Source organism: Dasypus novemcinctus, chromosome 17 (genome assembly GCF_030445035.2).
Source record: "Dasypus novemcinctus isolate mDasNov1 chromosome 17, mDasNov1.1.hap2, whole genome shotgun sequence".
NCBI lineage: Eukaryota > Metazoa > Chordata > Mammalia > Cingulata > Dasypodidae > Dasypus > Dasypus novemcinctus.
In genome coordinates this window covers 98377311-98449399 of record NC_080689.1, presented here as the reverse complement: position 1 = coordinate 98449399, position 72089 = coordinate 98377311, and the positions used below count along the sequence as shown (strand labels likewise).

Sequence of the window (72089 nt, the reverse complement as noted above, 5' to 3'; positions counted from 1 at the left end):
CATCAGATGATGGACACCTGGGTGGTTTCCAACTTTGGCAATCATGAATAATTCCACAATGACGGTCAGTGTGCAGATGTCTGTTCCTCTCAATGCTCTCAGTTTTTCTAGGTATATAACCAGTAGTGGTACTGTTGGACTATGTGGCAAATCGCTATTCAACTTCTTTAGGAAGTGCCAAACAGTCCTCCAGAGTGGCTATACTATTCTTTAATGCCACCAACTATGAATAAGTGTTCCTATCTCCACATCTTCCACAACCCTTGCAGTTCTCTGTATTTTTGCTAGTGTCCATTCTAATAGGTGTGGAATGATATCTGATTGTAGCTGTGATTTACATTTCCCTAATCACTAGTGAAGCTGGACATATTTTCATGTTTTTTTTGCCATTTGTATTTCTTTGGGCAAATGTCTATTCAAGTCTTATGCCCATTTCCTTTGAGCTGTAGCATTTCTTTATATGTCACAGATATTTAGCCCTTGTCAGGTATGTAATTGCCATATATTTTCTCCCATTGATTTGGTTACATTTTCACCCTTTGGACAAAGTCCTTTAATGTGCAAGAGTGTTTAATTTTTAGGAGGTCCCATTTATCTTTTTTTTTTTTCCTCACACTTTGGGTGTAACATCCAAGAAACCACCACCTACCACAAGGTCATTTCCTTAAATTTACTTCTAATAGTTCTTTGGTCCTGGCTTTTGCATTTAGGTCTTTGATCCATTTTGAATTGATTCTTGTATAGGGAGTGAGATATGGATTCTCTTTCATTCTTTTGATTATATATATCCAGTTCTCCCAGCACCATTTGTTGAAGAGATTGTTTTCTCCTGTTAACATGCATTTGGTAGGTTTACAGAAAACCAGTTTATGATGGAGGTGAGGGCTTGTTTTGGGACTGTCAATTCTATTCCACAGATTGATGAGTCTATCTTTTTGCCAGTACAATGTTGTTTCAACAACTATAGCTTTGGATTATGTTTCAAGATCTGGCAGTAAAATTGCTCTCACATCATTCTTGTTTTTTAGAGTGCTTTTGTCTTTTCAGGTGCACTTTCCCTTCCAAATGAACTTGGTAATAGCCTGTGTATTTTGTTAAAGTGAGCTGTTTGAATTTGATTGGGGTTACATTGAATCTACAAGTCAGTTTGGGTCAAATTGATGCCCTCATATTTAGTCTTCTAATCTATGAATGTGGAATGTCTTTCCATTTGTTTAGGTCTTCATTGATTACATTTAACATTATTTTGTAAATTTCTGCATTTAAGTCCTGTATATCTTTAGTATTTGATTCCTAGGTATTTGAGTCTTTTTGTTGCTATGGTAAATGGAATTTTTTCCCTGATTTCCTCCTCAGATTGTACAATACTAGTGTAGAAATCATTCTGATTTTTGTGTGTTGATCTTCTATCCTGCCACATTGCTGAACTTGTTTATTAGCTAAAGTAGCTTTGTCACAGACATTTCAGAATTTTCTAAGTATAGGTTCATGTCATCTGCAGATAGTGAGACTATTACTTCCTCTTTTCCTATTCGGATTACCTTTTTTCCCTCTCTAATGACTCTAGCTAGAACTTCTAAAACAGTGTAGAATAACAGTGGTTTCAGTGGGCATCCTTCTCTTGTTCCTGGTCTTAGAGGGAAAACTTTCACATTTCCCATTGAGTATGATGTTTTTTGTGGGTTTTCATATACACCTTCTATTATATTGAGGAATTTTTCTTCTATTTCTATCTTTTGAAATGTTTTTATCAAGAAAGGAGGCTGGATTTTGTCTAATATGTTTTCTCATTGATTGAGATGATCATGTGGTTTCTTCCTTCAATTTGTTAATGTGGAGTATTTTGTTAATTAATTTTCTTTTTTTGAACTGCCTTTGCATACCAAGAATAAATTTTATCTGGTCATGATATATAAATAATTTGATATCATTCTGGATTCTATTTGGAAGTATTTTGTTGAGAATTTTTGCATCTCTGTCCATTAGATATATTATATTGTTCTCTAATTTTCTTTACCTGGCTTTGGTATTACATTATATTGGCTTCATAAAATATGTTAGGTAATTTTCCCTTATTTTCATTTTTTCTAAGCATTGAAACAGGATTTGTGTTAATTTTTTTTTTGAAATGTTTGGTAGACCCTCTCTTTGAAGCCACTTTTGTTTGGAATTTCTTTGCTGGGAGATTTTTGATGATTGATTCAGTCTCTTTAAATACGATTGTTTTAAGTTCTTGTATGTCTTGTAACATCAATTTAAGTTGTTTGTGCATTTCTAGAAGTTTGTCCATTTCATTGAGGTTTACTAGTGTGTTGGCATGCCATTTCTCATATCCTCTTATGATGCTTTTTATTTCTGTGGAGTCAGTCATAACATCCCCTTTGATTTTTTATTTATTGCATATTCTCTTTTCTCCTTTGTTAGTCTACCTAGGGGTTCATCAATATTATTGATCTTCTCAATGAATCAGCTCTTGGTTTTGTTGATTTTCTACATTGTTTTTGTTATTGTTGTTCATTTCATTTATTTCTATTTCAATCTGTATTATTTATTTTCTACTGCTTGCTTTGGGAATGGTTTGCTGTGCTTTTTCTAGTTTCCTGAGGTGTTCAATTAAGTATTTCATTTTTACCTCTTTCCTCTTTTTTAATATAGGCATTTAGGGCTATAAATTGCAAAAGTTGGAGAACTGCCTCTGAGAATGTTTGAATTACTAGCTACTTAGCTGCAAGCAGGATTATCTATCAAACTGATCTGGTCCATGTTGCAGAAAACACACTCCAATCAGGCACTGGCCTGAGAGGACCATTAAAGAGCATCATTTTCTGGTGGACCAAGGATTTGCAGATGAGAAAACTAAAAGTAAAGAATTGAGAAGCTTTTTCTGTTCTTTACATCCTCCATCACTCAAGGACCTGGGGAGCTAGTCTGCATTACTGGGTCCAGTGCCCAGATCTGAGCAACTAACAGGGACAATCCTAAAGACACAGAACAGATAGAACCATAACACCCTGCCTCCCACTGCTAAATCCCTATAAAAGATAGAGAAAAAGAGAGCATCTGAGTAATCTCACCATCCTAATCAGATGCCTAGACATCATCAAAATACTACAAGCCATATTAATACAATGAAAGAAATGACCACAAGTAAAGGAACATATCAGAGCAGCAGGAGAGATTCAAGATTTGAGAAAATGAGATGCACCCAAATTTCCAAAATCAAATTAATGAGTTGAAAGACAATATGGCTAGAGAGATTAAGGACATCAAGAAGACACTGAGGGGAAACAGACTTGGCCCAGTGGTTAGGGAGTCCATCTACCACATGGGAGGTCCGCGGTTCAAACCCCGGGCCTCCTTGACCCGTGTGGAGCTGGCCCATGTGCAGCGCTGATGCGCACAAGGAGTGCCACACCATGCAGGGGTGTCCCCCGCGTAGGGGAGCCCCACACACAAGGAGTGCACCCGTAAGGAGTGCTGCCCAGCTCAAAAGAAAGTGCAGCCTGCCCAGGAATGGTGCCGCCCACACTTCCCATGCCGCTGAGGACAACAGAAGCGGACAAAGAAACAAGACGCAGCAAAAAGACACAGAGAACAGACAACCGGGGGAGGGGAGGGGAATTAAATAAATAAATAAATCTTTAAAAAAAAAAGAAGACACTGAGCTGGCATGAAGAAGAATTTGAAAACTTTAAAAGAAAAGTAATAGAACTCATGAGAATGAAAGACAAGATAGGTAAAATTAAAAAATACAACATATTAGAGGCATATAACTGCAGACTTGAAATGATAAAAGAAAGAATATATGATACAGGTGACAGAAGTGCTGAAAAAGAAGAGAAAAGAACGGAAAAAAATTGAGCAGGGGCTCAGAGAGTTCAATGATAGCATGAAACACAGCAACATATGTGTATGGGAGTTCCAGAAGGAAAATACAAGGAAAGGGGGGCAGAAAGTATATGTGAGGACATAATAGCTAAAAATTTCCCAATGGTCATGAAACAAATGAACTTACATATTCAAGAAGCACAGCATACCCCAATCAAAATAAATGTGACTAGAACTACTCCAAGACACATACTACTCAGAATGTCAAATGTCAGAGATAAAATTCTCAGAGCAGGAAAGGGGAAGGAAACCATTACATATGATGGATGCTCAGCAAGGCTTAGCATGGATTTCTCATCAGAAACCTTGGAGGCAAGGAAGCAATGGAATGATACAATTAGGATACTGAAAGAGAGAAATTACCAGCTGGGGAATTCTTTATCCAGTAAAATTGTCCTTCAAATATGAAGGGGAGTTTAAAATATTCACAAACAGAAACTAAGAGAATTCATAAAGAAGAATCTACCTTTGCAGGAAATAGTAAATTAAGCCTTACAAACTGAAAGAAAAAGAAAGGAGAGGGATGCTTGAAGGAGAGTATAGAAGAAAGAATAGCGGAAAGGTTAACCAAAAGAGTAAAAAGACAGACTAAAATAAGATACAACATATAAAAACCAAAGAATAAAATAGTAGAAACAAATAATGCATTTACAGTAATCTGATTGAATATGAGTGGATAAACTCCCAATGAAAAGATATAAGCTGACAGAATGGGTAAAAGATACTTGAGCCATCCATATGGTGACTACAAGAGACTCATCTTTTTTTTTTTTTTTTTTTTTTAATTTTTTTATTTTTTATTGACTTTGTAATAATATTACATTAAAAATATATATGTGAGGTCCCATTCAACCCCACCCCCCCACCCCCCCTCTCCCCCCCCCCCCAACAACACTCGTTCCCATCATCATGACACATCCATTGGATTTGGTAAGTACATCTTTGGGCACCTCTGCACCTCATATACATTGGTTCACATCATGGCCCATACTCTCCTCTATTCCATCATGTAGGCCCTGTGAGGATTTACAATGTCCGGTGATTACCTCTGAAGCACCATCCAGGGCAGCTCCATGTCCCGAAGACTCCTCCACCTCTCATCTCTTCCTGCCTTTCCCCATACCCTTTGTCCATTATGTCCACTTTTCCCAATCCAATGCCACCTCTTCTATGTGGACACTGGATTGGTTGTGTCCATTGCACCTTTATGTCAAGAGGAGGCTCAGATTCCACCTGGATGCTGGATGCAATCCTCCCATTTTCAGTTGTAATCACTCTAGGCTCCATGGTGTGGTGGTTGTCCTTCTTCACCTCCATCTTAGCTGAGTGTGGTAAGTCCAATAAATCAGATTGTAGGTGCTGGAGTCTGTTGAGGCTCAGGACCTGGCTATCACATTGTCAGTCCAGAGATTCAAATCCCCTAAATATATCTTAAACCCCAACATTAACTGCACCTCCAGCACATTAGCATGAAAGTCTTATGAAGGGAGATCCCATCTGAGTCCAGATTCATCACACATAAACACCATTTCCAAAGAGGGGCCATCTGCCCTGGTAGTTAACCCCATCGGCCATGACCATAACTCCCATGGGTCTCTTTAGCCCTCAAAGGAACCAATATCTGGGGGTTGTATCTGCTTTATCTGTCTCTCTGACTCTGCTCAGTTGTGCATGAGGGCAAACCTTCTGCCAGCCTCCAGACTCTTTTTTAGAAACTCGTAGCCATATAAACTCATCCAGGGATACAAACCAACTGTCAGTGAAATGTTGGAAAAAGATACTCCACAAAAATAATAACCAAAAAAATAGAAAGTGTCACTACCCTAAGATCAGACAAAACAGACTTTAAGTGCAAAAATTTATGAGAGGTACAGAAGAACATTATATATATATATTAATAAAAGGGACAATCCACCAGGAAGAAGTAACAGTCATAAATACTATGCATATATTTTGGATACCCCAAAATGTATGAGGCAAACTCTGGCAAAAGTGAAGGGAAAAACAGACATTTCTACAATAGGAGTTGGAGACTTCACACCACTCACATCATTAGATAGAACTAGACAGAAGATCAACAAGAAAACAGAGGACTTCAACAATATGATAAAGAAGTTAGACATAACAGACATACAGAACAATATACCCACACTCAGGCATCCTACATTATTCTCAAGTGTTCTTGGATCTTTCTCCAGTATAGAACACATTTTAGGTCACTATACAGGTCTCCATAAATACAAAAAAATTGAAATTATACATAGCCCCTTCTCAGATCATAATGGAATGAAACTGGAAATCAGGAATAGATGCAAAAGAGGTAAATTTACAAATGTGTGGAGGGTGAACATCACACTCCTAAATAATCAGTGGGTGAAAGAAGAAATTGTAAGGGAAATTAGTAAATATATTGAGATGAATGAAAACACGAACACACTTATCAAAACTTAAGGGATACAGTGAAGGTAGTTCCAAGATGGAAATTTATAGCCCTAAATGCCTATGTTAGAAAAGAAGAAGGAGCTAAAATCACATAGTAACTGAACAACCAGTGAAACTAGAAAAAAAGCAACAACCATTCCCAAAGCAAGCAGAAGGAAAGAAATAATAAAGATTAGAGCAGAAATAAATGAAATTGAGAACAAAAGACAATAGAGAACAACAAAACCAAAAGCTGGTTCTTTGAGATCAATAAAATTGACAAACCCTTAGCTACACTAACAAGGAAAAAAGAAAGAAGATGCAAATAAATACAATCAGAAATGAAAGGGGAAATTTACAGCTGACCCCATACAAATAAAAAGGATCATAAAAGGATATTATGAGAAACTCTTTAGACAACAGAGATGAAATGGGCACATTCTTAGAAATGCACATGCAACCTACACTGATGCTACAAGAAATACAAGAACTTAACAAACCAATCACATTTAAGGAGATTGAATCTGTCATCAAAAATCTTCCAGCAAAGAAAAGTCCAGGACCAGATGGCATCACAGGTGAATTCTAACGAGTACTTCAAATAACATTAACAATAATCCCATTTAATCTCTTCCAAAAAATTGAAGAGGAGGGAAAATTACCTAACACATTTTACAAAGCCAACATCACCCTAATAAGGAAGCCAGATAAAGATATTATAAGAACAGAAAATTACAGACCAATCTCTCTAAGGAACATAGATGCAAAAATTCACAACAAAATACGTGCAAAGAAAATCCAACAGCAGATCAAAAGATTTATACATCACAACCAAGTGGGATTTATTCCTGGTTCAACATAAGAAAATCAATCAGAGTAATACAGCACATTAAAAAAATTGGAGGGAAAAAAGCACACAATCATGTTAACTGATGCAGAAAAGTCATTTGACAGAATCCAACATCCTTTTTTGATAAATACACTTCAAAGGATAGGAATAGAAGAAAAATTCCTCATTATAATAAAAAGCACACATGAAAAACCTAGACCCAACATCATACACAATGGGAAAAGGTTGAAAGCCTTCCCTCTAAGATTGGGAACTAGACAAGGATGCCCACTGTCACCATTGTTATTCAGTTTTGTATTTGAAGTTCTAGCTAGGGCAATTAGACAAGGAAAAAAAAAAACATCCAAATACGAATGGAGGAAGTAAAACTCTCACTGTGGATGACATGAATCCTGTATTTAGAAAATTCTGAAGTACCCATGACAAACCTACTTCACCTGATAAATGCATTTAGCAAAGTGGTGGGATACAACATCAGCATGCAAAAATTAGTAATGTATTTGTACTTGAGTACTGAACCATCTGAGGAGGAAATCGGGGAACATTCCATTTACAATAGCAACAAAAAGATTCAAATACCTATGAATGAATTTAACCAAAGAAGTAACAGGACCTATAATGCACAAAAATATAAAACAATGCTAAAAGAAATTTTAAAAGACCTAAAGAAGTTAGACATAACATTCTGAAGCCATGGTTTGGAAGAATATGTATCGTGAAGATGTCAGGCTTACCCAAACTGATCTATAGTTTCCATGCAATACCTATCAAAATCCCAACAGCTTACTTTACAGAGTGAGAAAAGGCAATTAACAAATTCATTTGGAAGGGAAAGTGAAACTGAATGGCCATAAGCATTCTAAAAAAAAGAGCAATATGGGAGGAATTTTACTGCCTGACCTTGAAACATATTACAAAGCTACTGTGGTCAAAACAGCATGCTACTGGCTTAAAGATAGACACATCTATTAGTGGAATAGAATTGAGAATCCAAAAATAAACCCTGTGTTGGACAAACCTATCAAGTTAATGTTATTGGGACAAAAGAGTCTCTTCAACAAATGGTGCTGGGGCAACTGGATATCCATACCAAAAGAATGAAAGAGGACCCCTATCTCACTCCCTGTACAAGAGTCAACTCAAAATGGATCAAAGACCTAAATACAAAACCTAAGACTATAAAACTACTAGAAGAAATGTAGGGAAACATCTTCAAGACCTTGTAGTATTTGATGATTTCTTTGACCTTACACCCAAAGCATATGCAACAAAAGAAAAAGTAAATAAATGAGACCTCCTCAAAAGTAAACACTTTTGCACCTCACCAGACTTTGTCAAAGGGTGAAAAGGCAGCCACTTCAATGGGAGAAAATATTTGGAAATCACATATCCCATAAGGTGTTAATATCTAGAATATATAAAGAGATGTTACAACTCAAAAATAAAAAAGACAAACGACCCAATTAAAAAATGGGCCAAAGTCTTGAATAGACATTTTTCCAAAAAAAAAAAAAAAAAAAAAACAAATAACAAAAAAAAAGAGGAAATGCTCGTAATCACTAATGATTAGGGAAATGCAAGTCAAAACTACTACTATGAGATATCATTTCACACCTATTAGAATGGCCACTATTAAAAAGACAGAGAACTACGAATGTTGGAGAGGATGTGGAGAGATAGGAACTCATATTCACTGTTTTGGGGAATACAGAATGGTACAGTCAGTGTGGAGGACTATTTGGCAGTTCATGAGGAAGTTGAACATAGATGTGCCACTTGACCCCAAAATACCACTACTGGGTATATATCCAGAAGAACTGAGAGCAGTAACATGAACAGACATCTCATACCAATGTTCATAGCAGCATAATTGATCATTGCCAAAAATTGGCAACAATCCAGGTGTCCATCATCCGATGAATGGGTAAACAAACCGTGGTGTATTCACACAATGGGATGTTACACAGCTGTAAGAAGAAATGATGGAAAGCATATTTGGTCCAATGGATAGGGCATCTGCCTAGCACATGGGAGGCCCAAGGTTCAAACCCAGGGCCTCCTGACCCATGTGATGAGCTGGCCCATGTGCAGTACTGATGCACACAGGGAGTGCCCTGACATGCAGAGGTGTCCCCCACATAGGGGAGTATCCCTACTGTCTTTTTGTGGACAATCATTAAGTAGGATTTATAGTCATGATTAAATTGGAAGAGGGAAATAAAGTCACAATAAACTGAGTATTATTATTTTTAAAGATAATTATGGCCTGATTTTTAACCTACATACAGGAAGGATGGTTACTAATGCATAAGGGTTGATAATCAAATGGTAATATGAGATTATCGATTCTTTTTCTTTCTTTATAGGGTTTAATTGGCAATCAATTATCAATTGGTTTAGGGAATATATGGGTTTTATTCAGATATATATGAAAGAATGGATTTTTCCAGGTTAACACTCTAAGTAATGGGGGGTTAGGTATATAGGTCTAATAAGTATAATTACTGGCAGCTTCCTTATTACTTACAATCACCATCATCAGAAGTTGTAGAAGACTCCATCTCTTCATTCTGGGGTTTAATCCTTTTCGCAGATAACTAAATTTGTTCTCCATTTTCTGAAATGATAAGAGCATAGCCTCACCCCCTTTAATCCTGCCTTTTTTTTTTTTCATTCATTGCCTAAAATATCTTTCTAGAATATTGGTTGATCTTCATTTCCTGTGTCTACTGTAGATGTTTGACATTTTCCAGAGTGACATTCTGCAGGTGTCAATGAATTATAAACATTAAGAAAATTTAAAGTAAATAAACTTTTGCCAATTGATCTTTTGGTGTTATAATACCATCATCTCCCCCTTTTTGTTTTAAAATCATAGTTTTTAGGGTATGATGGCTGCGTTCAACTATGGTTTGACCTGTAGGATTATAAAGAATGCTGGTAACATGTTCAATACCATATTTTAAACAAAGATTCAAAGGATTTACTAATGTAAGAAGGTCCATTATCAGTTTTAATTTTCAGAGGGCATCTCCTTACAGCAAAAGCAAACCAGAGGTGTGAGCAAACATGATGAAACCATTCCCCACCTTGAGCAGTAGCCCACAAAAAATGAGAATAAGTGTCAATACAAACATGAACATATTGTAATTTACCAAAGGATGGTATGTGAGTAACATCCATCTGTCATAATTGATTAGGAGTTAGACCTCTGGGATTAGTTTCAGCCTGAAAAGGCACCACTTTTAGTGGTCCACAGGTAGGACAAGTGTGAATAATTTCTTGTGCCTGTAGTCCTGTTAACTTTTGATATTTATTTCACAGGCCTTTGGCATTAATGTGAGTTAAAGCATGGTAATCATGAGCACTTTGTAAACACCCTACCAATAAATCAGCTTGAGCATTATTTGCTGTCATAGGACTAGGCAAAGTGGTATGAGAGCATATATGAGTAATGTAAATAGGATGCTGCCTTAACTTAATGAGATGTTGCAAGTCAGTGAAAAGTCGAGATAACTTATTAGTAGCAAAGATATGAGATGTTTCAATATGTTTAACAGTAAGGCACACATATTCAGAATCAGAGACAATATTCAAAGGTTCCTTAAATATTGTTAACACCTTAATGATGGCAGCAAGTTCAGTACACTGAGCAGACATGAATGGAGTCTGCCAAGACTGTTCTTTTCAAGAAGCAACATATGCTGCTTTTTTATTACTATTACTATCAGTAAATACTGTACAAGATGGTTGGGCTATGCACATAGTCCTGAAAAGCACTGCAAAAGTTTATTGTTGGGTTTTTTATAGATAGAGGAATGCAGCTGGCTTGATTTGTGTAAGAAGACACTAAAGAAAGTCCTAGCAAGTTCTAAAACAAAGTGGTAGCAATACAGCTGGACATTAACTTTTTGCAACAAACTAGCAGTGTTTGGGATTGCTGCATACTAGTGTTGTTAGTTTATTCTATGATAAGAGGTCGTTTCTGTGACACATACTCTTTTATAATAATTAAAACCATGAATAACCACACTGTACTTCTCTTTAATATTATGCTGAAATATTGGTAACTTTATACACTTTTAAGCATTCATAGGAACCTTTTATTCATATGACTTTAATTAATAGAGGGTTTAAGGAAAGAAAAAACTTGTTAATTTTATAACACTTTAAAACATCTTTTATTTAACTTATAACATATTAAATTAACTCAATTATTACTCTTATTTTTCTTTCAAGGCAAAAGAACAAATCTCCTAAAATTCGTCTGGAACAAAAGGCTACTGTTCAGGATCTGGTTTCGAGAAAGCAGTTCTGAACATTATGTTCCTTTAAAAGAGATAGCGCAAGAAGCACGAGAAGCTATCTTGACAAGACAGACCCTCCCTGTATACTGATTATTGAGGATAAGAGCTTTTACCAAAACAGATTAATGATGAGAGGCCTTGAGAAAGAATAAAAAATTTTAACTTTGCATCAGCATACTACTTGATACTAAAGCCTTTAAAATTTTATAGATAGACCCATTAAATTTTATTTAACTTTAACTGTAAAAATTCCTTTTCCACCAACCTTCTGCACTTTCAGTATTCAGTCAGTTTTTGTCCCACACTCTACTCTTTCCAATAATCAATCATTTTATCTTAGGACAAAATCATATTCTGTTTCCTTAATAATAAAAACACATTCCATATATCCTACATACAAAGTTATCAAGCAAACTTCTTATAACATAATACCGTTAACACTAAACAAGCTTGTTAAAATAATGAACTTTTCTTTAAATTCTTAGTAGCATGCAATATCAGAAACACTTTCCTAGAAGTAAGTTGGCAGGGAGGCTGGTTGCTGCCAATCTTTCCTGTTATAAAATTACCTTTTATTATTATCATCATCAATTCAGTTTTATATATATTTAATAATGACCTTTTGGAATTAGCCATTTAAATACCTTAATGTAAACAATGCTTCATTAAACCTTTTATAATTATTTATAACCATATAGACTATAATTATATCATTTTAAGACAAATTTTATCTTTACAGAACACATTTCCTTACTTAAAGTTATCACAATACCTTCAACAACTTGCCACATGCAAATTAAGTTCCAAGAGTTTATGAAAATTAGCCATCCTACTTTAGGAGAAAACACACCTTTTTGCAAAACTTATTAAATTTCAGTTAGCATTTTCACAAACTTTTAACCTTTTTAATATTCATTTAAGGTTTACATTCTTCATATTATCCTGTGAAGAAAAATAAGTTATTCATTTCAATCTAGGCAAGAACAACCTTTTATGAAGATGTATAGGTAATTTTGTTAATCAAGACTTACAATTTTTACTATTGTAGATATCTTATTAATGTTTAAACTTATGTATTAATATAATAAACTTAAGTATTAATATAAGCACTTATTTAATTTTTGGCCATTTGAATAGAGCTTTTTTTAAAAAAAATTTTTATTAATTTTTATTACCATCCAGAGGTATCACAATATACACTGACATTGAATGAACAGACAGACAAACACAAAACAATTACAACACATTAACAGAAACATACAATTTATTTACAATTGACTCATAATTCTTACTTTCTTGGTATAGCTGCTTTTAAATCCTCTATTATATAGCACATCATAGATTACACCTTTCAAGATTTCTTCTGGAATTCATGTTGCCTGTAATATGCAAGCTTGTGCTTGGAAACATTTTTATTAATTATCAGCAATCAGTTAAAATAACTTAAGCAGCATAAATGTAGTTAAGTTTTCATTTTGCAGTGTAGACAGACCATTAACACACATTTTTGGATTATTACTGTAAGATTAAACTGAGCCTTGAAGTTCTAGAGAAAACTATTGATTTAAAACTGAAAACTTCCTGGCTCCTCAGGAAACGGAGGTTGGCTGTCACTGTGGGCACCAAGGTGGAAGGGAAAATGGACGTTAAATGTGTGGAACCAAGGTAAATGGGGGGTAAGAGAGGAGTTTCTTGAGAGTACACAAGGATGGATATAAAACATGTAATATTACACCATAACATATAGGAGATGACAGACTGATAATGTAAACCATAATGTAAAACATAGGATAACTAAGAATGTAAAGAACTGTGTATCCTAAAGTATGCACCATAATGTAAGCACAGATGTCACCTTGTTAGAAAGCTAATGTCTCAGACTCTGTACATCATGTTAAGTAAATATGATGTGAATAGGGTGTAAGAGTATCGCTGTGGAAGGAAAAAGGTTTTGTGGTGGATGTATGGGAGTGCTGTATATTATATATATGCATTGCTGTGGTCTAGGACTCCTGTGAAGAGAAGCTGAATAATTAGGGGGAAAAAAAAAAAAAGAAAAAGATAGGATGTAGAATTTTTTCAAGTCAACATTCTTTATCTAAGTTCTTTATCTAACTTTATCCAAGTTCTTTATCTAACCTTTAAACCCATTGCTATATGCCATTCCCTAGTAAGGGACCCTGACATTATATTGGGCTTCAAATTTTGGGGAGTTCTGGATCACAGAGTGTTTCAACAATGGCAATGGAGGGATACTGGTATGGGATGCCAATGACAGGTGATATATGGCTGACAGGGAGCTGTACAGAACATATGTCCAGGGTGCATGGTAATGTTTGGATATACTCATAGTGGCAACAATTAAAAACCACAGCAGGGGGGTACTGGGTTCCTGGCCAGTGGTGCTCTGTCGTGGTCCCTAGGGGAGCAGCGACAGTCTCCCAGGTACAGCGGTGGGGACCGGGAGGGAGTGAGGGTTCAACAGTGAGCCCCTGATGCTAATGACTATGCTTGTGAGCTGATAAGCCTAAAATAAGAACAAGGCCTAGAGCAACATTGTGCCTGGGAATTTCCTCCTGTCAGCCTTCATGTTACTAAAATGTGGCCAGTCTTGAAGCCAAACTCAGCATGTAAATGCAATGCCTTCCCCCCAGCATGGGACATGACACCCGGGGATGAGCCTCCCTGGCACCGAGGGACCACTATCAACTACCAACTGATGATGCAACTGGAAAATGACCTTATACGGAAGGTTCAATGCGGATCAGCACAATATCCTTGTCTACATAAAATAACATGACTTTAAAATGCTGTTTGACCTAAAGTAAGGGGGAAATGGAAAGGAGAAATGAGTTTATATGGCTACGAGTTTCTAAAAAAGAGTCTGGAGACTGGCAGAAGGTTTGCCCTCATGCACAACTGAGCAGAGTCAGAGAGACAGATAAAGCAGATACAACCCCCAGATATTGGTTCCTTTGAGGGCTAAAGAGACCCATGGGAGTTATGGTCATGGCCAATGGGGTTAACTACCAGGTCAGATGGCCCCTCTTTGGAAATGGTGTTTATGTGTGATGAATCTGGACTCAGATGGGATCTTCCTTCATAAGACTTTCATGCTAATGTGCTGGAGGTGCAGTTAATGTTGGGGTTTAAGATATATTTAGGGGATTTGAATCTCTGGACTGACAATGTGATAGCCAGGTCCTGAGCCTCAACAGACTCCAGCACCTACAATCTGATTTATTGGACTTACCACACTCAACTAAGATGGAGTTGAAGAAGGACAACCACCACACCATGGAGCCTAGAGTGATTACAACTGCAAGTGGGAGGATTGCATCCAGCATCCATGTGGAATCTGAGCCTCCTCTTGGCATAGAGGTGCAATGGACACAACCAATCCAATGTCCACATAGAAGAGGTGGCATTGGATTGGGAAAAGTGGACATGGTGGCTGATGGGTATGGGGAAAGGCAGGAAGAGATGAGAGGTGGAGGCGTCTTTGGGACATAGAGCTGCCCTGGATGGTGCTTCAGAGGCAATCACCGGACATTGTAAATCCTCACAGGGCCCACTGGATGGAATGGAGGAGAGTATGGGCCATGATGTGAACCATTGTCTATGGGGTGCAGAGGTGCCCAAAGATGTACTTACCAAATCCAATGGATGTGTCATGATGATGGGAACAAGTGTTGCTGGGGGGGGGGGAGAGGTGGGGTGGGGGGGTGGGGTTGAATGGGACCTCACATATATATTTTTAATGTAATATTATTACAAAGTCAATAAAAAAAAAACTGAAAACTTCCTTTAAACCCTGATAAAAACTTGGTACCAATTTTATTATCTTGATTAAGCAAGCCCAATCAGAACTAGAATGGAAACAAAACAAAACACAAATGTTGCCACGTTTCTCTCTCTTTCCAGTGGATTAACTATATTAGCCTTCACTAGCCCAGAGCTACATTGTCATGTAGACAGCAGGGAGCCCGAAGAGTTGTGAAAGGATTTCGGGGCCTGTGGCTGGCCCTGCCTCCCGTTTCCCTGATAGGGAGGGAGAGGGTGACCGTGCATGTTGGTTTGGGACTGACAGCGACCTTTTTACTGAGGCTGTAAAAGCTTTTGCCCTAGCAAGGCCTTGTTGATAGGTGGGGCCAATTTCAGAACAAAGCCTAATGTAACCAGACAAGTTCTCCTTCTTTCTATAAGGTCTAACCGTGGCCTGACAAGCTGCATTTGCATTTTCAAAGGCAATTTGCTTTACATAGTCTGTTTCTGTGTTGCTATCGCCAAACAGTCTTTCTGCAGCCGTGCACAATCTGCCTACAAAATTTGAAAAGGGTTATTCTGGCCCCTGCTTAATATTAGTGAGGGAGGAGGCAGGGCGTTCTTTTGTGGGCAACCTTTTGCAGGCCCTAAGGGCTGCCGTTTGAATTTGGGCGAATAGGCCAGGGTTATAATTCATATGCTGTACAGTGCCTTCATAATCTCCCAAGCCTGTTACCTGTTATGGAGCAGTGGGCCCATAGGTGGAGGTGGTGGTTTTAAGCTCTTTTAAAGATTTAAAGGGGAAAGTGGAATGCACACGAAGTATCTTCACCTCACCATCTGCCTCATTATCTGCCTCATTGTTTTGCCCCTTGGTTTGCCTCTCGGTGACCAGTTATGCAAAAAAGGGGGAGGGGTTTTGTCACTGCAGGGGATGCACAACTGGATGACCTTTCTAAGCAGGTGCAGGTGGGCAGGAAGGTGATAAAAGGATTGTGGTTAACTGCCTTTCTGCATTTATGGTGTTGTAATTCTTTTAGCTGCTCTAGCTGCTTTATGAGTTGTAAATGCTCCCTTCTTGTGGAAACTAGGGATAAACTTCTCTTAGGAAGGCAAAGAATTTAGAGAGTTCTTTAGCATTAACCTTTACTCCTCTTGTCCTAAAGGGGGCCTGCAGGCTGGATAGGAAAAGGGAAGAGGATGCCTGCCCCATTGTTGCTGATCACTCACCCAGATGCTCTGCAGAAGATAGGCAGTCTTCTGAAGGTGTCCACTGCCCGAGCTGATGGCTCGGGTCACCGTAGCCCAAGCTGATAGCCTGGGTCTGCCCAGCCCAAGCTGATGGCTTGGGTTTCTTCAGCCCCGGCTGATGGCTTGGGGTACCTGTGCAGGCTTTACAGCGTCAGCCAGAACTTTTTTCCCCAGGTCCCATCAATGTTGGGTGCCACTTGTCCGAACCGGTGGGGGCAGATTCCAGGGACCTGTGGGAAGAAGTGGGGGCAGGGGTACGAGAAGAATGGAGGCAAGACAGGATTCTGATCAAGCCTCGTTTATTGGGGGTAGAGCAAGGGGATTTATACTGAGGGGAGGGAACATGTCCACAGGTGGTGGGCTGGTCTTGCGGGTGGCAGATGTCCAAGGAGGGGATTGGCTCAAAGTTCATGCCAGGTCTGCAGATTTTCACACCTTGCACATGCATGCTGCTGTGGTTACCAGAGTTGTGGCGGGAAGTGGAGAACAAAGAAACAAGGAGGAAGAAGAAGGAAATGGAGGGGCAGGGCTGAGGTAGTTGTGAAATCTGCCCATGTTGTTGGAGGCTGTAAATAGATTTCACAGCGGGTGGCTCCCCACAGGGAGCCCCCCACACAAGGAGTGTGCCCTGTAAGGAGAACCACCCAGTGCAAGAAAAGTGCAGCCTGCCAAGGAATGGTGCCGCACACATGGAGAGCTGATGCACCAAGATGACACAACAAAAAGAGACACAGATTCTGGGTGCTGCTGACAAGAATACAAGTGGGCACAGAAGAACACACAGCAAATGAACACATTGAGCAGACAACTGTGGGGGGGGGGGGGAAGAGAAGAAAAATAAATTAAAAAATAAATCTTTAAAAAAAAAGAAATGAAGTAGTAAAGCATATGCCAACATGGATGAACCTGGAAGACATTATATTGAGTGAAGCAAGCCAGAAACAAAAGGACAAATACTGTAGTTTGCTTTATTATGAACCAAATATATTGTGTAACATTTTATATGATTCAAGAAAATTTATATGTATCCTGTACATTGAATTGACAAATGTATGTTTTTATTCAATTGTGAAAAAAAATAGTGTGAGAAAAATGAGCCTTTGGTGAATTGAATCGATTGTTTATAGCTTTTCGAGACATGTATTTTCAGTCCCAGCAAAAAGCATGCTATCTGCTGTCTTCCACCATCATTTAAACAATTGTAAACAAACAAATTCAAATGAAAAAAGAAACAAAGGAAATGCCCATAATTAAAATATATGGAAAATTTATATTTGCAACCATCTCCACATTTGTAGAGGAAGATGTTTCCCATGTGGCCTCACGTCTGTGAGTCAGTCGATATAGTTCTCTCTGCAGTTTGAAATAAATTTGGGAGATTAAAATTCTGATTCCTGTCTCCCATTCCCAGAACTTTACACCCAAGTTGCATACAACAAAAGGAAAAAAGGATAAAAATGACCTCCTCAAGGTAAAAAAAAAAAAAAACATTTGTGGGAAGTGACTGGCTCAATCAGTTGGCCTCCCATCTACCATATGGGAGGCCTTGGGTTTGCATCCTGGGGCCTCCTTGTGAAGTCAGGCTGGCCCATATGCTGTGGCGACCTGCTGGCCCACAAACCCCATGGAGAGCTGACTCAGTAAGGTGACCCAACAAAAATGGAGACAAGCAAAAACACAAAAGAGTGCACAGCAGATGGACACAGAGAGCAGACAGTAAAGCAAGCCACAAGGGGTGGAGGTGGTAAATAAATAAATACAGACACAGAAGAATGCACAGCTAATGGACAGAGAGCAGAGAGCAAGCAAAAAGCCACAAGGGGGGAGGGATAAAAAATTTGCACTTCAAAGGAGTTTGTTTGGAAAGTGGAAAGTCAGCCTACCCAATGGGTGAAAATATTTGGGGACAATTTTTCCAATAAGAGTTTAATATCAATATATAAAAAATCCTACAACTCAAGAATTAAAAGACAACCCATTTTTTAAATGGGCAAGAGATTTGAATAGACACTTTTCCAAAGAGGAAATACATACAAATGGCTAAAAAGCACCTGAAAAGATGCTCAAAATCATTACCTATTAGGGAAATGCTAATCAAACTGCAATGAGATACCATCTTATACCTATTAGTGTTGGATATCAAAAAAGCAGAAAACTAAAACAAAATAGAATGATTTAAAAAATAGAAAAAAAATCAGGAAACTACAAGTGTTGGAGAGGGTGTGGAGGAAAGGTAACCATCATACCTGCTGGTGGGATTGTGGAATGGAGCAGCCACTGTGGAGGATGGTTTCACTGTTCCTAAGGAAGAAAACTGTACAATTGCCATAGGATCACCCTTCTCACTTCTGGGCATATACCCAGAAGAATGAAAGTAGGGACAGGAACAGATTTATGCACACCAGTGTTCATAGTGGTAATTATTCACTATTGCCAAAAGTTGGACTCAACCCAAGGGTCCATCAACATATGAATGGATATGCAAAAATGTGGTATTTCCTGGAATGGTATTACTCAGCTTTAAGAAGGAATAAAGTATTGACATGAGAAAACATGGTCGAACCTTGAAGACCTTATTTTTCAAAACTTTATTTTGTACATTTAATAATTAAAAATATAAGGAATAATTAAAAATTTAAAAATACACTTGAATAAAAACATAAAAGCTTGGTTGAGTCGTGTAAGCCAGTCACTAACCTCACTGATATGACCTGAGCGTATAGAGCCGAGGTTATCAGGAGACAGAAGGGAGGTCCTGGGTGAGTGGATGCTCGCCCTGGGCAGAGCCTGTGCTGAGGTGGATGGGGTGAAGGTGGAGCCCAGATGGGTGGGGTCGACAGTGCTGGAGTGTGAGGCCATCAGGATGTGGGCCGGGTGGGACTGTCGGTGCAACTGCGGGGAGGACTGCAGGAAGGAACAGGCGAGCTCTGGGGAGTGGTGTAGGTCTGAGCTTGAAACTAAAGTGGCGGGAATGTTCTTTTGGCAAATATGGCAGGGGAGGGTCATGGGTTCAGGGTGTCAGTGGTGGGCGATACGGGGGAAAGGGTGCGCCTGGGGCATGCGTCTGTGGAATATGGTGGTGTTCAGCTTGTCACAGGGTGTTATCTGAGTGGGTGAAGATTCACACAGTAAACAAGAAAATAATGAACTCCAATCCTGGAGAGTCCGGCTACATTCTCAAATAGGCAAGAATCTCTCTATAGGCAGTGCCTAATAAAAGGAAACAGAGCAATGTATGAGACCCTCAATGTTAATGCATGTAACTCTGAACCTTATTTAAAGAATTGAAACTTATTGGTTACTATAAGCTCTGAGTGGAGGGGGAGGGAAGAATAGGTGGAACACAGGGCATTGGAATTCTCCTGCAGGATTTCGCAGTGTCAGATACAGGCCGTTATACACTTTGTCAAAACCTATAAAATTGTATGATGCACAGCGTAAACCCTAATGGATACAATAGAATGGTTAGGAGCAGTGCTTCAATATTTGTTTATCAAGTGTAACAAAAGTACCACACATCAAAGATGTTACTAACGGGACAATACACAAAGAGAAGGGGATGGGGTATTGGCATTTCCCTGTATTTCTGTTATGTAATCTAAAACTTCTTTAAAAATAAAGGGAAAATCAGAAAGAGTAAATATGTATTCCACCTATCATTAAAATAAAAAATACATCACCTATCTACAATGGTAAAAAGAACATGATTCTAGCATAAAGATAGACATATAGACCAATGGACCGGAATGGATGACTCAGAAACAGACCCTCACATCACAGGTCAGGTCATTTTTGTCAAGGCAGTCAAGCGCCCCAGCTGGGGCAGAGCCGTCTATTAAAAAATGGTGTTGGGAGAGCTTGATATGCATATCCAGGAGAAGGAAAGTGGACCCCGATCTCAGTCCTTACACAAAAACTTACTCAAAGTGGATCAAAGAACGAAATATAAGAGTAGAACCATAAAACTCATACAAGAAAATGCAGGGATACATCTTCAAGACTTGGTGGAAGGTGGTGGTTTCCTAAATGTTCCACTGAAAGCAGGAGCAATGAAGGAAAAAAGGATAAATGGGACTTTCTCAACCCCGGGGCGCGGGCGGGAGACGACGATGGGGATGGGCCCGGGGCGCGGGCTGGAGACGAGGGGGACGGGCCCGGGACGCGGGCGAGAGACGAGGGGGACGGGCCCCGGGCGCGTGCGGGAGACGAGGGGGACGGGCCCAGGGCGCGGGCGGGGAGACGACGAGGGGGACGGGCCCAGAGCGCGGGCTGGAGACGAGGGGGAGCAGCCCCGGGCGCGGGCGCGAGACGAGGCGGACGGGCCCGGGGCGCGAGTGGGAGACGAGGGGGACAGGCCACGGCGCGGGCGCGAGACGAGGCGGACGGGCCCGGGGCGCGGGTGGGAGACGAGGGGGCAGGCCACGGCGCGGGCGGGAGACGAGGGGGACGGGCCCGGGCCGTAGGCTGGAGACGAGGGGGACGGGCCCGGGGCGCGAGTGGGAGACGAGGGGGACGGGCCACGGCACGGGCGGGAGACGAGGGGGACAGGCCCGGGGCGCGGGCGGGAGACGAGGGGGACGGGCCCGGGGCGCGGGTGGGAGACGAGGGGGACAGGCCACGGCGCGGGCGGGAGACGAGGGGGACGGGCCCGGGCCGTAGGCTGGAGACGAGGGGGACGGGCCCGGGGCGCGAGTGGGAGACGAGGGGGACGGGCCACGGCACGGGCGGGAGACGAGGGGGACAGGCCCGGGGCGCGGGCGGGAGACGAGGGGGACCGGCCCGGGGCGCGGGCGGGAGACGACGGGGACGGGCCCGGGGCGCGGGCGGGAGACGAGGGGGACGGGCCCGGGCCATGGGCTGGATTCGAGGGGGACGGTCCCGGGGCGCGGGCGGGAGACGAGGGGGACGGGCCCGGGCCGTGGGCTGGAGACGAGGGGGACGGGCCCGGGGCGCGGGCGGGAGACGACGGGGACGGGCCCGCGGTGCGGCCCGGGCGAGCGTGCGGGACAGAGGCGCGGTGCTGGCCGCAGCCTTCCTCGGGTGCACCCTGCCTCTGGCCGGGCTGAGTCCCTTCTGGGTGGGCGGCGCCCCTGGGGTCGGCCCCGCGGGCTGGGGAGGAGGCGCCGCAGGGGACACCGGGGGGCGCGGGCGGTGGGGAGTAGGAAAGCTGGGTCCCGCGGGGCGGGCGGGGTGGGAGTGGGGCTGTGCGTGGTGGTGGGGTGGGCGCGGGGCCGTCCAGGGACTGAGCAGGCGGGGGCTGCGCGGAGGTCCTGACGGCACAGCCCCGGGGTGTCCCCGCACATGTGGGGTGTCGGAAGCCGGGCGGAGGCCTTCTGGATGGGATCTGCGTGGCAGGGTCCCTGGGACCCTGTGGGCTGTGGGCAGAGGGCGCCCTAGACCTCTGGGCCGCCGCGGGGTCCCGGGCAGTGCCGGGCCAGCTGGGGCTCCGCAGGGGGCGCCAAGGCCAGGGCAGTCTGAGCGCGGGGTCTGCGCGGTTCTGCCGCCGCGGGGTCTTCTCCTCTCCCTCCTCCCCACTCCTTTGCCTGCCCAAAGCCGCCCAGAGCTGGGCTCCCTGCAGCCGACAATTGCGGACACTCCCGCCCCGCCTGGCCCTTGCGCCAGTTCCGCTGAGCATCTGTTTCTCATATTCTGTAAGATTCTTAAATTGCATTGATCTGGTCTACTGCAGCTCTTCTTTGGTTGCTATTCGCATGGAATACCTTCTTCCAACCTTTCCCTTTAAACTTGGTTGTGTCCTTACACTTGAGCTGGGTCTCTTGTAGACAACATATGCAGAGTTCACGTGCTTTTTAATCCCTTCTATCAGTCTATGTCTTTTGCTAGGGGAGTTCAATCATTAACATTCAGTGCTATTCCTGTACAGGCATGACTTACTGCATCCTCTTGTCCTTTGTTTCTCTGCTGTCATATCGTTCTGTTGTCTCTCTTCTCATACTTCAGTTTAGCCTTCCTAATAATCTCCATTTTTAAACACTTCTGCAAATCTCTGGCCCTTTTATTTTTACCTTTCAGGCTGCAGCACCCCCTCTAGTATCATTTGCAAATCTGGTCTTTTGGTAAAATATTCTACGGGTTTTTGTTTATCTTTGAAGACTTTGAATGCACCCTCTTTTTTGAAGGACAGTTTTGCTGGATACAGCATTCTTGGCTGGCAGTTTTTCTTCTTCAGTACCTTAATACATCGTACACCTTTCTTCTTGCCTCCATGGTTTCTGATGAGAGGTCTGCTTTTAATTTTCTCAAGTTTCCCTTGTATGTGATGCTTTCCTTTTCTCTTGCTGCTTTCAGAATCCTCTCTTTAGCTCTGATATTTGTCTTTCTGAATAGTGGGTGTCTTGGGGTAGGTCTATTTGGATTTATTCTGTTTGGGGTACATTGTCCTTCTTGGATATTGATATTTGTGTCCTTCATAGGTGTTGGCAAGTTTTTGGACATTATTTCTTCAGATATTCTTTCTGCCCCTTTTCCATTTTCTTCTCATTCTGGGACTCCAATAATAACAAATATTTGAGTGTGTCCTATTGTCATTCAAGTCTCTGAAACTCTGTTCCTTTTCTTTTCTTTTTGATTGTGTTCTCCTGTGTTTTCCAGTTCAGACATTCTGTCTTGAAAATCATGAATTTGTCTTCAAGCAATTCAAATCTGCTTTTATGTGCCTCTAATGTATTCCCCACCCCCTTGCAGCTTGCTTGTTGTCTGCTCTGTGTCCATTTGCTGCATGCTCTTCTGTGTTTTTTCCTTGTCTCCCTTTTTGTTGCATCACCTTGCTGAGTCAGCTCTTGGTGGCACTGGTGGGCAGGTCTGCACTCTGTGACACCTGGGCTGCTGGCTCTCCGCAGCATGTGGGCAAGCCTGCCTTCACAAGGAGGGCCCAGGACGTGATCCCAGGGCCTCCCATATGGTAGATGGGAGCCCAACTGATTGACCAACAGCCGCTTCCCCCTCTAATGTATTTTTAATCGCATCCATTGTGTCTTTCATTCCCATAAGGTCTGTTAGTTTTCTTTGCAGGCTTTCAAATTCTTCTTTATGCTTTCCCAGTGTCTTCTTTTTTTTTTTTTTAAGATTTATTTTATTTATTTCTCCCTCTCCCCTTGTTGTTTGCAATTGCTGTTTGTTCACTGTGTGCACTCTGTGTCTCTTCATCTTTTTTTTAGGGCTCTGAACCTGAGACCTCCCATGTGGGAGGGACACACCGAATCATTTGAGCCACCTCCGCTCCTCCAGGGTCTTCTTATTATCCTTTATTTCTTTAGTCATAGTTTCCTTAAATTCTTTGAATTGATTTAGAAGAGTTGTATGATTATGACTGATTTATTGTCTTAAATCCTGTATGCCTTCAGGATAAGCAGTTTGTCCTTTTGGCTGGGCCTCTTTCCAAGTATGGCTTGTAATGTTTTTCCTGTTGTCTAGGCATCTGAACATGTTGGTGAATTTACTCCAATGGCTGATTTCTCTCCCTTGCCTATTGTTTTTATGTTTTTTATTTATAGCACTTCTTAGACATTTGGTTCATTTTATACACAGTCTTTAAAATTGCCCAATTTATGTTTTCAAAATCAGGTGAAAGACTCACTAGTGGGCACAGATTTTCTCCCAGGGGTTGGATACAGACTGTGTGGAGAACAGTGTTTATCCATGCAATCTCCAGACCAGGCAAGAGATGGTGCTAGTCATCATACCTTTCCAGCATGTCAGTCTCAATTTACCTGTGTTCCTGTGTTGAATTTCCAGATTGGAGGTTCAAAGTGGACTGTGCTGGCAGCATTCTCTGAATAAAAGCACCCACCTCTCCTCCCTTTTCCCTTGAAACAGCTGACGGGGAGGAAGATGTCTTTTCCCTCTCAGTTGGCTGTAATGACCCAGGGGTTTTAACCAAGCTCAATGTCTCATGTGTGTGTGTGGGAGCCCTTCCTCATCACTACAGGGCTTGGTATCTCATGTTTGTCTTTTCAGTTTCTTCATCTTTCTGTCCCTCACCCTCCTTGGAGTTGCACTTGTGTAGCACTGTCTTGGTCTGCTGATTCCCCAAAGCAGGTTCCTCAGCCAGCTTTTGGCTCTTTCTCCATCTTTGTGAGAGCATTTAGCTCTGCCTGTTAGTCCATCACCCTGTACCAATTTAGTTTTTGCCATTATTTCAGGCAGGGAAGAAGGCCTGGATAAACAAGAAATGATACCCATGCAGCATATCTGCAAGAAGAGCACACCCACCATGGCATCAGTGATAAGTTTCATATGTGTGAGAGCTGATCATCCAAATAGGGGTAAGTCATGAATTCAATGCATTCATCTGAATGCGAGAGTATAGAAGATCACACAGTTACAGGGATCACTTCTCTCCTGACAAATGGTGAGAGGATAGGCAGCAACTGTCTGGAAGAACAGTTCTAGGGATCTGGAGATCAGGAGAGGGCTAGGCAGCACCCAGAAAAGAGAGGGGTAAGGAGGAGGAGACTCTGCAGGGAGGGTCTTTGAGTAACTCAGGCCACTGCTGCTGAAGGCACCCGACCCCACTCACAGAGCACACAGCTCTGGGTCATCCTGTCCCTGGTGGATGGCTATGGAGAGAGGGCTGCCAGGTCCATGTCCCCAGGAAAGGGGAGGGACAGGGACAAGCCTACTGCCAGTTCAGCTTCTGGATGACAAATCTGATCTGCTGGGTGCCACACTTCCCACCCATCCAGACTGGGCATGGCTGTGCCACTGTTCCCACCTGGGTGCTGGCAGAGTGCTAAAGATAGCCTGACTTCTCAAAGCCCCTCCTTATTGACCAGGACTGGTTCCTGTTAATACAGAGGGGAGAGATTTGTTTCCTCCCTGGGAAAGCTGAGGGGGCAGCTGATAGGTAATCAATGTATTTCTACTGTGAGGTTTTGCTCACCCAGAAGGGACCTTTGCCAGACATTGCTTAGGCACCACCTGATAGCTCATGGTTTCATTGAATGCATTCCCCTCTGCATTTGAGCACTGTTTGAGCAGAGGTTTGCTTGTCAAACAGCGCCATCTGCTGTCAGGCCAGGAAAGTGCACACCAGGAAAAAAATAAGAGGTTTCTTGGTGGCTTTCCGGTCCTCTACTCCAAGCCCTTGGGAACTAGTCTGCACCATGCACTATGTTTCTATTTATGTCAAATTCCAAAGAAACAAAACCATATTAAGGTTTGAGAAGTCTTTATCCCAGTTTCCTCTGGGGAGACACAGGGGCCTCATGATTGGGAGAGTCTTGGGGTGCTGATCATGTTCTCATTGTTGATCAGGGAGTGATTTCAAGGGAGTCTTCTCTTTGTGGAAATTCCTGGATCTGTAGACTTATGATTTATGCACATTTCTGTTCATAGGCCATACTCCAGTTAAGTTCATTTAACAAATTATATAATAAATAAAAAATAATCAGTTGATTGATAACTAGGGTGTGTTTCCAGGGGCCAAAAAAATGTGCTTCCTTTCCCTTGGCAAAACCAGCATAATTGTGCCTTCTTCCAACTTTCAGCTACTTATGTGTTCTTCTCTTGGTGTTCTATTTTTCTCAAATAATCTGGTCAAAGATCTGATGCCAACCAACCAAAGCACTAACAAAAAATTAGATTTCCGTTTCTGATGCTTTTAGTTCTTCCTCAGAGCATGGAAACTCCTAAACTTTAGCTCTTTCTTCTTATTATTTTAAATGTTCTCTCTTTACATTTTAGGATTATGCCTTTTTTATCTGGGGCTGAAACTCAGTTATCAAGAGAAACATCCCATATTCTACTTGGGCCCTTATTTTCAGAGGATTATTTTATTTTATTTTTTAAGATTTATTTATTTATTTCTCATCATCCCTCCCCCTAGTTGTATGTTCTCTGTGTCTATTTGCTTCATCTTCTTCTTCTTTTTTTAATTATTTATTTATTATTATTATTTTTAAATTACATTAAAAAAAAATGAGGTCCCATTCAACCCCAACACCCCCGCCCCCCACTTCCCCCACAGCAACACTCTCCCATCATCATGACACATCCATTGCACCTGGTAAGTTCATCTCTGAGCATCACTGCACCCCATAGTCAATGGTCCACATCATAGCCCAGACTCTCTCACGTTCCATCCAGTGGGCCCTGGGGGGATCTACAGTGTCCCGTAATTGTCCGTGAAGCACTATCCAGGACAACTCCACGTCCCGAAAACACCTCCACATCTCATCTCTTCCTCCCGTTCCCCACACCCAGCAGCCCCCATGGCTACCGTTCCCACACCCATTCCACATTTTCTCTGTGGACATTGGATTGGTTGTGTCCATTGCACACCTATGTCAAGTGAGGGCTTAGATTCCACATGGGTACTGGATGCACTCCTTCCGCTTCTAGTTGTAGACACTCTAGGCTCCATGTTGTGGTGGTTGACCTTCTTCAACTCCATGTTAGCTGAGTGGAGTAAGTCCAATAAATCAAAGTGTAGGAGCTGAAGTCTGTTGAGGCTCTGGGCCTGGGTGTCATATTATCAGTCCAGAGATTCAAATCCCCTACATATATCTTAAACCCAGCACCAACTACAAGTCCAATAAAGTAGCATGCAAGTCTTGTGAAAAGAGATCCCCTCTGAGTCCAATTCCATCACGCAGAAACACCAGCTCCAAAAAAGGGCCATCTGTCATGGCAGTGAACCCCTTCTGCCATGACCATAGAACCCGTGGGTCTCTTTATCCCTCAAAAGAACCAATACCTGGGGTTGTATCTACCTTATCTGTCTCTTAGACTCTGTTCAGTTGTACATAGGGGTATTCCTTCTGACAACCTCCAGACTCTTTTTTAGAGACTCACAGCCTGATAATCTCATTTCTCCTTTCCATTTCCCCCTTACATTAGGTCAAACTGCTTCCCGAAGTCATGTTATTATATGTAGACAGGTATATTCTGCTGTTCCGCATTGAATCTTTAATTCAAGGTCATTTTCTAGTTGCTTCTTCAGCTGGTATGTGGTAGTGATCCCTCGGTGCCAGGGAGGCTCATCCCCGGGTGTCGTGTCCCACGCTGGGGGGAATGCATCGCATCTACACGCTGAGTTTGGCTGTGAGAGTGGCCACATTTGAGTAACATGAAGGCTGTCAGGAGGAAACCCCCAGGCACAATGATACTCTAGGCCTTGTTCTTATTGCAGGTGTATAGGCTCAAAAATGTAGCCATTAGTATCAAGAGCCCACTGTTGGGCCCTCCTTCCTTCCTGGTTCTTGCCGTTGCACCTGGAGGATTGCCGCTGTTCTCCCAGGGCCCACAACAGAGACCCCCCTGGCCAGGAGCCCAGTACCCCCCCAGCTGTTGTTTTTAATTGTTTCCACTATGAGTATATATAGACATTACCATATACCCTGGGCATATGCCCTGTATAACTCCCTGTCAACCATATATATCCTGTCAATAACGTCCCATATCAGTATTCCTCCACTGCCATTGTTGAACCACTCTGTGATCCAAAACTTCCCGTAAAGTGAATCCCAACATAATGTCAGCTTCAGAAGAGTCTTAGATCACCAAAATTCATATATACAATATACAGTATTTCCCCAGATCCACCATAAAACCTTTCCCTTCCACAGCAATAATCTTTTAACTTATTCATATCATATTTCCTGAAACTGATGTACAGATTCCGAAACTATAGTTTTCAAACAAGGTAACATTTGTGCTTACTAGGTGGTCCATACTTTAGGTTGTACAGTTTTCTAAATTTTTTAGTTATCCTATGTTTTGTCTTATGGTTTTCATTATTAGTCTGTCGTCCCCTATATGTTTTTGGTGTAATATTAGCTGTTTTATATTCATCCTCGTGTACTCTCACATAACTCCTCTTTTGCCCCCTTATTTACCTTTGTTCCATCCATTGCACATCCATTTTCCTCTCCCCTTAGGGCCCACAATGCCTGCCAATCTAATGCCCTGGGAGCCGTGCTTTCTCACGAGAGATACAGTTATCTCTATTCGATGGCATTAGTCTTCCCCAGGATATGGGTCCACCCCACCCAATGGTAGAACCCACCTTGGCAAAATGAGCCTTCAGCTATTCCCTCCGGAGTCCATCCCGCATCAGACCATACCCCCTGAGCGTCCTAACCAGGTAACCCTCCTACTTATACTTTGATACGTTTTACTCAACATTTAGTTCTCAACGAACTTCTGACACTCTCCCATGTTCGTATGTTGCCCCTCCCTCCCACCTATTTCTTGGACCATATTACCCCTCTTCCCATCCCCAGCCCCCCTCAAACCCAGAAAACCCCACCCAAAGGTAACCCCTTGCCCCCATTTTGTCCCTTCTTTGTGCTCATACTTACTGCCAGCTCATCACAGATTCCACCCCTGCAGACATTAACCCACATCCTTCCTCCACCCCCCGATTTCCTGTAAGCCACTTTTCCAGACTCTAGCTCTCTGAGGCAGTTAACTTATTTCATATCATTGAGGTCATATAGTATTTGTCCTTTAATGCCTGGGTTGCTTCACTCAACATAAGATTCTCAAGGTTCTCACAGGGCCCACTGGATGGAATGGAGGAGAGTATGGGCCATGATGTGAACCATTGTCTATGAGGTGCAGAGGTGCCCAAAGATGTACTTACCAAATCCAATGGATGTGTCATGATGATGGGAACGAGTGTTGTTGGGAGGGGAGAGGGGTGGCGGGGGCGTGGGGTTGAATGGGACCTCACATATATATTTTTAATGTAATATTATTACAAAGTCAATAAAAAAAAAGATTCTCAAGGTTCATCCATGTTATCACGTGCGATTGTAGTGTATTGATTCTTACAGCTGAGTAGTATTCCATTGTGTGTATATACCACATTTTATTGATCCACTCCCCTGTTGATGGACATTTGGATTGATTCCAACTTTTGGCGATACTGAACAATGCTGCTATGAACATTGGTGTACATATATCAGTTTGTGTCCTTGTTTTCAGATCTCATGGGTATATACCCAGCAGTGGTATTGCTGTGTCATATGGCAAATCTATGGATAATTTTTTGAGAAACCGCCAAACTGTCTTCCAGAATGGTTGGATCCTTCTGCATTCCCACCAGCAATGGATGAGTGTTCCCCTTTCTTCACATCCTCTCCAGCATTTGTATTCTACTGTTTTTTTCATGGCTGCCAATCTTATGGGAGTAAGATGGTATCTCATTGTAGTTTTGATTTGCATTTCCCTGATAGCTAGAGATTTGGAGCATTTTTTCATGTGCTTTTTAGCCATTTGTATTTCTTCTTTGGAGAAGTGTCTGTTTAAATCTTTTTCCCATTTTTTAAATGGGTTGTTTATCTTTTTGTTTTCGAGATATATGAGTTCTTTATATATGCAAGTTATAAGTCTCTTATCAGATATATGGTTGCCAAATATTTTCTCCCATTGTGTGGGTTCCCTTTTTACTTTCTTGACAAACTCCTTTGAGGTGCAGAATGCTTTAATTTTGAGGTAGTCCCATTTATCTATTTGTTCTTTTGCTGCTCGTGCTTTTGGTGTGATATTCATGAAGCCATTTCCTATTACAAGGTCCTGTTAATGTTTCCCTACACTGCTTTCTAAGGTCTTTATGGTCTTGGCTCTTATATTTAGGTCTTTGATCCATCTTGAGTTGATCTTTGTATAAGGTGTGAGATGGTAATCCTCTTCCATTCTTCTACATATGGTTATCCATTTCTCCAGGCACCATTTGTTGAATAGGCCATTCTCTCCCAGTTGAGAGGGTTTGGTGGCTTTATCGAATATTATATGGCTATATACATGAGGTTCTATATCTGAACTTTCAATTCGATTCCATTGGTCTGTGTGTCTCTCCTTATGCCAGTACCATGCTGTTTTCACTACTGTAGCTTTGTAGTATGTTTTGAAGTCAGGAAGTGTGATTCCTCCTATTTCGTTTTTCTTTTTCAATATGTCTTTGGCTATTCGGGGCCTCTTTCTATTCCAAATAAATTTCATAGTTAGTTTTTCTAGTTCCTTAAAGAAGGCTGTGTTGATTTTTATTGGGATTGCATTGAATGTGTAGATCAGTTTTGGTAGGATAGACATCTTAATAATATTCAGTCTTCCTATCCATGAACAGGGAATATTCTTCCATTTATTTAGGTCTTCTTTGATTTCCTTGAACAATCTTGTATAGTTCTTGATGTATAAGTTTTTTACCTCTTTAGTTAAATTTATTCCTAAGTATTTGATTTTTTTATTTACTATTGTCAATGGTATTTGTTTCTTGATTTCCTCCTGATCTTGCTCATTATTGATGTACAGAAATGCTACTGATTTTTGCGCATTGATCTTATAACCTGCGACTTTGCTAAACTCATTTATGAGTTCTAGGAGCTTTGTTGAAGAACTCTCAGGGTTTTCTATATATAGGATCATGTCATCTGCAAATAATGAAATTTTGACTTCTTCCCTTCCAATTTGAATGCCTTTTATATCTGGTTCTTGTCTCAGTGCTCAAGCAAGTACTTCCAAGACAATGTTAAATAGGAGCGGAGACAATGGGCATCCTTGTCTTGTTCCTGAGTTTAGAGGGAAGGATTTCAGTATTTCGCCATTGTAAACAATGTTGGCTTTAGGTTTTTCATATATACTCTTTATCATGTTCAAAAAGTTTCCTTGTATTCCGATCTTTTGGAGTGTTTTTATCAGGAAGGGGTGCTGTATTTTGTCAAATGCCTTTTCTGCATCTATAGATATAATCATGTGGTTTTTCTCTCTCAATCTGTTTATATGGTGTATTACATTGATTGATTTTCTTATGTTGAACCATCCTTGCATACCTGGAATAAATCCCACTTGGTCATGGTGTATAATTCATTTAATGTGTTGCTGAATACGATTAGCAAGTATTTTGTTAAGTATTTTTGCGTCTAGGTTCATTAGAGAAATTGGTCTGTAATTTTCCTTTCTTGTGGTGTCTTTGTTTGGCTTTGGTACTAGGGTAATGTTGGCATCATAGAAGGAATTAGGCAGTGTTCCTTCTGTTTCGATTTTTTGGAATAGTTTCAACAGGATTGGTGTTAGTTCTTTCCGGAATGTTTTGTAGAATTCACCTGTGAAGCTGTCTGGCCCTGGGCTCTTCTTAGTTGGGAGATTTTTAATGACTGATTCTATCTCTTTGCTTGTGATTGGTTTGTTAAGATCATCAATTTCTTCTTTCGTCAGTATGGGCTGCTTATGTGTTTCTAGGAATTTGTCCATTTCCTCTAAATTGTCACTTTTGTTGGAATATAGTTTATCAAAGTATCCTCTTATGATAGTCTTTATTTCTGTGGGGTCAGTGGTGATATCACCTTTCTCATTTCTTATTTTGTGTATTTGCATCTTTTCTCTTTTTTTCTTTGTTAGTCTCGCTAAAGGTTTGTCAATTTTGTTGATCTTCTCAAAAACCCAGCTCTTGGTCTTGTTTATTTTTTCAAGTGCTTTCTTATTTTCTATTTCATTTAGTTCTGCTCTTCTCTTTGTTATTTCCTTCCTTCTTCTTCCTGTTGGGTTACTTTGTTGTTGTTTTTCTAATTCCTTCAAATGTGCAGTTAATTCTTCAATTTCTGCTCTTTCTTCTTTTTTGATATATGAATTTATGGCTATAAATTTCCCTCTCAGTACCGCTTTTGCTGTATCCCATAAATTTTGGTATGTTGTGTTATCATTATCATTTGTTTCAAGGTAGTCATTGATTTCTTTTGAGATTTCCTCTTTGACCCACTGTTTTTCTAAGAGTGTGCTATTTAATTTCCAAATCGTCGTGTGAAGTCTGGGTCTCTGTCCCTTGCAAATTTCCAGCTTGACTCCACTGTGGTCAGAGATATTGTTTTGTATGATTTCGATCTTTCTGAATTCATTACGCCTTTCTTTGTGGCCTAGCATATGGTCAATCTTGGAGAATGTTCCATGTGCGCTTGAGAAAAATGTATATCCTGCTGTGTTTGGGTGTAATGATCTATATATGTCTATTAGATCCAGCTCTTCTAATATACTGTTCCAATGTTTTGTTTCTTTAGTGATTCTCTTTTGAGATGTTCTGTCCAGAGTTGATAGTGGTGTATTAAAATCCCCCACTATAATTGTAGATGCATCTATTCTTTCACTTAGTTTTTCCAGCGTTTGCCTCACATATTTAGAGGCGCCCTTGTTAGGAGCATAAATATTTATGATTGTTCGATCTTCTTGACAGATTGTCCCTTTCACTAAAATATAGTATCCTTCTTTGTCTCTCACAATTGTTTCACATTAAAATCTATTTTGTCTGATATTAATATAGCTACTCCTGCCTTTTTTTGGTTGTTGTTTGCTTGTATGATTGTTTTCCAGCCATTCACTTTCAACCTCCATGAGTCTCTGGGTCTAAGATGTGTCTCTTGTAGGCAGCATATAGATGGGTCATATTTCCTTATCCAGTGTCCCAGTCTGAATCTTTTGATAGGTGAGTTTAATCTGTTGACATTCAGTGTTATTACGTTTAGAGAGTTATTTATGGTAGCCATATTTTGGTTGGATTTGTGTTTGTTATATTTTGTTTGTATTATATTATTTTCCTCTTCTATTTTTGTCTTTCTTGTTGCTTTTACACTCTCCTCCATCTCTGACTGTCCTGTTTTTTCCTTTCATCCTGCAGAACTCCCTTAAGAATTTCTTGAAGGGGAGGTTTCTTGTTGATATACTCTTTCAGTTTCTGTTTATCTGTGAATATTTTGAACTCTCCATCATTTTTGAATGCTAGTTTAGCTGGATAGAGTATTCTTGGTTGGAAATTTTTTTCCTTTAGTACCTTGACTATATCATACCACTGCCTTCTTGCCTCCATCGTTTCAGATGAGAAATCAGCACTTAATCTTATGGAGTTTCCCTTGTATGTGTTGGTTTTCTTTTCTCTTGCTCCTTTTAGAATTTTTTCTTTGTCTTGAGCATTGGATAATTTGACAAGTATATGTCTTGGGGTGGGCCTGTTGGGGTTTATGACCAGTGGAGTGCGCTGTGCTTCTTGGATATGTACATCTGTCTCTTTCAGTAGATTTGGGAAGTTTTCATTCATTATTTCCTGCAACACTCCTTCTGACCCCTTTCCCTTCTCTTCTCCTTCTGGAATGCCTATAATACATATGTTTGAGCGTTTTGCGTTATCATTCAGGTCCCTAAGTCCTATCTGGATTTTTTCTACCTTTTTATTGACCACTTCTACTATCTGTTTGATTTCCAATGCACTGTCTTCCACATCAATAATTCTCTGCTCTGCCTCTTCTAGTCTTCTGATATTTGCTGCAAGTGTATTTTTGATGTCTTGAACTGTGGTGTTCATTTCCATCATATCTGTTATTTTTTTGCGCATGTCTGCAATTTCCCCTCCAAGTGTTGTCTTCATGCTGTTAACCTCTTTCATTACTTCATCAAATTTGTCGGTGATAAATGTTCTGAGATCTTTCATTGCTTGTGCGAAGTCCTGCCCCCCTTCCTGATTTTCAGTTTGTTGATTGGATTCAGCCATGTTTTCCTGATTACTGGTTTGGTTTGTAGATTTTTGTTGCTGTCTTGTCAACATTTTTTCTTGACGGGTTTAATGGGTTCCTTAGCTTCTTTGTCTAGTCTTGGAGATTAATTAGCTGTTGTTTTTGCGTAAGTGTTATATCTTCTCTTTGTCACTTTGTTCTTCTTATTCCAATTTCTTATTGCTAGTTAAGCTCACTTTAAAGGAAAGTATTAGTGCTGGGGAAAGGCAATTGTGTAAGGAAGGAAAAAGTGTGAAGTAGTATTGGTGATATATGTTAACAAAGCAACAATATGAGTTCTGGGAGGATGGAGGTTAGATCATGTAAATTGTGTAGAGTTATAGTAGTAGGAAAGTACCTATAATGAGGTAGACGACTGAATATGGGAGGAATGTGGTACGTACTAAGAGGCTATTGTTTTCGTGAGAGAGGGAAAGAGAAAAGAAAGGTAATAGTTTCAGGGATGAATACCAGATGGAAAACTAAACAAAGGTATTAGAAATTAAGAGTTAGACACTTCGTGGATCAAAGAAAGGGAGATGGAATATAGGAGAGATAGCAGATGGTGGAGGATATCAAGTTGTAGGGGAAAGAGGATAGTGTAGATAGGCTAAATCTATTCACAGAGAAATGAGGCAGTGGAGGGTGAGGAAACCCAGCAAATGTGAGGTATTTCCTGTAGGACCTATTATATTGTTAAGGTAAAATAGTATAAGAAGAATAGTGGGGACAAGAAAGAGAGGATTAAAAAAAAAAACAACAACAGCAACAACAGAAAATAAAAAATAAAGAAAACCAAAAAACAAAGAACAGAAACGCTGCTGCCAGGCTCGGCTGGGCTCAGCTGATCTCGGCTGGGCTCCGGTCCCCCGCCCGCTGCCCGCCGCGGCTCGGCTGGGCTTGGCTGGGCTCGGCTGGGCTCGGGTCCCCCGCCCACCACCCGCCATGGCTCGGCTGGGCTCGGCTGGGCTCGGCTGGGCTCGGTTCCCCCGTCCGCCGCGGCTCGGCTGGGCTCAGCTGGGCTAGGCTTTCCCGCCCGCCGCCCGCCGCGGCGCAGCGCGGCTTGGCTCTCCCGCCCGGTGCGGCGCGGCTGGGCTCGGCCGAGCTCGTCTGGGCTCAGCTCTCTCGCTCGCCGCGGCTCAGCTGGGCTCGGCTGGGCCCGGCTGGGCCCGGCTTGCCTCAGCTTCCCCGCCCGCCACCCGCCGTGGCACAGTGCGACTCGGCTCTCCCGCTCGCCGCCCGCCGCTGCGCGGCTGGGCTCGGCTCCGCTGCCTGCTGCGGCTCAGCTGGGCTCGGCCAGGCTCGGCCTCCCTGCCCACCACCTGCCGCGGCTCAGCGTGCCTCCGCTCTCCCGCCCGCCACCCGCCGCGGCGCGGCTAGGCTCGGCTGGGCTCGGCTCCCTCGCCCGCTGCCCGCCGCGGTGCGGCTGGGCTCCGCTGGACTCGGCTTCCCCGCCCGCTGCCTGCCGCGGCGCAGCGTGGCTCGGCTCTCCCGCCCGCCACCCCCCGCGGCGTGGCTCGGATCCCCCGCCCGCTGCCCACCACGGCCCAGCTAGGCTACCCTGGCCGCCACCCGCTGTGGCTCGGCACGGTGCTAGCTGCCTTGGCTCCGCCTACCCAAGGAGGGAATCCTCCACACGTAGCTGGGATCTCCATGTATATTTCACAGACGGATCCTCTCTGTTACCTTCCCTCCAAATCGATGTCCAGACACCTCCGGACCAGGAAAAATCCTGAAACAGCCCGGTCCCAAAGAGTCTCCGACGCCTCCCAGCCGATTCCCCCCAGGAGCTAGTAACCGGGAAGTTCACTCAGCCGCCATCTTGCCTCCTCCCCTCATCTTCTTCTTTATCTGCTTTTGTTGTTGTCAGCGGCATGGGAATCTGTGTTTCTTTTTGTTGTGTCATCTTGCTGTGTCAGCTCTCCGTGTGTGCGGCACCATTCCTGGGCAGGCTGAACTTTCTTTCACACTGGGCGGCTCTCCTTACGGGGTGCACTCCTTGAGCGGGGGCTCCCCTACATGGGGGACACCCCTGCGTGGCGCAGCACTCCTTGCGTGCATCAGCACTGCACATGGGCCAGCTCCACACAGGTCAAGGAGACCCGGGGTTTGAACTGCAGACCTCCCATGTGGTAGACGGACGCCCTAACCACTGGGCCAAGTCTGTCATCTCAGAGGATTATTTTATACAGATAGGAGGCATCTTTTAATTCTTCACAGTTCTTTTAAAATAATTTTTATTGATACATTTTCAAAAATCATAAAATCTATCCAAAGTGTACAATCAGTGGTATTTGGTATGATCACATAGTTGTGCATTTATCACTTCATTTATTATTAGAGCATTATTTCAGTAATAAAATAATAATAAACAGATAAATAAACAAAAAACCCTCTAACCCTTAATAAGCCCTTCTCAATCTCTCTATCCTTCATCTGCCATAGGTGCTATTCTGTTTCTGTCTCTCTATTTGTGTGTGTGTGTATATATATATATATAATACTGATGGAGTCAAACAATATGCAGTATCTATCTCTAGTTTCTTTCACTTAGTATATTTCATGTTTTTACCATTAATGGAAGATTATTAATATATTCCTATACACTACTGCCCATAGTTTATATTTTTACCTGATAAATATTTTAACATTAACATACCTTTGTTCAGTTTCAAGAAATAGTTTAATATATGCAATATTACACATACTCATATTTCACATGATCTTCCTTCACTATGATATTCATTACCATGTTATATTAGTTAGCTTTCCTTCTGGCCATATACGTTACCTAGGACTTTCCTTTTCAGTTACTATCATACCCATAGATGAGCACTATAGTTACAAACAGGAAGACATGCTTTTACCATTTCTATTCATTTCCAAAGATTTACAAACAATGTTTTTTACCAATTCTGCCCAGATTAAACCTCAGATTTCCCATTCTCTAACCTCATTCTATTTTCTAGTGACCTATATTATATTATTAAATCCATGAGTTTATACAATATATTTAGCTCATAATAGCACAATTGTACAATTATTTGTCCTTCTGTGTCTGGCTTGCTTCACTCAACTTAATGTCCTCCGGGTTCATCATGTTGTCATATGCTTTATGACTTCATTTTTTCTTTACAGCTGCATCATATTCCATAATATGTATGTACCACAGTTTGTTTATTCATTTATCGGTTGATGGACACCTATGTTTTTCATTCTTTTGACAATTATGAATAAGGCTACTATGAACATCAGTTTGCAGAAGTCTGTTTGTGTCACTGCTGTCATCTTCCATTTACATACCTAGTAGTCATATTGCTCAGTCATGTCACAAGTCTATATGCAACTTCCTTGGGAATTGTGAAGCATTCCTCCATAGTGGCTGTACCATTCTACAGTCCTGTCAACAATGAATAAGCATTCCTATCTCTGCACATTCTTTCCAACATTTGTAGTTTTCTGTCATATTAATAGTGGCCATTCTAATAGGTATGAAGTGATAGCTCACTGTAGTTTTGATTTGAATTTCCCTAATTGCCAGTGATGTTGAACACTTTTTTGCCACTTGTAGTTCTTCTTTAGAAAAATGTCTATTCAAGTGTCTTGCCCATTTTTTAATCAGGTCATTTGTTTTTTTATTGTATGTATCATGTATATATCATGTATAGAATCTGTATGTATCATGTATATTAAATCCTTATCAGATATATGATTTCCAAATATTTCCTCACATTGATGTGGCTGCCTTTTCACTCTTTTACAAAGCCCTTCGAGGTGCTAGAATAAGTTGAATCAAGAATCAAAGAAGAGCCATCACACAAAGATTGGAAACAGTTGTATCATAGGCAAGATAAAGAAACTGAACATCAGAGTAAGCTCTCCATCATAATTAGATGCCAAGACATCAGCAAAAATCTATGAGACATACTAGGAAACTTGAAAATTTGGACCAGTCAAAGGAATAAATCAAAACATCAGATGAGACACTAGATTTGAAACAACTAATAAATGATGTTCAAACCAATCTAAATCTAAATCAATTCAAGGAGCTGAAGGAAAATATGGGTAAAGAGAAAAATGATATTAAGAAGACCCTGGATGTGCTCAAAGAATTTGAAAGCTTGAATAGAAACATAAGTGTGTTTATGGGGATAAAGGCACAATGGGGGAATTGGTTTTGGCTCAACTGATAGAGCATCTGCCTCCTACATGGGAAGTTCAGGGTTCAAACCCAGGGACCCTTGTGGTGAGCTGACCCATACTCAGTGCTGATGAGCACAAACAGTGCTGTGCCATGCAGGGGTGTCCCCTGAGTAGGAGAGCCCCATGGGCAAGGAGTGTGCCCCATAAGGGGAGCCATCCTGTGCAAAAAAGTGCAGCCTGCCTAGGAGTGGTGCCACACACATGGAGTGCTGATGAGCAAGATGACATGACAAAAAGAGGTACAGATTCCTGGTGCTGCTGACAAGAATACAAGTGGACACAGAAGAACACACAGCAAATGGACACAGAGAGCAGACAACTGGGGGGAGAAGGGGAAAGAAATAAATTTAAAAATAAATAAATAAATAAAACAAGGGATTGAAATCTAAAAAAAAGGGACAATGGATAGATTAAAAATACATTAGAGGGAAGCAGACTTGGCCCAATGGATAGGGCATCCACCTACCACATGGGAGGTCCACAGTTCAAACCCTGGACCTCCTTGACCCATGTGGAGCTGGCCCATGTGCAGTGCTGATGCATTCAAGGAGTGCCGTGCCATGCAGGGGTGTCCCCTGCATAGGGGAGCACCATGCACAAGGAGTGCACCCCATAAAGAGAGCAGCCCAGTATGAAAGACAGTGCAGCCTGCCCAAGAATGGCACTGCACATACAGAGCTGACACAAGATTATGCAACAAAAAGAAACATAGATTCCCAGTGCCACTGATAAGGATAGAAGCAATCACAGAAGAACACACGCACATAGTAAATGGACCCATAGAACAGACAACTGGTGGGAGGGGAGGGGAGAGAAATTAAAAAAAAAAACATTAGAGACATACAGCAATGTATTTTAAGTGCCAGAAGAAATAATAAGTGAATTGGAAGACAAAATAACTGAAATTGAAAAGAAACAGAAGAACAGAGAGAATATGATGGGAAAAAAATTAAGCAGGGACTCAGGAAATTGAATGATAGCACAAAGTGTACCAACATATGTATCATGGGAGTTTCAGAAAGAGAAGAGTAAGGAAAAGGGAAAGAAAGAATATTTGAGGAAATAATGGATAATCATTTCCCAACTCTTATGAGATATAAATATATGAATCCAAGAAGCACAATGCATTTAAAACAGATCTACTTAGAGACTCGTACCATTGAGAATGTAAAATGCAAGAGATAAAGAGAGAATTTTGAAAGCAAGAGAAAATGATCCATCAAATACAAGGGAGCTCAAAAATACATTACAGTTTTCTCATCAGAAAACATGGAGGAAAGAGACAGTGGTATGATATATTTAAGATACTGAAAGAGAAAAATTGCCAGCCAAGAATTCTTTATCTAGCAAAATTGTACTGCTATAATGAAGGTGAATTTAAAATATTCACAGATAAACGGAAACTAAAAGAATTAGTAAACAAGAGGTTGGCTCTACAAGAAATAATAAAGGGAGTTCTGCTGGCTGAAAGAAAAAGATATTAGATAGAGGCTTGGTGGAGAGTGTAGAAATGAAAACTATCAGAAAGAGAAACCAAAAGGGTAAAAATACTAAAATAAGATATGGCATATGAAAGGCAAAGGACAAAATGATCACAGTAAGTAATGCCTTTAAAGAAATAACATTGAGTGTTAGTGGATTAAACCTCCCAATCAAAAAATACTGGCTAATAGAATGGGTTAAAAAATATAATCCGCCTGGGAAGAGGCAGCTGGGCGCCGCTGGAGGTTCTCCGGAACCAGGCTTTTTCAGGATTTTTTCAGGGCAGGAAGTGTCTGGACATCGATTTGCTGGGAAGGTAACGGAAAGGACTGGTCTATAAGATATAATTTGGGACTTTTCAGGAGGGGGAGGCAAGATGGTGGCTGAGTGAACTTCCCGGTTACTAGCTCCTGGGGGGAATCGGCTGGGAGGCGTCAGAGACTCTTTGGGACCAGCTGTTTCGGGATTTTTCCTGGTCTGGAGGTGTCTGGACATTGATTTGGAGGGAAGGTAACAGAGAGGATCCATCTGTGAAATATACACGGAGATCCCAGCTACGTGTGGAGGACTCCCTCCTTGGGTAGGCGGAGCCGAGGCAGCTAGCACCGCGGCGGGTGGCGGGCGGGAGAGCCGAGCCGCGCTGCGCTGCGGCGGCAGGCGGTGGGCGGGGAAGCCGGGTCCGGCAGAGCCCAGCTGAGCCGCAGCAGGCGGGGGGGCCGAGCCCAGCTGAGCTCGGCTGAGCCCAGCTGCGCCGCGCCGGGCGGCGAGCGGGAGAGCCGGGCCGCGCTGCACCGCGCCAGGTGGCGGGTGGGAAAGCCGGGCCCAGCCGAGCCCAGCCGAGCCGCGGTGGGAGGGGAAGCCGAGCCCAGCCGAGCCGCGGCTGGCGGCAGGCGGGGGACCCGAGCCCAGCCGAGCCCAGCCGAGCCCAGCCAAGCCGCGGCAGGTGGTGGGCGGGGGACCGGAGCCCAGCTGAGCCCAGCCGAGCCTGGCGGCGGGGTTTCTGTTCTTTGTTTTTTTTTTTATTTTTATTTTTTGTTGTTGTTGTTGTTCTTGTTGTTCTTTTTTTTTTTTAATCCTCTCTTTCTTGTCCCCAATATTCTTCTTATACTATTTTACCTTAACAATACAATAGGTCCTACAGGAAATACCTCACATTTGCTGGGTTTCCTCACCCTCCACTGCCTCATTTCTCTGTGAATAGATTTAGCCTATCTACACTATCCCCTTTCCCCTACAACTTGATATCCTCCACAATCTGCTATCTCTCCTATATTCCATCTCCCTTTCTTTGATCCACAAAGTGTCTAACTCTTAATTTCTAATACCTTTGTTTAGTTTTCCATCTGGTATTCGCCCCTGAAACTATTACCTTTCTTTTCTCTTTCCCTCTCTCACGAAAACAATAGCCTCTTAGTACGTACCACATTCCTCCCATATTCAGTCGTCTACCTCATTATAGGTACTTTCCTACTACTATAATTCTACACAATTTACATGATCTAACCTCCATCCTCCCAGAACTCATAATGTTGCTTTGTAAACATATATCACCAATACTACTTCACACTTTTTCCTGCCTTACACAATTGCCTTTCCCCAGCACTAATACTTTCCTTTAAAGTGAGCTTAACTAGCAATAAGAAATTGGAATAAGAAGAACAAAGTGACAAAGAGAAGATATAACACTTACGCAAAAACAACAGCTAATTAATCTCCAAGACTAGACAAAGAAGCTAAGGAACTCATTAAACCCGTCAAGAAAAAATGTTGACAAGACAGCAACAAAAATCTACAAACCAAACCAGTAATCAGGAAAACATGGCTGAATCCAATCAACAAACTGAAAATCAGGAAGGGGGGCAGGACTTCGTACAAGCAATGAAAGATCTCAGAACATTTATCACCGACAAATTTGATGAAGTAATGAAAGAGGTTAACAGCATGAAGACAACACTTGGAGGGGAAATTGCAGACATGCGCAAAAAAATAACAGATATGATGGAAATGAACACCACAATTCAAGAAATCAAAAATACACTTGCAGCAAATATCAGCAGACTAGAAGAGGCAGAGCAGAGAATTATTGATGTGGAAGACAGTGCATTGGAAATCAAACAGATAGTAGAAGTGGTCAATAAAAAGGTAGAAAAAATCCAGATAGGACTTAGGGACCTGAATGATAACGCAAAACGCTCAAACATATGTATTATAGGCATTCCAGAAGGAGAAGAGAAGGGAAAGGGGTCAGAAGGAGTGTTGCAGGAAATAATGAATGAAAACTTCCCAAATCTACTGAAAGAGACAGATGTACATATCCAAGAAGCACAGCGCACTCCACTGGTCATAAACCCCAACAGGCCCACCCCAAGACATATACTTGTCAAATTATCCAATGCTCAAGACAAAGAAAAAATTCTAAAAGCAGCAAGAGAAAAGAAAACCAACACATACAAGGGAAACTCCATAAGATTAAGTGCTGATTTCTCATCTGAAACGATGGAGGCAAGAAGGCAGTGGTATGATATAGTCAAGGTACTAAAGGAAAAAAATCTCCAACCAAGAATACTCTATCCAGCTAAACTAGCATTCAAAAATGATGGAGAGTTCAAAATATTCATGGATAAACAGAAACTGAAAGAGTATATCAACAAGAAACCTCCCCTTCAAGAAATTCTTAAGGGAATTCTGCAGGAAGAAAGGAAAAACAGGACAGTCAGAGATGGAGGAGAGTGTAAAAGCAACAAGAAAGACAAAAATAGAAGGGGAAAATAAAATAATACAAACAAAATATAACAAACACAAATCCAACCAAAATATGGCTACCATAAGTAACTCTCTAAACGTAATAACACTGAATGTCAATGGATTAAACTCACCTATCAAAAGACTCAGACTGGGACACTGGATAAGGAAATACGACCTATCTATATGCTGCCTACAAAAGACACATCTTAGACCCAGAGACTCATGGAGGTTGAAAGTGAATGGCTGGAAAACAATCATACAAGCAAACAACAACCAAAAAAAGGCAGGAGTAGCTATATTAATATCAGACAAAATAGACTTTAAATGCGAAACAATTGTGAGAGACAAAGAAGGATTCTATATTTTAGTGAAAGGGACAATTTGTCAAGAAGATCGAACAATCATAAATATTTATGCTCCTAACAAGGGCGCCTCTAAATATGTGAGGCAAACGCTGGAAAAACTAAGTGAAAGAATAGATGCATCTACAATTATAGTGGGGGATTTTAATACACCACTATCAACTCTGGACAGAACATCTCAAAAGAGAATCACTAAAGAAACAAAACATTGGAACAGTATATTAGAAGAGCTGGATCTAATAGACATATATAGATCATTACACCCAAACACAGCAGGATATACATTTTTCTCAAGCGCACATGGAACATTCTCCAAGATTGACCATATGCTAGGCCACAAAGAAAGGCGTAATGAATTCAGAAAGATCGAAATCATACAAAACAATATCTCTGACCACAGTGGAGTCAAGCTGGAAATTTGCAAGGGACAGAGACCCAGACTTCACACGACGATTTGGAAATTAAATAGCACACTCTTAGAAAAACAGTGGGTCAAAGAGGAAATCTCAAAAGAAATCAATGACTACCTTGAAACAAATGATAATGATAACACAACATACCAAAATTTATGGGATACAGCAAAAGCGGTACTGAGAGGGAAATTTATAGCCATAAATTCATATATCAAAAAAGAAGAAAGAGCAGAAATTGAAGAATTAACTGCACATTTGAAGGAATTAGAAAAACAACAACAAAGTAACCCAACAGGAAGAAGAAGGAAGGAAATAACAAAGAGAAGAGCAGAACTAAATGAAATAGAAAATAAGAAAGCACTTGAAAAAATAAACAAGACCAAGAGCTGGGTTTTTGAGAAGATCAACAAAATTGACAAACCTTTAGCGAGACTAACAAAGAAAAAAAGAGAAAAGATGCAAATACACAAAATAAGAAATGAGAAAGGTGATATCACCACTGACCCCACAGAAATAAAGACTATCATAAGAGGATACTTTGAAAAACTATATTCCAACAAAAATGACAATTTAGAGGAAATGGACAAATTCCTAGAAACACATAAGCAGCCCATACTGACGAAAGAAGAAATTGATGATCTTAACAAACCAATCACAAGCAAAGAGATAGAATCAGTCATTAAAAATCTCCCAACTAAGAAGAGCCCAGGGCCAGACAGCTTCACAGGTGAATTCTACAAAACATTCCGGAAAGAACTAACACCAATCCTGTTGAAACTATTCCAAAAAATCGAAACAGAAGGAACACTGCCTAATTCCTTCTATGATGCCAACATTACACTAGTACCAAAGCCAAACAAAGACACCACAAGAAAGGAAAATTACAGACCAATTTCTCTAATGAACCTAGACGCAAAAATACTTAACAAAATACTTGCTAATCGTATTCAACAACACATTAAACGAATTATACACCATGACCAAGTGGGATTTATCCCAGGTATGCAAGGATGGTTCAACATAAGAAAATCAATCAATGTAATACACCATATAAACAGATTGAGAGAAAAAAACCACATGATTATATCTATAGATGCAGAAAAGGCATTTGACAAAATACAGCACCCCTTCCTGATAAGAACACTCCAAAAGATCGGAATACAAGGAAACTTTTTGAACATGATAAAGAGTATATATGAAAAACCTAAAGCCAACATTGTTTACAATGGCGAAATACTGAAATCCTTCCCTCTAAACTCAGGAACAAGACAAGGATGCCCATTGTCTCTGCTCCTATTTAACATTGTCTTGGAAGTACTGGCTCGAGCACTGAGACAAGAAACAGATATAAAAGGCATTCAAATTGGAAGGGAAGAAGTCAAAATTTCATTATTTGCAGATGACATGATCCTATATATAGAAAACCCTGAGAGATCTTCAACAAAGCTCCTAGAACTCATAAATGAGTTTAGCAAAGTCGCAGGTTATAAGATCAATGTGCAAAAATCAGTAGCATTTCTATACACCAATAATGAGCAAGATCAGGAGGAAATCAAGAAACAAATACCATTCACAATAGTAAATAAAAAATCAAATACTTAGGAATAAATTTAACTAAAGAGGTAAAAAACTTATACATCGAGAACAATACAAGATTGTTCAAGGAAATCAAAGAAGACCTAAATAAATGGAAGAATATTCCCTGTTCATGGATAGGAAGACTGAATATTATTAAGATGTCTATCCTACCAAAACTGATCTACACATTCAATGCAATCCCAATAAAAATCAACACAGCCTTCTTTAAGGAACTAGAAAAACTAACTATGAAATTTATTTGGAATAAAAAGAGGCCCCAAATAGCCAAAGACATATTGAAAAAGAAAAACGAAATAGGAGGAATCACACTTCCTGACTTCAAAACATACTACAAAGCTACAGTAGTGAAAACAGCATGGTACTGGCATAAGGAGAGACACACAGACCAATGGAATCGAATTGAAAGTTCAGATATAGAACCTCATGTATATAGCCATATAATATTCGATAAAGCCACCAAACCCTCTCAACTGGGAGAGAATGGCCTATTCAACAAATGGTGCCTGGAGAACTGGATAGCCATATGTAGAAGAATGAAAGAGGATTACCATCTCACACCTTATACAAAGATCAACTCAAGATGGATCAAAGACCTAAATATAAGAGCCAAGACCATAAAGACCTTAGAAAGCAGTGTAGGGAAACATCTACAGGACCTTGTAATAGGAAATGGCTTCATGAATATCACACCAAAAGCACGAGCAGCAAAAGAACAAATAGATAAATGGGACTACCTCAAAATTAAAGCCTTCTGCACCTCAAAGGAGTTTGTCAAGAAAGTAAAAAGGGAACCCACACAATGGGAGAAAATATTTGGCAACCATATATCTGATAAGAGACTTATAACTTGCATATATAAAGAACTCATATATCTCGAAAACAAAAAGATAAACAACCCATTTAAAAAATGGGGAAAAGATTTAAACAGACACTTCTCCAAAGAAGAAATACAAATGGCTAAAAAGCACATGAAAAAATGCTCCAAATCCCTAGCTATCAGGGAATTGCAAATCAAAACTACAATGAGATACCATCTTACTCCCATAAGATTGGCAGCCATGAAAAAAACAGTAGAATACAAATGCTGGAGAGGATGTGAAGAAAGGGGAACACTCATCCATTGCTGGTGGGAATGCAGAAGGATCCAACCATTCTGGAGGACAGTTTGGCAGTTTCTCAAAAAATTATCCATAGATTTGCCATATGACCCAGCAATACCACTGCTGGGTATATACCCATCAGATCTGAAAACAAGGACACAAACCGATATATGTACACCAATGTTCATAGCAGCATTGTTCACCATCGCCAAAAGTTGGAATCAATCCAAAAGTCCATCAACAGATGAGTGGATCAATAAAATGTGGTATATACACACAATGGAATACTACTCAGCTGTAAGAACCAATACACTACAATCGCACGTGATAACATGGATGAACCTTGAGAATCTTATGTTAAGTGAAGCAACCCAGGCATTGAAGGACAAATACTATATGACCTCAATGATATGAAATAAGTTAACTGCCTCAGAGAGCTAGAGTCTGGAAAAGTGGCTTACAGGAAATCGGGGGGTGGAGGAAGGATGTGAGTTAATGTCTGTAGGGGTGGAATCTGTGATGAGCTGGGGGTAAGTATGAGCACAAAGAAGGGACAAAATGGGGGCAAGGGGTTACCTTCGGGTGGGGTTTTCTGGGTTTGAGGGGGGCTGGGGATGGGAAGAGGGGTAATATGGTCCAAGAAATAGGTGGGAGGGAGGGGCAACATACAAACATGGGAGAGTGCCAGAAGTTCGTTGAGAACTAAATGTTGATTAAAACGTATCAAAATATAAGTAGGAGGGTCACCTGGTTAGGACGCTCAGGGGGTATGGTCTGATGCGGGACGGACTCCGGAGGGAATAGCTGAAGGCTCATTTTGCCAAGGTGGGTTCTACCATTGGGTGGGGTGGACCCATATCCTGGGGAAGACTAATGCCGTCGAATAGAGAGAACTGTATCTCTCGTGAGAAAGGACGGCTCCCAGGGCATTAGATTGGCAGGCGTTGTGGGCCCTAAGGGGAGGGGAAAATGGACGTGCAATGGATAGAACAAAGGTAAATAAGGGGGCAAAAGAGGAGTTATGTGAGAGTACATGAGGATGAATATAAAACAGCTAATATTACACCAAAAACATATAGGGGACGACAGACTAATAATGAAAACCATAAGACAAAACATAGGATAACTAAAAAATTTAGAAAACTGTACAACCTAAAGTATGGATCACATAGTAAGCACAAATGTTACCTTGTTTGAAAACTATAGTTTCGGAATCTGTACATCAGTTTCAGGAAATATGATATGAATAAGTTAAAAGATTATTGCTGTGGAAGGGAAAGGTTTTATGGTGGATCTGGGGAAATACTGTATATTGTATATATGAATTTTGGTGATCTAAGACTCTTCTGAAGCTGACATTATGTTGGGATTCACTTTACGGGAAGTTTTGGATCACAGAGTGGTTCAACAATGGCAGCGGAGGAATACTGATATGGGACGTTATTGACAGGATATATATGGTTGACAGGGAGTTATACAGGGCATATGCCCAGGGTATATGGTAATGTCTATATATACTCATAGTGGAAACAATTAAAAACAACAGCTGGGGGGGTACTGGGCTCCTGGCCGGGGGGTCACTGTTGTGGGCCCTGGGAGAGCAGCGGCAATCCTCCAGGTGCAACGGCAAGAACCAGGAAGGAAGGAGGGCCCAACAGTGGGCTCTTGACACTAATGGCTACACTTTTGAGCCTATGCACCTGCAATAAGAACAAGGCCTAGAGTAGCATTGTGCCTGGGGGTTTCCTCCTGACAGCCTTCATGTTACTCAAATGTGGCCACTCTCACAGCCAAACTCAGCGTGTAGATGTGATGCATTCCCCCCAGCGTGGGACACGACACCCGGGGATGAGCCTCCCTGGCACCGAGGGATCACTACCACATACCAGCTGAAGAAGCAACTAGAAAATGACCTTGAATTAAAGATTCAATGCGGAACAGCAGAATATACCTGTCTACATATAATAACATGACTTCGGGAAGCGGTTTGACCTAATGTAAGGGGGAAATGGAAAGAAGAAATGAGATTATAAGGCTGTGAGTCTCTAAAAAAGAGTCTGGAGGTTGTCAGAAGGAATACCCCTATGTACAACTGAACAGAGTCTAAGAGACAGATAAGGTAGATACAACCCCAGGTATTGGTTCTTTTGAGGGATAAAGAGACCCACGGGTTCTATGGTCATGGCAGAAGGGGTTCACTGCCATGACAGATGGCCCTTCTTTGGAGCTGGTGTTTCTGCGTGATGGAAATGGACTCAGAGGCGATCTCTTTTCACAAGACTTGCATGCTACTTTATTGAAATTGTAGTTGGTGCTGAGTTTAAGATATATGTAGGGGATTTGAATCTCTGGACTGATAATATGACACCCAGGCCCAGAGCCTCAACAGACTTCAGCTCCTACACTTTGACTTATTGGACTTACTCCACTCAGCTAACATGGAGTTGAAGAAGGTCAACCACCACAACATGGAGCCTAGAGTGTCTACAACTAGAAGTGGGAAGAGTGCATCCAGTACCCATGTGGAATCTAAGCCCTCACTTGACATAGGTGTGCAATGGACATAACCAATCCAATGTCCACAGAGAAAATGTGGAATGGGTGTGGGAACGGTAGCCATGGGGGCTGCTGGGTGTGGGGAACGGGAGGAAGAGATGAGATGTGGAGGCGTTTTCGGGACGTGGAGTTGTCCTGGATAGTGCTTCACGGACAATTACAGGACACTGTAGATCCCCCCAGGGCCCACTGGATGGAACGTGAGAGAGTCTGGGCTATGATGTGGACCATTGACTATGGGGTGCAGTGATGCTCAGAGATGAACTTACCAGGTGCAATGGATGTATCACGATGATGGGAGAGAGTGTTGCTGTGGGGGGAGTGGGGGGCGGGGGCGGTGGGATTGAATGGGACCTCATATATTTTTTTTAATGTAATTAAATAATAATAATAATAAATAAATATTTTAAAAAATACTATGTGAAGAAAAATTAAAAAAAAAAACTATAAATTAAAAAAACAAAATAATAATCCATCCAAATGCTGTCTAGAAGAGACTCAGCTTAGACCCAAGGACTCAAATAAGATGAAATGAAAAATTGGAAAAAGATATTTCATGGAAGCAAAAAGTAAAAAAGTGCATGTGTAGCTATACTAATCTTTGACAAAATACTTAAATGCCAATGTTATAAAATATGTTGAAGGCCATTACCTATTACCAAAAGGAATAATCCACCAGGAAGTAATAGTAATCATAAATATCTGTGCACCTAACAAGGGTGGTACAAGACACACGAGGAAAACTCTTGCAAAACCGAAGGGAGAAATAGATGTACCTGCAGTAATAGTACTCCACTCACATCAACAGATAGCATGGCCAGACAGAGGATCAACAAGGAAAAAGATAGTTAACTAACTAGACCTAAAAAACATGTATATCCCTGGTGTGGTTCCATCGTATGTGGCTGTTCTCTGGAACGGTGGTTGTCTATCTCTGTCTGACTTCTCTCCCACCTAAGTGCATGCTAGCATCCTATGGGAGATTTGATGGGCACGGACATGAGCTCCCTGAGGCTCCAGAACTATCTTTTCAATTGTGAACTAAAGACTAAAGACCAATAAAGATTATCACTTTAAGGTGGATAATGACAAAAATGAGCACCAGTTACCCTTAAGAATGGCCAGTTTAGGGGCTGGTGGAAAGGATGAATTGCACGTTGTTCAAGCAGACAATGAATTATGAAGGCAGTCCAATTAAATTAACGATGGCCACTTTGAAAATGCCCATGCAGCCAATGGTTTCCCAGGAGGCATGAAAATAAAACCTTTTGAATTTTGTTTGAAGTGTGGTTCCAGGGCAGTGCATATTAGTGGACGGCACTTAGTAGCTGTGGAGGAAGATGCAGAGAAAGAAGATAAAGAAGAGGAAGATATGAAACTCTTAAGAATACCTTGAAAGTGATCTGCCCCTGGAAGTGTTAGCAAGGTTCCACAGAAAAAGGTAAAACTTGCTGATAAGATGATGAAGATGATGATGAAGATGAAGATGATGATTAACATGATGATAATGAGGAAACAGAAGAATATCTCCAGTGGAAAAAATCTATCAGAGAAACCCCAGTCAAACATACACAAAAGTCAAACCAGAAAGGAAAAGACTCAAAACCATCAACACCAAAATCAAAATGTCAAGAATCCTTCATAAATAGGAAAAAGCTCCTAAAACACTGAAGGGATCTAGTTCTGTAGAAGACTTTAAAGCAACAATGCAAGCAAGGATAGACAAAGGTGGTTCTCTTCCCAAAGTGCAAGCCAAATTCACCAATTACGAAAAGAACTGCTTCTTGGATGACTGACCAGGAAGCTATTCAAGATCTCTGACAGTGGAGGAAGTCTCTTTCAGAAAATAGCTTAAACAGTTGGTTAAAAATTTCTTTCTTATTTCATTTATATAACAGTTGATATCTGGCTATCCTTTCTATGATGCAGAGAAAGCACTTTCCCTACCGTGTCTGATAAATGTTGTCCAGATTCCTTTGCAAAAATGTGTTATCCAAAATGACTATTTAGTTTTTAAAGATGGAACTGCACCCTTTTCTTGGTTTTAAGTATGTATGGAAGGTTATGACAGGACATAGAAGTAGCAGTGGCCAGTCAAATTGAAATGGTGAGGACACAGAATATACGTGTGATATATTCAGTATTTTAGCAATGTTTAAAAAAAAGACATATACAGGGCATTGTTCCACAAAATCAGCAAGATATAAATTCTTGGATCTCTCTGCAGATCAGAGAAGGTGCTTCGATCACACCTTGATTTGGGCTTTTCCCTGGTCTCAAAACTAAGAGCTAACAAATCCCCATTGTTGAAGCCAACCCCATGCATGGTATTTGCTTGAGCAGTCAAGAAATCCAAAACAGATTTTGGTACCAGGAAAGTTGAGTCCTGCTCAAGCAAATACCAAAATGTAGAAACAGCTTTGGAATTAGGTAATAACTAGATGCCGGGTGAATTATAAGGTGCTTGATAGAAAAAGCCTAGACTCCTTTCAAAAGACTGTTGGTGAAAATCAGATTGCTAAAGGCACTTCCAAAGAGCCTTAGAAGGAAATGATGAATGTGTTATTGGAATTTGATGAAAAGGTATTCCTTGTTTTCAAGTGGAGAGAACTTGGATAAATCGATTTCTGATGTCAGACAGAAGACAGAACTGGAAAGCAATGAACTTGACTATTTAACTGAAGACATTGTCAAGCTAAGTATGGCAGTACAGCCTGGATTTTCATTGCAGCTTACAGCAAAATGTAAGAGGAAAATAATAAGCTGAAAATGACTCATAAGAACAAAGAAACAAGAAATTGATGGTTTGGAAAGTTCTGAGCCTATCCACAACTGGAATCAGTGGATAAGCTGGAAATTGTGGCACCCAAGAGTTGAGGCCCATGGATCAGCTCAAAGCTGAAGATAAGCTGGGCCTGGAGAAGAAGACAGACAGAAACTGTCAGAGCTGCCATTGTGCAGGTGGCGTGATTTCAGGATCTGCATTGATGTGGACATTTTCACAGCTGCAGAACTGTAAGTTTTTTCCCTAATAAATCCCCACTAACAAAGCCAACCTGTTTCTGGTACTTTTGTGTTGGCAGCTTTGGCAAACTAAAATACCTGGCAGTCCCACTTCTAGTATATTCCCCAAAGAATTGAAAGCAGGGACTCAAATAGGTTTTTGAATACAATTGTCATAGCAGCATGATTTAGAATTACTAAAAGATGGAAGCAACCCAAGTGTCCATCAGCTGATGAAAGGATAAATAAAACATGGTACATACATACAATGGAATATTACTCATCCAGGAAAAGGAATGGAGTTCTCATTCATGAAAAAAAATGGGTGAACCTTAAAGATATCATGTTGAGTGAAATAAGCCAGTATATACACACACACATATGAGCATTATAGTATATAACACGGGTATTGTTCTTCCACACATTTTATTAACTTGTAAGGTTTAGAGATATCTTCAGGTAGGTAAATGTACATCCATCTCATTATTATATTTTCCCATTATTTTTAATTATCACATAATATTCCATATAATGTCTGACTGTACTTTATTAAAATGTTCCTGGTTGATCGGCATGTACAGTTAGCTTCTATTTTGCTAATACAAGCCATTTACCCTTGTATAACTTCACATGCTTCCTTGTAGATATGCACTTGTTTTTAACCAGTCAAGGTACATAAATATATAATAAAATTGTTGGTTCTAATAATAATGTAATTTTTCCAATTGATGCATATAGTCATCAAATATTCATTGACGATGCATTATGATTCCACTGAAAAATGTCTTACAGGTTTGCTATCCAACTGAAGCTGGCTAGTAAGATAGGGAATCAATAGATGGATCTGGAGCCTGGCAAGAAGTCCACAGGGACATCAATAACCCCCAGGATGGCTGCTGCCAGACCCTCCCCAAGATTCTGCCATCCAGAACAAGACTTCATCTGGAAGTCAAGAGAAGCCCCGGATATTCCCCAAGGACTTGATCATTGGGCCCTCGTGGGGGATCAGTAGGGGGTAATCAATCATAACAGTAAACAGCTGGAACTCCTCCCCTGCCATTAGCAAAGGGGTGGAATAATTAAAGGCTCAAAAAGCAGGCACAAGGCCTAAGCTTGCCCTTGCCTTTGGTCCCCTGTTCCTGCCTCTGTGCCCTGCTCTCACCCTTTTTCCTCTGCCATCATGGCCATGCAAGTGAACCTGGGTTTTTATAATCTCTAATGGAGAGTTGTAGTCTGTCAAACAGCCAACTTTATCACTTTTCAGCCCCTTCCTTTCTACCTGGGACCCATGATCTGTTTTTTACTCCCATTTCTCTTCCCTCCCTCCCTGAATAAATGACTAGCCTAACTCACCTGATGTGCTCTTGAAATTCATTTCTGCAACATGGCCAAGAACCTAGAACAAAATCCAGTAACACAACTAACACAGTGTGAGAGTCTTGGGGCTCTGGCCTTCTGTCAAGGACTGTGAAATTTATTGATGATTTTCTGGCCTCTAGTTGTCTCTCTGACACTGATGGAGACTTGGCCTTGGGCACAAGTGTTCTCTTAGGTAAAGGAGGATTGTTCTTTCAACCTGACAAAAGATCCTTTTCTCAAGAAGAGACAGCAGTTAAGATTTTTTTAAAAAGTTGAGCAAAGAAAACATCATCTCAATCCACATGGAAGACACACTCCTCTTTTCTTAACTTTACTCTATAATGAACTCAGAGAAAGGAATCCAGGTCTCCTTACCTTAAGCCTTGTCTTTTCATGTGTATCTTCCTCCCACTTACCTATTACCTTGCAAGAATATTCCAAAAGTGTGATGGAAACTCTGCTTTCCTTAAATCTTCCTCATTCTCCAGGCCTCCAGTCCACAGGACCTGGTAGGAATCCTGCAGGCTGCCATTCTCCTGCACTCTACTTCTCACCCACCCCCATACCCCCAGCAGCCCCTACCCCAACCTGCCAGCCTCCACACTCTTTCCCATGGGGTCTACACTCGCTGCCACCTGGAAGCTCACACTTAGTTTTCTGTTGCCTAGAATCTCCCGCCTGCTTCCTTACCATCCCCAACACTTCAGAACCATTTTTAGATGTTTCCAAAAACCAGATAGTTGTTTGAAAGCAGTGTTACTTCTGTATATACTTCTGTATACAGGCAGCATTGTGCTGGGTCAGGGACCCACCCTTCCAAATGTACTGTGGAATGACTACCAAATTCCCGAGGTGGCTGCCATGCTTTGAGGAAGGTCCTGTGGCTCTAATGCCAGGGAGGTCAGCTGGCCAGCCTCAGCTCCTGGCCACACTGCTGCTGCTGAAGTGCACATTTGCCCTGTGCAGTGCTCACACTCAGGTGTCAGATGGGCCTGGGAATGGTGCTTGTGAGTTTGGCACACAAACACTGGGTTGTTACTATGAGGACAGTTTGTGCACTTAAATCACTAAAAAGTTGATTGCATTTATGGCTGCTTCCATTACAGTTGAGCAAGGAGATTTTCTTAAGCAATGAGAGATGTCACATCAAATCAGATGAAGGCATTATGTGGAAAAGTAATGATTTCTGCAGTCAAAAGAGGGAATTATAACCACTAGTTCAGCCAGCCAGTGCCCTCAGGGGAATTCATCTTGGCCATAATAGGAGTTCCTCTTTTGTAGCCTGCCCTATGGAATTTGGATGTGGGCAACCCCACAGTTGTGTGAGATAATCTTATAAAAGTCCTAATATTTATAGATATCTCCTGTCTGTTCTCTTTTCTTAGAGAACACTAAGTCACTCCAGGAAGGTGGCTTGTGTGTTTGCTTCAGTAAAACAGGAAAGGTTCCCTGGCCCTGCTCACTCCTCCTGTGTACAAGGCACTGCTGCCCTGCAGGATTTCTCACTTGAAGGACCATGAGAAAGTAGGTAGAGCATTCAAACCACCACAGTACAAGAAAAAACCAAAACTCAACTCCCTGGCTGCATTAGAAAAAAAGGATTTAATATGGTATTCAAATGCAGGATTTGCTATTTACAAAAAATAAATAACATCCATAAAATAGGTAAGTTTTTGGATTTAAACACACAAAAAATTCAGTTATCCTCTCATCCCCTCGAATATACTCTCCCACAAACCAGCGCTCCTCTGGCTTGGCATATTCAGTTTTGGGATGGCTAACCTTGCTGACCAGGAGACCAAGGTTGACCCTGATGTTGGTAGTACTTGCTCTTTGGGAACTTGATTCCCTTCTTATTCCTTCAAAGAATGGTGGAGAAGGCTCCTTTATTAGTGTATGTTCCCATGGGAAAATTCTGCTTGGTCAGGAGGAAATGATAGTTTTCTAAGGAGGCCATTGTGTAAAAGACATTGACATCATCAGGGATCTGCAGCTCTGGGGAGATGGGAAGAGGGGTGGTCAGGTGAGCTACTGGGGGCCACAGAGCACCCCACCCCTTCTGGTCCCCATGAGGGTCAGTCTGAGCCAGACACATGAGTCACCCAGTCCAGATCCAGGACCACCAATGATGCCTCTGATGGGCAACTGCCCAAAGGCAAGACTCCAGAAGTTTTGATCCCAAGGGATGTTTTTCAAAAGTGACCAGACTCCAGCCCTGGCAGCCTTGACCTAGCACTGTCAGAGGGCCTCCTATTCTGGGTGCTCCATGCCCTGAGGCCTTCACTGAAGGTGACCTTGGAGTTGGAGCAAGCCTTACAGAAGGCAGACACAGCCCCCAAGTCCCACGATCCTTGGTCCAAGGCTAGTGGAGCCCAGGAAATGGCGGCCAAGGCCAGCCCTCTTGAGCAGGGAGTCGGTGAGGCCTCCCCAACTGGGCACCTCACAGCAAGCAAGGACTTCCTCCCTGATCCTGTTTTCACCTGTGTCCTATGGCCTAGAGCCTCCTGTGAGGCCCTGCTGGACTGGAATTCTTGCTCCTGCTCGAAGGTGGGCCTCTTTTCCTACCCCCTATCCCCTCTAGCCTCAGTCTTCCTTTCCTGTAGGACATGGTCCCACACACCCTGGCCATCTTACCATGATAGTGATGGAAGAAAAGAGAAAATTTAAAAAACAGCTTGCAGGGAGTACGGTCAATGCTTGAGAGAGCATGATCAGCTCACCAAAGATAAATGAAGTTATCCTTCAGGCACAGTGACGTGTGATGTGCCCCACATTGCTGTCCTAACCCACTGGGGCTGAGACCCAAGCAGAGAGGTCCTCACTGACCTCCCCAGGGGCCCAGACCCCAGCCTGCCTGGCTCTGTGTGTCCTGGGAACACTGACTTGGCTCCCCAGAGGCCCCAAAGGGGATTGAGGTGGTTTTGCTTCATTTTTAGTGTCATCCATGCATGGATTTTAATATCTGTGCCCACAGCAGTAATGACCGTTAATGGATGCACAGCACATCATATCCTGGCCAGAAGACGTCCTGTGAGAGGAACCTGTGCACTTGGCCTCATTGCCAATGGCTAAGTGGAGAGGACCTTATTCTTGGTTCCTGAAATGACAGTTCTCTCCTAGGTTCCTCACTGCCTGGGTCATGTCTAGGGAGGGTTACAAGACTGGGAGATGGCACCTGAAAGGGGAGTTCACTGTGAGCACTAAGGGCTTCCAAGGACAGGTGGAGGTGTGTGCAGGATGCTGGCCACCACCCTTCTGGCAGGTTCACTGTGGCAGAAGGCCTCGGTCCTGGAGGCTGGGATATAGTGTGGGGGTCGCCACCCCGCTGCCCTCTCCAATGATCCCCGTGACATACTTCGATCCTATGAAATCAGCTGCACCAGCTTGTAGTACTCTGGGCTGTCCTTCAGGTTGTGCTTGTCCATGGCCTGGCAGATCACGGCTTGAGCCCTATCTTGGCAGGTCAGCTGGGGAGTGTCAGAGGACAGACCTTCAGGACTTGGCCCTGGAGTAGGCTCCCTCAACAGCAGCAGCCAGAAGGCCTTTGGGGCAGTCGGCACTGAGCACAGGGCTCCGAGCCGCCTGGCAGGGCTGGGTGAAGGGGGGATGCACTGACTTCTCATGCTCCCCTGGGAGACTGCCATGGAATGAGGTGGTCTTCTCAAGTCCTTTGAGCTCCCATCTCCAATAAGAAACCCCCTGACTCATAGCTCCTTCCCTGGGGATGGGCCATCTCCCTCTTCCTCAGCTTGCACAGCTCCTATGGCTGTCCAGGGCCCCAAGGACACAGGGCCCCATAAAGGAGAGTGGTGGAGGTGGGTGTGGACAGCCTGCTCGCCTCGCTGCCCCTCCTCCCAGCACACCTAGGCCACTCACTGCCCCTGGGATCTGCACCCTGGAACGAGCTCCTCAAGGACGACGATATGAGTGAATCCTGGAGCAGACATCTAGACCAAGCAGGTGACAGACCCCACCTGTGTGACCCCAGATGCCTGGGCACAGGCAGGTCTCACATGAAGTGTCATTCAAGTCACAGTTTACCACCCCAGAGCTCCAGGTGGCCAGAGAAGTGCAGCAGCCCCAGGCAGATGTGCCTCACCTGGGCCAGCATGTGCGCAGGTGGGGGTGGATGGTGGAATCTGCCATCTATTCAGGACCTGGTCCCCTCACCACCACCACCCTGGGGCAGCCGCTTCACTGCACAGCTGGGTGTCACCTGTCTTCCCTGGTCTGTCCCCACAGGGCCTGTGACCCGGCCCTATCTCCTCTCTGACCTCATTCACCCCTAACCTCTGCAGCTTCACCTCTGTGCTCCTTGCTGCTCCTCAGACAGTCCAGGCACATGCTGTGCTTGGGGCTCTCTGGGCTGGCCCCCCCACCTGTCCCCTCACAGGTGCCCCAGTGAGGTCATCCCAGGCTGTGTGACCTCCGAATGGAAGCTTCAAATCTCCACCCACTATGCTCAGCCCTGACTGCCTTTGTACCCACAGTCTGCTCCTTCTGGATCTGATTGTCTGACCTTCCCAACCTGCTGGTATAGCAGCTCCAAGGGGGCAGGAAGGGCACATTAACTCATCCCCATCCACTGCCTGACCCAGTGACTGGACCCAGGGACTGCACCTGCCCAGCTCACCAGCAGGCTTTTCTAATTGTTGCCATTGAACACGTCCAGGCTGACGCGGATGATGCAGGAGTTGCCCACCTGCTTGTTGTAGAGCGGCCCCATGCACGAGGCTCTGGAGGTGCACAGTGTGGCCCCAGGCACGGGGCAGGCTGAAGAGGAGGAGGCTTTGATGAAGGCTGAGGTGACTTCTAGCACATCCAGGCATGAAGTGGCGGTCGAGTCCCCAAACTATGGGAGACAGCAAGATCAGGAGAAGCCCTGGAGCCTGGAGAACCCCAGGCTGCCGATAGTATCCAGGGGGCTTTAAGGACCTCTCTTTCAAGGAGGGATCCCAACCCTTTTGTGGGTGTGGAGAAGGGAAAATGGGCACTGGGAATGGAGGACCAGGGAGGAGCCTTTAGGGAGGAGCTGTGGGCAGGCACCTTCTTCTCCTGGCCATCAGAGAACTCAGGGTCAAGGCCCATGTGGATTTCCTGGTCATGGCTGGAGGCCTTGGCCACATTTGTGGGGTGGGAGGCAGCTGCATCCCTGCTGCTGAGGTCAGATCCACACGAGCTGGACACTGGAGTGGGAGGTCTCACTACTGCTGGGGTTGGTGCTGGGCCCCTGGTGGCTGGAGGAAGTGTGGCACAGCTGAGTCCTCCAGCAAGACCCCATCCCCACCCTCATGCTCCACTGTCCTCTGGGCCCCGGGCCATGTGCTCCTTCAGTCGACAGGAGCCATGGGCACCAGCCACTGGAGAGAGCACCCAGCATCACCCATTTTCTGCAAGGGAAAACAAGGCCCAGAATGATAGGGACTCGACCCTGTCACAGAGCTGGTCAAGAGTGGACCAAGCACCATGAACTACTGTCCATTTCCCGAGCCCTCTCTTAGCCCGACGCGATGCTGAGCACCAAGGCAGCCGAACTTCTCTGCCCTGGATTGGGAACACATCTGGGAGGTTTTTGGTCTGAAGTGTGCTACTGGTTGACAGGGATGGGGACACAATTCACGAATCAGCTGGTAGCTACAGGGGTGATGTCTGCTGCGAGACTATTAGAAGCTACACATTGGGGCTCCCAGAGTTTCATCTGAAGAAGTCCTGGAACCCAGACGTGTCCAGTTCATGGGTCTGATGGTGACCAAGAGCCCAGGCTGCAGGTCCTCTGGAATGGGTGACAGGGTGGGTGTGCCCTCCCATTGCCCCTTTGGGGCCTGCCCTGACCTCTCAGTCTCACTGAGGTGACCCAATGCTCCAAACCCAGAACAAAATTGTTCTTCAGGAACCAGGTAGTCACAGGTGCAGCTTGACTGTGGGAGCTGGATCTGCGAAAGGACCTGGTATTCCTGGGATGAGAGGGAAGGAGCAGATGGAGAGGAGGCCATGGTGAGTGTTCCTGGCAGGACAGGGGCTCCTTCAGTAACAGGGGTGGGGGCGGTGCTGGAAGAGAACCTCTGCTATGGTGTCGTGGACTGTTGTTTTCTCCTCTAAGTCTGATGGAAAGAAAAGAAAGAGGCAGAGGAAGCTCCAGGAACAAGCAAGCGGCTCCGTTGCGGAAACTCAGAGCCCAAACTACCACCGCTAGGGGCCGCTGTTGGAAAATAATTGTTCCCTCCCGGATTCCCAGGCAGGGGGAGGGGCAGGGCCCCTTGCAGAAGGGGCTGTGGGGGAGGGGACCCCTGAGCCAGACCTGGGACTGGGGTGAGACCCTCTCTCCATCCGAGAGCTCACCTGGTCCGGGCCCAGAGTCTGCGTTGGGCCAGGCTGCGCGGGCCCTCTGAAGAGGGGGGGTCCCTGGCCAACCAAAGTCCCCGAGGCCTGGTCAAGGAGGGGGCCTACCTAGGGCCGGCGTTGCCCTGCAGGTCTCTCCCACGCCAATGGTCACAGACGTGCTGACTCCCATCCCATCCCCGTCACCTCCACCGTTTTGGGACCGGAAAACCTGGCCTTTCCCACAGGCGGCCTGAGGGCTTGGCTCCTGCCTGGCCATTCTCACCTCACCGGTGGCCCTAGGGCTTCTGCCTCGGCTGCCTGCCAGGCCCGGAGGAGAGGCCTGTCTCCCAGAGAGGAGAGGCTCAGAGTCTTCCCCTTCCTTGTCAATGTCCACTCTTTCTCTGTGTTTCTTTTCTGGGATGAGAGGGGCGGGCCCCTGAGCACCCAGGCGACTCTCAGACATCAGCGTGCCCTTTTTCCTCTCGCCCGACTTTGTGGTACCGTACGAATGAACATTGATCTTTTCTCCGGGTTCGGGGGCCCCAAAACGAAGCCGCTTACCTATTGGGTTGTGAGGCTTTTCAGGGGAAAGCATTTCTGCTCACTTGAGGCACTGCGGTCAATTGGGCTTACAGGTCCGTGTGTCCCGGGTGTCAGGGACATTGGAAGCAGGCCTCGCGACCGTCCAAAGCAGTTGTCTGGGTGGTTTTGGCATGGACTCGAGCCACAACCCCCAGTGTTTGAAACACACACACCAAAGGAAGAACTCATCAACTTCAGTACATTTTGCTCTGCCAGAGCACGCCACGCAGCCAGGCGATTCTCCTATTGGTTGTCGTGCCAAGCTACCAGAGCAGGCAATGCCGCAGGTATACTGTCCAGATCTCCAAACGAAAGCAGAGAGCCCTTCTGGCCTAGGCGCAGCTGCCTAGTCGATAAAGCCCCAGGCACTGGTGCTCCTGAGGGCTGCGGGGACAGCCAGGTCTAGGCTGGTGGCAGGAGGCTCTGGGCTTCAGCGCCCTGCCAGTGGGCCCTACTTGAGTCTACGTGCTCTTGCATGGGGTGGCGTCGGTCTCGGGTGGGACCTCCCTCCACACGCCTCTCCTGTCCCTTTGGCTGAGGCTGAGCCCGGGCCCGGCACTGGGGGCTTGTGCCTGCGCAGGAGCCTTGACTCTCAGGACAGGCCCCGTGCCAGCTGGGACCTGAGCCTCAGCCCAGCCGCAAGCCCTACGCTCCAGTTCGTTGGACTTGCCCAGGTCAGCTACGCGGGAGGAGAAGATGGTCGTCAGCACAGCAGGAAGCAAGAGTGCCGACAACTGGCAGCGGGAGAAGCGCCTCCAGCAGCCCTGTGGGATCGAAAGCCCCCTCTGGCTCCAGCCGCTGCCTCCGCCCTGCCCCGTCTCCTCGTGCCGCCCCAGCCAGGCCTCTCCCCCGCCGAGCCGGGACCGAGGCGCAGGCGCCCAAGCCCGCCGGCCAGGCCACGCCCCCTGCCGCCCCCGCACCCTGGCGCCCCGCCCCCCGCCCCTGGCAGACTCGCCCCGCCTCCGTTGCTGTGGAGACCGTGGCTGCTGGTGGGAGGGGCCTAAGGCCTGGAGGTGTAAGACAGCTGTGATGAGGGGGAGAATTCTCCACTCGGGAGTTGTCCCCAGTGCTCGTGGCGGGACGCGTGCGGCCAGTAGACATCCTGCCCAAACCCACCGGATGCGCTCCCGGGAGCGTGTCAACCGCCAGGGAAACTCATGCGCCGGGGTTTGCGGGGATCCCAAATGGACACACCGAATGCCCCCAAGAGGCGACGGGAAGGAAAGGGGTCGCTGGCGTGGTAGGACCCTGCTGGGTGGGGGCTGTGCTGGAAGAGAACCTCTGCTATGGTGTCGTGGACTGTTGTTTTCTCCTCTAAGTCTGATGGAAAGAAAAGAAAGAGGCAGAGGAAGCTCCAGGAACAAGCAAGCGGCTCCGTTGCGGAAACTCAGAGCCCAAACTACCACCGCTAGGGGCCGCTGTTGGAAAAGAATTGTTCCCTCCCGGATTCCCAGGCAGGGGGAGGGGCAGGGCCCCTTGCAGAAGGGGCTGTGGGGGAGGGGACCCCTGAGCCAGACCTGGGACTGGGGTGAGACCCTCTCTCCATCCGAGAGCTCACCTGGTCCGGGCCCAGAGTCTGCGTTGGGCCAGGCTGCGCGGGCCCTCTGAAGAGGGGGGGTCCCTGGCCAAACAAAGTCCCCGAGGCCTGGTCAAGGAGGGGGCCTACCTAGGGCCGGCGTTGCCCTGCAGGTCTCTCCCACGCCAATGGTCACAGACGTGCTGACTCCCATCCCATCCCCGTCACCTCCACCGTTTTGGGACCGGAAAACCTGGCCTTTCCCACAGGCGGCCTGAGGGCTTGGCTCCTGCCTGGCCATTCTCACCTCACCGGTGGCCCGAGGGCTTCTGCCTCGGCTGCCTGCCAGGCCTGGAGGAGAGGCCTGTCTCCCAGAGAGGAGAGGCTCAGAGTCTTCCCCTTCCTTGTCAATGTCCACTCTTTCTCTGTGTTTCTTTTCTGGGATGAGAGGGGCGGGCCCCTGAGCACCCAGGCGACTCTCAGACATCAGCGTGCCCTTTTTCCTCTCGCCCGACTTTGTGGTACCGTACGAATGAACATTGATCTTTTCTCCGGGTTCGGGGGCCCCAAAACGAAGCCGCTTACCTATTGGGTTGTGAGGCTTTTCAGGGGAAAGCATTTCTGCTCACTTGAGGCACTGCGGTCAATTGGGCTTACAGGTCCGTGTGTCCCGGGTGTCAGGGACATTGGAAGCAGGCCTCGCGACCGTCCAAAGCAGTTGTCTGGGTGGTTTGGGCATGGACTCGAGCCACAACCCCCAGTGTTTGAAACACACACACCAAAGGAAGAACTCATCATCTTCAGTACATTTTGCTCTGCCAGAGCACGCCACGCAGCCAGGCGATTCTCCTATTGGTTGTCGTGCCAAGCTACCAGAGCAGGCAATGCCGCAGGTATACTGTCCAGATCTCCAAACGAAAGCAGAGAGCCCTTCTGGCCTAGGCGCAGCTGCCTAGTCGATAAAGCCCCAGGCACTGGTGCTCCTGAGGGCTGCGGGGACAGCCAGGTCTAGGCTGGTGGCAGGAGGCTCTGGGCTTCAGCGCCCTGCCAGTGGGCCCTACTTGAGTCTACGTGCTCTTGCATGGGGTGGCGTCGGTCTCGGGTGGGACCTCCCTCCACACGCCTCTCCTGTCCCTTTGGCTGAGGCTGAGCCCGGGCCCGGCACTGGGGGCTTGTGCCTGCGCAGGAGCCTTGACTCTCTGGACAGGCCCCGTGCCAGCTGGGACCTGAGCCTCAGCCCAGCCGCAAGCCCTACGCTCCAGTTCCTTGGACTTGCCCAGGTCAGCTACGCGGGAGGAGAAGATGGTCGTCAGCACAGCAGGAAGCAAGAGTGCCGACACCTGGCAGCGGGAGAAGCGCCTCCAGCAGCCCTGTGGGATCGAAAGCCCCCTCTGGCTCCAGCCGCTGCCTCCGCCCTGCCCCGTCTCCTCCTGCCGCCCCAGCCAGGCCTCTCCCCCCGCCGAGCCGGGACCGAGGCGCAGGCGCCCAAGCCCGCCGGCCAGGCCACGCCCCCTGCCGCCCCCGCACCCTGGCGCCCCGCCCCCCGCCCCTGGCAGACTCGCCCCGCCTCCGTTGCTCTGGAGACCGTGGCTGCTGGTGGGAGGGGCCTAAGGCCTGGAGGTGTAAGACAGCTGTGATGAGGGGGAGAATTCTCCACTCGGGAGTTGTCCCCAGTGCTCGTGGCGGGACGCGTGCGGCCAGTAGACATCCTGCCGAAACCCACCGGATGCGCTCCCGGGAGCGTGTCGACCGCCAGGGAAACCCACGCGCCGGGGTTTGCGGGGTTCCCAAATGGACACATCGAATGCCCCCAAGAGGCCACGGGAAGGAAAGGGGTCGCTGGCGTGGTAGGAACCTGCTGGGTGGGGGCTGTGCTGGAAGAGAACCTCTGCTATGGTGTCGTGGACTGTTGTTTTCTCCTCTAAGTCTGATGGAAAGAAAAGAAAGAGGCAGAGGAGGCTCCAGGAACAAGCAAGCGGCTCCGTTGCGGAAACTCAGAGCCCAAACTACCACCGCTAGGGGCCGCTGTTGGAAAAGAATTGTTCCCTCCCGGATTCCCAGGCAGGGGGAGGGGCAGGGCCCCTTGCAGAAGGGGCTGTGGGGGAGGGGACCCCTGAGCCAGACCTGGGACTGGGGTGAGACCCTCTCTCCATCCGAGAGCTCACCTGGTCCGGGCCCAGAGTCTGCGTTGGGCCAGGCTGCGCGGGCCCTCTGAAGAGGGGGGGTCCCTGGCCAAACAAAGTCCCCGAGGCCTGGTCAAGGAGGGGGCCTACCTAGGGCCGGCGTTGCCCTGCAGGTCTCTCCCACGCCAATGGTCACAGACGTGCTGACTCCCATCCCATCCCCGTCACCTCCACCGTTTTGGGACCGGAAAACCTGGCCTTTCCCACAGGCGGCCTGAGGGCTTGGCTCCTGCCTGGCCATTCTCACCTCACCGGTGGCCCGAGGGCTTCTGCCTCGGCTGCCTGCCAGGCCCGGAGGAGAGGCCTGTCTCCCAGAGAGGAGAGGCTCAGAGTCTTCCCCTTCCTTGTCAATGTCCACTCTTTCTCTGTGTTTCTTTTCTGGGATGAGAGGGGCGGGCCCCTGAGCACCCAGGCGACTCTCAGACATCAGCGTGCCCTTTTTCCTCTCGCCCGACTTTGTGGTACCGTACGAATGAACATTGATCTTTTCTCCGGGTTCGGGGGCCCCAAAACGAAGCCGCTTACCTATTGGGTTGTGAGGCTTTTCAGGGGAAAGCATTTCTGCTCACTTGAGGCACTGCGGTCAATTGGGCTTACAGGTCCGTGTGTCCCGGGTGTCAGGGACATTGGAAGCAGGCCTCGCGACCGTCCAAAGCAGTTGTCTGGGTGGTTTTGGCATGGACTCGAGCCACAACCCCCAGTGTTTGAAACACACACACCAAAGGAAGAACTCATCATCTTCAGTACATTTTGCTCTGCCAGAGCACACCACGCAGCCAGGCGATTCTCCTATTGGTTGTCGTGCCAAGCTACCAGAGCAGGCAATGCCGCAGGTATACTGTCCAGATCTCCAAACGAAAGCAGAGAGCCCTTCTGGCCTAGGCGCAGCTGCCTAGTCGAAAAAGCCCCAGGCACTGGTGCTCCTGAGGGCTGCGGGGACAGCCAGGTCTAGGCTGGTGGCAGGAGGCTCTGGGCTTCAGCGCCTTGCCAGTGGGCCCTACTTGAGTCTACGTGCTCTTGCATGGGGTGGCGTCGGTCTCGGGTGGGACCTCCCTCCACACGCCTCTCCTGTCCCTTTGGCTGAGGCTGAGCCCGGGCCCGGCACTGGGGGCTTGTGCCTGCGCAGGAGCCTTGACTCTCTAGACAGGCCCCGTGCCAGCTGGGACCTGAGCCTCAGCCCAGCCGGAAGCCCTACGCTCCAGTTCCTTGGACTTGCCCAGGTCAGCTACGCGGGAGGAGAAGATGGTCGTCAGCACAGCAGGAAGCAAGAGTGCGGACACCTGGCAGCGGGAGAAGCGCCTCCAGCAGCCCTGTGGGATCGAAAGCCCCCTCTGGCTCCAGCTGCTGCCTCCGCCCCTGCCGCCCCCGCACCCTGGCGCCCCGGCCCCCACCCCTGGCACATTCGCCCCGCCTCCGTTGCTCTGGAGACCGTGGATGCTGGCGGGAGGGGCCTAAGGCCTGGAGGTGTAAGACAGCTGTGATGAGGGGGAGAATTCTCCACTCGGGAGTTGTCCCCAGTGCTCGTGGCGGGACGCGTGCGGCCAGTAGACATCCTGCCGAAACCCACCGGATGCGCTCCCGGGAGCGTGTCGACCGCCAGGGAAACTCACGCGCCGGGGTTTGCGGGGTTCCCAAATGGACACATCGAATGCCCCCAAGAGGCCACGGGAAGGAAAGGGGTCGCTGGCGTGGTAGGAACCTGCTGGGTGGGGGCTGTGCTGGAAGAGAACCTCTGCTATGGTGTCGTGGACTGTTGTTTTCTCCTCTAAGTCTGATGGAAAGAAAAGAAAGAGGCAGAGGAGGCTCCAGGAACAAGCAAGCGGCTCCGTTGCGGAAACTCAGAGCCCAAACTACCACCGCTAGGGGCCGCTGTTGGAAAAGAATTGTTCCCTCCCGGATTCCCAGGCAGGGGGAGGGGCAGGGCCCCTTGCAGAAGGGGCTGTGGGGGAGGGGACCCCTGAGCCAGACCTGGGACTGGGGTGAGACCCTCTCTCCATCCGAGAGCTCACCTGGTCCGGGCCCAGAGTCTGCGTTGGGCCAGGCTGCGCGGGCCCTCTGAAGAGGGGGGGTGCCTGGCCAAACAAAGTCCCCGAGGCCTGGTCAAGGAGGGGGCCTACCTAGGGCCGGCGTTGCCCTGCAGGTCTCTCCCACGCCAATGGTCACAGACGTGCTGACTCCCATCCCATCCCCGTCACCTCCACCGTTTTGGGACCGGAAAACCTGGCCTTTCCCACAGGCGGCCTGAGGGCTTGGCTCCTGCCTGGCCATTCTCACCTCACCGGTGGCCCGAGGGCTTCTGCCTCGGCTGCCTGCCAGGCCCGGAGGAGAGGCCTGTCTCCCAGAGAGGAGAGGCTCAGAGTCTTCCCCTTCCTTGTCAATGTCCACTCTTTCTCTGTGTTTCTTTTCTGGGATGAGAGGGGCGGGCCCCTGAGCACCCAGGCGACTCTCAGACATCAGCGTGCCCTTTTTCCTCTCGCCCTACTTTGTGGTACCGTACGAATGAACATTGATCTTTTCTCCGGGTTCGGGGGCCCCAAAACGAAGCCGCTTACCTATTGGGTTGTGAGGCTTTTCAGGGGAAAGCATTTCTGCTCACTTGAGGCACTGCGGTCAATTGGGCTTACAGGTCCGTGTGTCCCGGGTGTCAGGGACATTGGAAGCAGGCCTCGCGACCGTCCAAAGCAGTTGTCTGGGTGGTTTGGGCATGGACTCGAGCCACAACCCCCAGTGTTTGAAACACACACACCAAAGGAAGAACTCATCATCTTCAGTACATTTTGCTCTGCCAGGGCACGCCACGCAGCCAGGCGATTCTCCTATTGGTTGTCGTGCCAAGCTACCAGAGCAGGCAATGCCGCAGGTATACTGTCCAGATCTCCAAACGAAAGCAGAGAGCCCTTCTGGCCTAGGCGCAGCTGCCTAGTCGATAAAGCCCCAGGCACTGGTGCTCCTGAGGGCTGCGGGGACAGCCAGGTCTAGGCTGGTGGCAGGAGGCTCTGGGCTTCAGCGCCCTGCCAGTGGGCCCTACTTGAGTCTACGTGCTCTTGCATGGGGTGGCGTCGGTCTCGGGTGGGACCTCCCTCCACACGCCTCTCCTGTCCCTTTGGCTGAGGCTGAGCCCGGGCCCGGCACTGGGGGCTTGTGCCTGCGCAGGAGCCTTGACTCTCTGGACAGGCCCCGTGCCAGCTGGGACCTGAGCCTCAGCCCAGCCGCAAGCCCTACGCTCCAGTTCGTTGGACTTGCCCAGGTCAGCTACGCGGGAGGAGAAGATGGTCGTCAGCACAGCAGGAAGCAAGAGTGCCGACAACTGGCAGCGGGAGAAGCGCCTCCAGCAGCCCTGTGGGATCGAAAGCCCCCTCTGGCTCCAGCCGCTGCCTCCGCCCTGCCCCGTCTCCTCGTGCCGCCCCAGCCAGGCCTCTCCCCCCGCCGAGCCGGGACCGAGGCGCAGGCGCCCAAGCCCGCCAGGCAGGCCACGCCCCCTGCCGCCCCCACACCCTGGCACCCCGCCCCCCGGCCCTGGCACACTCGCCCGCCTCCGTTGCTCTGGAGACCGTGGCTGCTGGTGGGAGGGGCCTAAGGCCTGGAGGTGTAAGACAGCTGTGATGAGGGGGAGAATTCTCCACTCGGGAGTTGTCCCCAGTGCTCGTGGCGGGACGCGTGCGGCCAGTAGACATCCTGCCGAAACCCACCGGATGCGCTCCCGGGAGCGTGTCGACCGCCAGGGAAACCCACGCGCCGGGGTTTGCGGGGTTCCCAAATGGACACATCGAATGCCCCCAAGAGGCCACGGGAAGGAAAGGGGTCGCTGGCGTGGTAGGAACCTGCTGGGTGGGGGCTGTGCTGGAAGAGAACCTCTGCTATGGTGTCGTGGACTGTTGTTTTCTCCTCTAAGTCTGATGGAAAGAAAAGAAAGAGGCAGAGGAGGCTCCAGGAACAAGCAAGCGGCTCCGTTGCGGAAACTCAGAGCCCAAACTACCACCGCTAGGGGCCGCTGTTGGAAAAGAATTGTTCCCTCCCGGATTCCCAGGCAGGGGGAGGGGCAGGGCCCCTTGCAGAAGGGGCTGTGGGGGAGGGGACCCCTGAGCCAGACCTGGGACTGGGGTGAGACCCTCTCTCCATCCGAGAGCTCACCTGGTCCGGGCCCAGAGTCTGCGTTGGGCCAGGCTGCGCGGGCCCTCTGAAGAGGGGGGGTCCCTGGCCAAACAAAGTCCCCGAGGCCTGGTCAAGGAGGGGGCCTACCTAGGGCCGGCGTTGCCCTGCAGGTCTCTCCCACGCCAATGGTCACAGACGTGCTGACTCCCATCCCATCCCCGTCACCTCCACCGTTTTGGGACCGGAAAACCTGGCCTTTCCCACAGGCGGCCTGAGGGCTTGGCTCCTGCCTGGCCATTCTCACCTCACCGGTGGCCCGAGGGCTTCTGCCTCGGCTGCCTGCCAGGCCCGGAGGAGAGGCCTGTCTCCCAGAGAGGAGAGGCTCAGAGTCTTCCCCTTCCTTGTCAATGTCCACTCTTTCTCTGTGTTTCTTTTCTGGGATGAGAGGGGCGGGCCCCTGAGCACCCAGGCGACTCTCAGACATCAGCGTGCCCTTTTTCCTCTCGCCCGACTTTGTGGTACCGTACGAATGAACATTGATCTTTTCTCCGGGTTCGGGGGCCCCAAAACGAAGCCGCTTACCTATTGGGTTGTGAGGCTTTTCAGGGGAAAGCATTTCTGCTCACTTGAGGCACTGCGGTCAATTGGGCTTACAGGTCCGTGTGTCCCGGGTGTCAGGGACATTGGAAGCAGGCCTCGCGACCGTCCAAAGCAGTTGTCTGGGTGGTTTTGGCATGGACTCGAGCCACAACCCCCAGTGTTTGAAACACACACACCAAAGGAAGAACTCATCATCTTCAGTACATTTTGCTCTGCCAGAGCACACCACGCAGCCAGGCGATTCTCCTATTGGTTGTCGTGCCAAGCTACCAGAGCAGGCAATGCCGCAGGTATACTGTCCAGATCTCCAAACGAAAGCAGAGAGCCCTTCTGGCCTAGGCGCAGCTGCCTAGTCGAAAAAGCCCCAGGCACTGGTGCTCCTGAGGGCTGCGGGGACAGCCAGGTCTAGGCTGGTGGCAGGAGGCTCTGGGCTTCAGCGCCTTGCCAGTGGGCCCTACTTGAGTCTACGTGCTCTTGCATGGGGTGGCGTCGGTCTCGGGTGGGACCTCCCTCCACACGCCTCTCCTGTCCCTTTGGCTGAGGCTGAGCCCGGGCCCGGCACTGGGGGCTTGTGCCTGCGCAGGAGCCTTGACTCTCTAGACAGGCCCCGTGCCAGCTGGGACCTGAGCCTCAGCCCAGCCGGAAGCCCTACGCTCCAGTTCCTTGGACTTGCCCAGGTCAGCTACGCGGGAGGAGAAGATGGTCGTCAGCACAGCAGGAAGCAAGAGTGCGGACACCTGGCAGCGGGAGAAGCGCCTCCAGCAGCCCTGTGGGATCGAAAGCCCCCTCTGGCTCCAGCTGCTGCCTCCGCCCCTGCCGCCCCCGCACCCTGGCGCCCCGGCCCCCACCCCTGGCACATTCGCCCCGCCTCCGTTGCTCTGGAGACCGTGGATGCTGGCGGGAGGGGCCTAAGGCCTGGAGGTGTAAGACAGCTGTGATGAGGGGGAGAATTCTCCACTCGGGAGTTGTCCCCAGTGCTCGTGGCGGGACGCGTGCGGCCAGTAGACATCCTGCCGAAACCCACCGGATGCGCTCCCGGGAGCGTGTCGACCGCCAGGGAAACTCACGCGCCGGGGTTTGCGGGGTTCCCAAATGGACACATCGAATGCCCCCAAGAGGCCACGGGAAGGAAAGGGGTCGCTGGCGTGGTAGGAACCTGCTGGGTGGGGGCTGTGCTGGAAGAGAACCTCTGCTATGGTGTCGTGGACTGTTGTTTTCTCCTCTAAGTCTGATGGAAAGAAAAGAAAGAGGCAGAGGAGGCTCCAGGAACAAGCAAGCGGCTCCGTTGCGGAAACTCAGAGCCCAAACTACCACCGCTAGGGGCCGCTGTTGGAAAAGAATTGTTCCCTCCCGGATTCCCAGGCAGGGGGAGGGGCAGGGCCCCTTGCAGAAGGGGCTGTGGGGGAGGGGACCCCTGAGCCAGACCTGGGACTGGGGTGAGACCCTCTCTCCATCCGAGAGCTCACCTGGTCCGGGCCCAGAGTCTGCGTTGGGCCAGGCTGCGCGGGCCCTCTGAAGAGGGGGGGTGCCTGGCCAAACAAAGTCCCCGAGGCCTGGTCAAGGAGGGGGCCTACCTAGGGCCGGCGTTGCCCTGCAGGTCTCTCCCACGCCAATGGTCACAGACGTGCTGACTCCCATCCCATCCCCGTCACCTCCACCGTTTTGGGACCGGAAAACCTGGCCTTTCCCACAGGCGGCCTGAGGGCTTGGCTCCTGCCTGGCCATTCTCACCTCACCGGTGGCCCGAGGGCTTCTGCCTCGGCTGCCTGCCAGGCCCGGAGGAGAGGCCTGTCTCCCAGAGAGGAGAGGCTCAGAGTCTTCCCCTTCCTTGTCAATGTCCACTCTTTCTCTGTGTTTCTTTTCTGGGATGAGAGGGGCGGGCCCCTGAGCACCCAGGCGACTCTCAGACATCAGCGTGCCCTTTTTCCTCTCGCCCTACTTTGTGGTACCGTACGAATGAACATTGATCTTTTCTCCGGGTTCGGGGGCCCCAAAACGAAGCCGCTTACCTATTGGGTTGTGAGGCTTTTCAGGGGAAAGCATTTCTGCTCACTTGAGGCACTGCGGTCAATTGGGCTTACAGGTCCGTGTGTCCCGGGTGTCAGGGACATTGGAAGCAGGCCTCGCGACCGTCCAAAGCAGTTGTCTGGGTGGTTTGGGCATGGACTCGAGCCACAACCCCCAGTGTTTGAAACACACACACCAAAGGAAGAACTCATCATCTTCAGTACATTTTGCTCTGCCAGGGCACGCCACGCAGCCAGGCGATTCTCCTATTGGTTGTCGTGCCAAGCTACCAGAGCAGGCAATGCCGCAGGTATACTGTCCAGATCTCCAAACGAAAGCAGAGAGCCCTTCTGGCCTAGGCGCAGCTGCCTAGTCGATAAAGCCCCAGGCACTGGTGCTCCTGAGGGCTGCGGGGACAGCCAGGTCTAGGCTGGTGGCAGGAGGCTCTGGGCTTCAGCGCCCTGCCAGTGGGCCCTACTTGAGTCTACGTGCTCTTGCATGGGGTGGCGTCGGTCTCGGGTGGGACCTCCCTCCACACGCCTCTCCTGTCCCTTTGGCTGAGGCTGAGCCCGGGCCCGGCACTGGGGGCTTGTGCCTGCGCAGGAGCCTTGACTCTCTGGACAGGCCCCGTGCCAGCTGGGACCTGAGCCTCAGCCCAGCCGCAAGCCCTACGCTCCAGTTCGTTGGACTTGCCCAGGTCAGCTACGCGGGAGGAGAAGATGGTCGTCAGCACAGCAGGAAGCAAGAGTGCCGACAACTGGCAGCGGGAGAAGCGCCTCCAGCAGCCCTGTGGGATCGAAAGCCCCCTCTGGCTCCAGCCGCTGCCTCCGCCCTGCCCCGTCTCCTCGTGCCGCCCCAGCCAGGCCTCTCCCCCCGCCGAGCCGGGACCGAGGCGCAGGCGCCCAAGCCCGCCAGGCAGGCCACGCCCCCTGCCGCCCCCACACCCTGGCACCCCGCCCCCCGGCCCTGGCACACTCGCCCGCCTCCGTTGCTCTGGAGACCGTGGCTGCTGGTGGGAGGGGCCTAAGGCCTGGAGGTGTAAGACAGCTGTGATGAGGGGGAGAATTCTCCACTCGGGAGTTGTCCCCAGTGCTCGTGGCGGGACGCGTGCGGCCAGTAGACATCCTGCCGAAACCCACCGGATGCGCTCCCGGGAGCGTGTCGACCGCCAGGGAAACTCACGCGCCGGGGTTTGCGGGGTTCCCAAATGGACACATCGAATGCCCCCAAGAGGCCACGGGAAGGAAAGGGGTCGCTGGCGTGGTAGGACCCTGCTGGGACTTGCTGACATGGGCTCCCTCTTCACCTGGACTCTCCTCTAAGACCCACCTGTTCTCACATCAGGAGTCACACAGCTCCTTCTCCAGGAAAGGGTCCCAGATACCTCCTCCTGCCCCACCCCAGTGTGGCAGTTCTATCTCATCTCCTTGAATCAAATGCTCCCCTTTAATAGTGGAAGGCTGATGGAGCAATGGAATGTCCTGGCCAGGCGGTTCTCTGACTGCACCCACAAACCACACCCTACCCTTGCCGTTATGCCCACAGCTACTCACTTTCCTCCTTTTTCCATATTAAATCATTCTCTCCTGGAAGACAGACATCCCAGCTCCATCAGAAGAGGCTCCTCATGCCATTACCAGCTCCCCTCATCCCTTCTCATGTGCACTACTGGGAGGTCCCACGAGGGGACAGGCCAGCACCCCCCAGGACTTGGAGCTCTTCAGGTTTGGGGTACTAGAGGAGGGTATCTGGGGCAGAGGCTAAGGGACCATCCATTCACTCCTCTCTGATGACAGAGGGAGAGACTGTGTTTCAGGGTGTAGAAGCTGCCCATACTCTCCCATAATTCCCATCCATTTAGGGGACCAACCTCACTCTCCCACTGGCCGGGCCTGGGGCAGAGGCCATGCCCAGCTCAGCCAGAGCGTTATTCATTGTGTAGTCAGAAGGGGCGTGTCTGCTTCCTCATCTGGAAAATGGACAAGA

General features: G+C 46.2%; 1 long non-coding RNA gene across 1 annotated transcript; it reads left to right on the top strand.

Annotated features, from left to right (window-relative positions):
* Nucleotides 1–21761: 21761 nt before the first annotated feature.
* Nucleotides 21762–52783, top strand: LOC139436709 (uncharacterized). The gene is made up of 3 exons (XR_011646051.1): nt 21762–22133; nt 24645–24767; nt 52236–52783. It is a non-coding gene; the product is annotated as an uncharacterized lncRNA (long non-coding RNA).
* The last annotated feature ends 19306 nt before the right edge of the window (nt 52784–72089 follow it).